The sequence below is a fragment of the Chamaea fasciata genome, unplaced genomic scaffold (genome assembly GCF_029207755.1).
Source record: "Chamaea fasciata isolate MVZ Bird 193981 ecotype frontalis unplaced genomic scaffold, bChaFas1.0.hap1 SCAF_10, whole genome shotgun sequence".
Taxonomy (NCBI): domain Eukaryota; kingdom Metazoa; phylum Chordata; class Aves; order Passeriformes; family Sylviidae; genus Chamaea; species Chamaea fasciata.
Genome location: NW_027094095.1, coordinates 1,830,812 through 1,901,970, shown reverse-complemented (window position 1 = coordinate 1,901,970; position 71,159 = coordinate 1,830,812). Strand labels below are relative to the sequence as shown.

Sequence of the window (71,159 nt, the reverse complement as noted above, 5' to 3'; positions counted from 1 at the left end):
GAGCTCCCATTTAAAATATAATTTATCTACCTCTGCCTTGGAGCTTGGTGAAGCTCTCGAGGGGCTTTCTGCATTCCTTCAGAGAGGGCTTTTTTTTTTGGGAGATGGTAAAAATGGAGTTTAAAGTTCATCTTTGGTCTCTACATTTGTGGCTGAATGTTGGGTGCATGGCATGTCCTGATCCTAATGATCCCACACAGCTGACTCAGGGAGAAACACCCAGCTCTTGCTGATTAGTAGAGACTCCCTGGCTCTGTACAATCCTCACCTTCCCACTCTTCCCAAGCTTTGTTACCTTTTAACCACTGCCATAAGCCAAGCTAGGCTGCATCACCAAAACAGTTCACTTGGTGGTTTTTTTTTTTTTTTTTTTTTTTTTTTTATTTTTTTTTTAGCTAAATGGATTTCCACCTACTCTGCAACCCTGGGGCAAAAGGAAGTTGAATTTCTGGCTGGAGACAGCAGCTCATAGTGACTAGTCCCAAGGGAAAAGATGATACCAGTGTTTCTGAGTTTCCAGTTAATTGTGTTTACTGAAGAATACATAACATTAGAGTGCCTTGAGCTTTGGCCAAGTCTGTAAAAGTAAATAAAGACAATTCCAGCCTAATGTTAGAAAACTGACCCTTGGATTATTTCTGAGCTCACTTCTTCCAAGAGCTAGAATAAACCCTGATGTGTATGATGTGAAATAAGGAGCACTGGACTCATACCTTATTATTTCAGCAAAGAAATGTGTTTGCTGCAGGGAGAAGGCACCGCCCCTCCAGGTGACCGGCCAAAGACATAGCAGCCCCTTCCTCCCAAGGCTAGTCTGGCGACCCCTCTGGAGCTCAGCAGACTTCCAGTGACCTTCTCAAGAAGACAAAATGTGCTGTGTAACAAGGCAGCAAGCAGAAGGGGAGATGGCCCCCAAAGGGGGACAAGGCAGGAGCTGAGGATGTCCCCAGCATTAGCCGTGTCCTCACCGAGGACACCATCCCACAGCACCTGGGCATGGCAGGTTGCACAGGGACCAACCAGTGGCCATCCACAGCCACAGATGGATCAGAGGATGGGACATTTAGGGAAGCCTAGCAGGAGATGGGGTTGTAGACAGACGAGCCTACAACAGAGCTCAAGACCTGAGTTTAAATGGAACTCCTCGTCCATGAGCAGAGGATGTGGCTGGGGTTCCAGGTGGGGCTGGCTGGGGCAGCTAAGTGTGTCCATGCCCTCAGGGGCTCTGATACACTGCCCTGCACCCTGAGCCTGCTCCCAGACAGCAGAGCCATCTCTGCTCTCCCATGAGGAGTTGTGCTCTGCCCAGAGGCTACAGCAACCATAAGTGCTGACCGGTTCCTCTCTGGTCCTTTCCAGCCTCTCTTCCCCCTGGCCAGCTGTGCCAGCTAGGGTCCTGCTGACTCCTTCTGTGCTCTATGAGCACACCTTGCAAATTGCTCACAGCAACCCTAACACAGCCATTTCTGCCCAGTACAGCTCCATTAGCCAGCAGCTCTCTCCTTGATCTTTAATGATTCAAACCACAAAGCCATTTGTCATGCTACATCTTCTTTCCCAGTGAGTAAAAGTCAATCAGTGTTTTCAACTTTGCTCTGAAACAGCCTGGCTCCCTCCTGCTTCTTTATGCTACCAGGAAACCATCTACAATAATGACTTCCTTGGATGTCTAGTGCTGTGTTGCAGTGAATTACAAGCTCTCTAAACTTCCCTCCCTGTGTACTGAATACCTAACACAGAAGCCATGAGTTGCCACCAGAAATTCCACGATGAATTGGGTTTTGAACCTGTCATATCGCTGCTTTTTAAATTTTAATCTTTACCCTCAAGAAAAGAAATATGATTTTGGCTTCCAGATCTTATTTCCTATTTTGAACATGTAAATCTTAATCCTGCCTTAGTAGAGGAATAAACTCTTGAAAAACAAATGCTCCAAAAGATCTGCAGAGTCAAAGCACGTGGGAGTCCTGTGGCTGTCAGTGAGCTCTGGTGGCCTGCTGTCACCCCAGGGCCCTGGGCAGCACCTGGTCACACAGCCCAGGCTCCCTGTGAGTGATGGGCTGCAGCCCACACGGGCTTCAAACAAGGGGCTTTGGAGAAGCAAATCAGCTCCAAACACAAGCTCAGAGCATCTTGTATTTTTCTGTATTAGGATGTAATAAGGCATCAAAACTTGACTGGCACATGATAATTGTATTAGAGCTGCAAGGGTTTTAAAATTAAAAGACAGTTATATTCCTAAAATGAAAAATTCAAAACTAGTGTTTTCTATCATATTGATATTTCGACTTGAAGGAATAGCTATTAATCAGAGTTAATTGAAATTAAATAAGATTTTAAAAAACACTTTTTTAATTGCCTGGCCATTTTTAATTAAAGAAAGCAATTCAATTATTAAATAAAATCAGATGTGCTTAGGTTCATTGCTGGTCAGCAATGAGTTTATACATCTACATAATAGAATCCTGGAATGGTTTGGGTTGGAAGGTTTGTCATACCACCTTCTCGTGAGCAGCAGATTCACAGCAGGCGAGTGGCATCCCTGAGCTCCTTGACTGAAATTTCCTACCCAACACATGTGTCAGCATCCTCCCTTCCATGTTGTGGAAGAGCTGTGAATGTCATATTTGTAAATATCCCCTCTTGAGCAGTCTGTAGTGCATCACTTGCCTCCGAAAGCCTTCACAATGATTTGTGCTCTGTGGCTCATCGACAGGCAGAGATGTGGGCTGGCCTTTGAGTCCATGGCACCCTTTCTGGCACTTCGTGGGGCAAGCTCCACGCAGTGCCAGGCTCCTGGTGCCCTGCTGAGTGTGCTCCCTGGCATCCATGTCTCCTGGCTGGATGGGGCTGGCCCTGGGAAACAGCACCTGGGGCACAAAGCAAAGCCTGAGTCACTTTTGGGGAGAGCAGCCGCTGTTTGGATGGGGCCGAGGACGTGTGCAGGGAAGTGCTTGGGAGGGTTTTGCTCATCTCTGATTCAGCCTTGAAAGCAGCTGGCAAAAGTCACCAGGCCTGGCTGCAGGCCCAGTTCACACAATTAGAAAAGTATTAGCTGAACTTAATAGGAAAATCAACATTAAGCAGATAGGAGCTGGTACAGTTGTTAAAGACTGTGTAGTGTTTTTCCCTGGCAGAAGCCCAGGCTAATGGAGGGCTTCCAGCGCCCAGAGCAGCCTCCAAATGAAGGCTTAATTGGCCTCTGAAGCCACTCATATAATTACAAACACTTCTAATGAAGCATGAAAAATACAAGAGCCTGGGTCTGGGACATAGAGGGTAGGAATTACCTCATTCATCTCAGAAAACAAAGAAAAGCTGCTTTACCTTCTTCCTCACATTGAAATCTTCTTCCCAGCTCCTGCCTGGACAGCAGACTCCTGTCAGGTGCTAATTTCCAGGGCAGTGCTAAGACCGAGGGGAAATCTAACACAAGACAAAACTTCTGCTTTCCCTTGGCTGTGGGGGACACCTCTCCAGGCCCCTCACCCCCAGGTGTGGGGTGGGCACTGGGATGGACACTGGGATGGACTTTGACTGCCCACTGCTGGTGTGCACAGCACAGCCCTGCCTGCAGCAACAGAGCTGATTTGGCCAAGGATTTTTTGTTTGATTCTACCGTAACTTCAGCTAAATGCCCCCCTTGATTTCTGTTCAACAGCTGCTCCCTGGAACACAAGCCCTCTGCCCATCACTCAGGCACAGCAGCAGCATCTGTAGCACCTGGTTCAGCCAGAGCTGCACACATTACCTGCCAAACCAGGGAGCTGCAGCCGCTGGAACATGTGTCCCAGAGCAAACTGGCGGGGGGGAGTCCAAAGTACAGCTCCTCGGCTGCTATGCTGGGTTGAGGCAAAGATCAATCAGGTTTGTGCTGATTGTTGGTCTATAATTTTCTGGTTCACTGGGGACAACTTGTTGACTTGTTTTGTTTGTTTTCAGGAAGACTCTCAAATCTTACTGACAGAGTAACCCAGGTCTGGAAGGGAGTCAGAACTAGCCTGCTCCAACACTCACAAGGAGCAAGGAGAGATGGGGAAGGACATCCTGCATCCTTTCTATAGATCAAGTGGCACCTGATCCCACCAAAAGGAAACTTGAATCAGGAATGTTAGGAAGGAGCCAGAGGCAGTTCAACTTCAATCAAGAAGGCTTCCTCCGTATGCATACAAGCAAAACAGCTGTACAAAGACCACACCCAGCCTTGTCCAATTAGCCATGCCATCATGCCAGCTAATTAGTCTATTCAGAGCTTTGCAAAGCCACAGCAATGTTGTTCATTCTTTCAGTATCAGTTCAGACCACACTGCACCACTTCACCTTGTATTTTATCCCAGCGTTTATCGCTAAGGCCAGGGTCAGGAGCGGTGTGTGTCCCTCACCCACACCACTGTTGCCAAAGCTCACAGCTGCTACTGCAGGGAGAGGAAAAATTCGGGAGAAAAATTCTGATGGTCTTGTAAGGAAGGGGAAAGGGTGGCACAGGGACTACCAGGGTGGCCAGAAGGGCAGCAAGGAGGCAGCAGTCAGCTCTGTGCCTGCTGTAGGGTAGATAAACACCACTGAGCATCACTTTGGTGCAGGCTGGTTTTCACCACATCCCTTGTGGGATTTGAAGGCGCATGGCCCTACACACACCTTCACTCTTGAACCCCGCATCCCTCTCTTTGGAGAGCTCTGGTGCTCATTTCTCATGTGCCAACACACACCTCACACGGTGTCCATACAAAGCCTTTGCGTCACTTGGACTGGGCATGAAAGATAAGAAATTTCCATCCTCTCCATGAAACTGATTTTGGTTGGACTTACTCAGCCTCCCTGTCACTGCTGTGGCATTCATCTGCAGTTACACAGTGAAAGATGGACACTGATCACTAATTGCAAGGTGACCCTAAAATAATCGGGGAGTTTGGGCGAAAGCAAAACGCAGATCCAACCAATATGACCAATGCTACGTTCTCTGTTTATTTCATCTAAGATGGCAGATTTTATACAGTCTATGTAGTTTACAGTTACAGGTGTATTCTCATTGGCACACAGCACAGGAAAGAATGCAAACACTTATTTTTGAGTAAACTCTTAAGGCAGCTACTGTGTCCATACCAATTACTGTACTTGCTAACTACTAGAAAACCTTCCAACCCTTGCCAACACCTTAAGTTATAATTCTAACTGTGCCACACTCTTGGCACTGAATTTTCACCTGCGCCACTACCTCCTACAGGCCTCATGATGAGGCCCAGTCTGGGTGATTCAATTATAGTCCATATCTGCTACAGTCACTGGACCCCGATTTTTTTCATATGTTTAACACGGTTTGCCAGAAAATTCTGCCCAAGAATTCTTGCCCTGCACAGGCCAGACTCTGTCAAGAAATGCTGCAGGATAATTTCACACGTAGCATTTGTGATTGTAGGGGGCATCAGCCAACCTGCTGAAGCAGGCAGTATTCAAGCAAAGGGAGAGCATCCTCTCCCACCCAGGAAGATGGTGATTAACAGCTACAGTTTCCCCGGCACAACCTGGACACAGTCAGCCCCAAAGCAATTACTTTTTCCTTGGCTTTGCTGGGTTTTACTTTACCAGCTAAAATTCTAACATTTGATCAGATCATGCTCGGCAAGAGCAAGACCTGTCATGGGCTTAACTGCCCTCAAGTGATGATAAGCAGAAAGTGCAGATAAATAAGGTACCTGAAGAGGAGCACGTTTTGCAGCAGCCTGAGTGAGGCTTCAGAGAGGCTCACTTGTGCACAGGAGGCTTTCCTATGCACACGTCCTATGCACAAGCCTGGGATTTTGCTTTGAAGTATCTGCTCTGGCTCTGCCCCAAGGGCTTGATGGGGTTCCCTGCTTTCAGCTCTGCTCAGATAACCATCACACCAGCTAAATGGGTGCAGCAAGGCAAGCACTGAGGCAAAGCAGTGCCAAATGATCCTTCAGAAGTCAGAAAAGGACCCCAGCTCCCAGCCCCCCTTGTTTTTTACAAGTGACATGAGGCAGGTTCCTGTACACACTCAGCTGTCAGATAATGACTCCAGGTGCAAACATCAAGAGAACATTTGTGTCTTTGGCCACGTCTGCACGGCCCGGACACAAAAGTAACAGAAACAGAAATAAACAGGGCCTGTGCCGTCAACACAAATGGAGATTTGTCATTGAGGGGTCTGTCACTGGAAGAGGGTGACCAGAAAAGCAGTAGTGCACGATCACTCAGCTCTAGACACTGGAGATCCATCAGAAGTGAGCAGGTGACAAGAGCATCCAGATCATTCTCAGCAGGAACAGAAGGGTTCTCTGATCCAGATGGTCTTTAAACTGGGAGTTGATCTGAGTTTGCAGAGTCATGGGGGCCAATCCTTTTGCCCCCCAAGCTGCGACAAGGATCTTCACATCGCGACACGTGTCTGGGATGAGTTGGTGTGAATCAGGCAGCAAAACTGCAGGTACGAAGGGAAGTCTGAAAGGAGGTTACAGCCAGGTGGGGTTCAGCCTCTCCTCCCAGGCTACTTGTGATAGGACCAGAGAACAAAGTTTTAAGCTGTGCCAGTGGAGGTTTAGATTGGATATTAGGAAGAATTCGTTCACAGAAAGGGTGATTGGACACTGGAATGGGCTGCCCTGGGAGGTGGTGGAGTCACTGCCCCTGGAGGTGTTTGAGGGCTGGAGATGGCACACAGTGCCATTTTTGGGGTGACAAGGTCGTGTTGGGTCATGGAATCACTGATCTCAGAGGTGTTTTCCAACCAAATTGATTCTGTCATTCTGTGACTCAGCAGGGATCTGCTGGAGGTGTGGGATGGACACACGGGGGTACCAAAGCTGCTCCTTCTGCTGGCTGCAGGTCTGAACCTGCTCACAGAGAGCTCTAAACCCCGGAGGAAACCTTGTCAGGGCAGGCTGTAGCTAAACCACCTCCAGGGAAGAAATAGAGTGTGCTAATGAAAGGGAGGGGGGCGGGCGGGGCCAGGAGGAGCTGTTCCCAGCGCGACACCAGGAGCTGCAGTCCCTTGCCCCCATGGCTGCACCTCAGCCGGTGCCCTGTGCTGGAAATCAGGCTCTGTGTTTCCTGGGAAACCCCAAACGACTGACTCCTTTCACCAGGGAAAAACCTGGGAAAAATATTTCCAAAAGATCAGATTTTTGCACTGATTTCTTTGTCCTTAAGAAAGGCTGAACCCAGCCCCCCTCACCAGCGTGAGCTGGGGAGGATGGAAGGTACCAGCAGCAGAGGGACGCACACAGCGCTTTTGGCTTTGTCTGGAAAACACGCGGGATGTTGATTCCCAGGCAGAGGTGTCCATGCCCCCTTTTTGCGAGGGAGAAAGGACATGTCAGAACTTTTCCAACAGAGGGAGCACCGGGACAGCCGTGGACACCGTCAGCCATCACCTGAGGCGCCTTATTTTAGCGCTGGAAGAGCTGGATGCCCATCTATCCATCCTCTGGGCAACATGTATCTACACTGCTAGGATGAGGGTGGAATTTGATAATCAGGAAGCGAATGTTTTAATCTTGGAGACCATTCTGGGTTAAAAAACCCAAACTTACTTAGCAGCAGTGAAAATCTCTAAATTAGGATTTGAAAGGTGTTTGTGGATCAAGTAAAGGGTCTCCAGATCTGCATACCTTCCCTAGGAATTACAAAAACTGACTCGTGGTCACTGCAAACTGGAATGGAAATTGTTTCATACATGTCACAAGGACACATTTCAGATCAACAGTCTGTCCTCAGGCAATCTGTCCTTATTGGCGACAGATGAAGTGCGACATTTGTATTAGATTGCTGACCACAGCAATATCAAACTTTTTAAAGTTTCATGTTTATCAAATTGACAGCATAAGCTGATAAATGATCACCTGTTTTCACTCAACAGAGGGACTAGAATAGCTCCCTTGCTTGTGTGCATACCGAAACTGCAAATATCATGTTTCCTCTGTTTTGAGGAAGCATTTTTTGGCAAGCTTTGCAAAACTTATTTTTGTGATTCCAGTTATTCTAGCTGTGGCAGAAAAACACGGATGAGAAAGACAGGAGCAGCAGATTGGGCCTGATGAGAATCTGGTGTGAAAACCAGAGGTCACCAAGGACAACTCGTGCCAAAGCTAAGAAGTGTATCATCAAACACACAATAATTATGAAGCATGCCATGACTCAGGCTAAAAGCCTGAAAAATTCGAGGAATGGATAGGGCCCAAATGGCAAGGTCTTTTGTCATGGTCTTAACAGCATGGGGTGACAGTGAGGAATTCATCAAATCCATTCTGCTGCCTAGAGTGCAGAATGAAGGATGGGTTCAATTGTTTCTGCTGTTGCTGCTCACTTCTGCTGGGTCCCCAAACCATCTGAGATCTTTGTCAGATCACACAGTCTCCAACACAACACCATGAATGAATCAGATAAGATTTCTTGCATGACTGGAATTAAACAGTCACACAAGGACTTTACTGGAGCAAAGCCTTATCTCTGCTATGCCTGAAGCTTCCCTGAGGGCTCTCTAGGATCCACAACCCTCAGCCTCTCACTGTGTTAGGTAACCAGCAAGTTTTCTTTGAGGGTTCCTGCAAGTCTGAAGAAATTGGAAGGCAGTTTCAGAATAGTTGCTGGTACCCTGATACCTGGTGACAGAAGGCTTTTGCTGGAAATTCTGGTATTAGCAAAGAGGAAGAGAGACTATGACTGACTGCTAAAGACTGACCAGGAGTGTCCCTGCCTTGAAGCCAAGCTCCTCATTGAATTTCTAAGTTTGGGAGCAGGAAAAGAAAACCACTACTGCAAAACTTTCATAATCTAGGAAATAAAACTGTCCCAGCTTACATTCTAGAATACAAATTTTTCAACCCTCAAGAATCAGCTGAACCTTCCTGGAAAATTTCTCAGTCATTCTGAAGATTGCACTGAAATGTGATGTAACATTATTATTTTTGCCTAATTTTCGTGATGAATGTCTTTGGGTAATTACTGAAGAGAAAAATCAGAGTGACATGTAGCTTTTATATCTTCAGATGCTGTCTTCTTTTGACAGACTTTGAAGATACTATATTTACATATTCATATGGAAGTTTAGCTATAAATTTTCAAGTTTTTTGGGTACCAATTTTTTACTGCTCTGATGGGAAATCCACCATACCACTTTGTAAGCTGTAGGACAATTTGGCTCAGCTAAATCAGGATGGGACAACAAAGTGTCATCAGAAAGAAGTAGCAATAAAATATAATAACATATAAGCTGAAAAAATATATTGCAGAATCACTGTGGAGGTTTGACAATGCCTGCCGTGGTAGTTCAGCTTGGGCTGCAGCATCCCGAGATATTCCTGCTATTCTGACTGGAAAAGCAGCGTAAGGACATGCCAGGCATTGAGCATGCTGGCTCTGCTTAAGCCATCCGGTGGTGCAGCGATAGTGGGCTCAGTTCTAATGCAACACAGATTTTATTCCCTTGTGTGCTGTAGGGAGCTTGATTTTATGGTTAATAGTCAGGATTAGGATAAGGAGTCACAGCCCTCTTGTACATGACCAAGCAACGGTCCCACACCTTTCCCAGAAGGATCAGAAAACTCTCAGCCCAATACATGCTGCTGTTTGCTCCATTGCCATGGGCTAATAAAATCTCTCTCTTAAAAAAAACCCCAAAACACAAACCCCGAGACCAGGTTGTCATGTGAGGAGTCCTTCCGAGTTTCTGTAAAACAGAAATAAATCCAGTAGTGCAGAACTCCAGTAGGAAGGATATTTTGGGCAGGATTTAGAGAACATTCCCGCCTTCAGCATTTCCTGTGAATACCACACTGAAAAAACCCACACTTGGAAAGAGGCCTGTGAGTGTGGAAGGTGAGTCTTTCCGGAAGCTGGTCATTAACACGCCACCGTCTAATGAGCACTGATGTCAGAGCTAGCTGCAAATACCGCGGGGTTCAGCCGAGGAAGCGGCTGCCTGAAGATTAATGGTGACAGTGATGTATGCCACATGTAAATAGCACTAATCAGAGATGCCGGCCGGGAACCACGGGCCAGGCAGGAAATGAATACGCCTGAGAACTTTGTAGACTCACTTTCTTATTCTGACCTTTCAAAAAGAAAAAAAAAAATTATGTAAACACTTTCCCCAGCAGAAGTTCTGATGAAGCTACAAAGATTCCCAAGCCTGTGTCACACTTGAGTTTTCATCGGGGATGGCTTTAAATAAATCCTTTTTTTGCGATGCCTGGCTGGCAGACCCCAAAAGCCAAGTGTAATGTTCCTGTTCTCAGTGCTTCGTATCTGAAACAAAGAAATTTTGCATCCTTCCTTTTAAACAGCAGCAACAAAGGAGGACTTTTCAACGCGCCTTGTGTGCAGGTGTCCCAAGGATTCTCCTTGTCTGACTGAAGAATCTCACATGCCAGCCCCCTCCCTTGGGATACATCTTTTAAGGGCACCACTAGACTAAGTCCCTGAATTGGCAGACAGCAAGCTCCTCTACTTGACATTTCCAATAAATCTCTTTTCCTTCTGGATTTGCTTCGTGGGGAAGAGATAAAAAAACCAACCATAGCTTGGATCATATTATTATTAAATTCTAGGTCCAATTATGGTTTCCAATGAGGAATAAAACCCATAAATATTGAGGTGTGATAAATTGGTCAGAAGTGAGCAGAATTATTAATTAAAACCAGAAGAGCAGAATTATTAATTAAAACCAAATTAATTCAAAACACATAATTTTAATTTTCAAGTCCTCAAATGTCTTTACATGAAAAAGAAATATGGCAATTCATGTTTTCAGCCCGTGCTCTTCAGTGAAGTTTCTTGCCATGCTTATTTCTTCCTGTAAGAAAAACCAGTAAAATACTGTTGGTTCTGGTTTTTTGTTTTTCTTCTCATAAAGATGAAAATTGATCCCCTTCAGCAGCAACCTAACCCAACAAAAGTCATACTGGTAAGACTGGATTTGAATAAGAACAGTGCTGGAGCTCGGCTGTGGAGGAGCCTGGGCAGTGCCAGAACGTGAGAATGGAAACAGAGGAGGCAAAGTTTGCATTTACCTGGGAAGTAAAAAAAAAAGAGCTTGGAGAGAGATGCAGTGGGATTACTAACAAAGGAGGATTTCCCATTGTGCTCCAGATATTTGTGCTGGGCTGAACTGCTCAGTCGGGTCTGCGCTTCTATTCAGCTGGACTGAAAGCCTTAGTCTCTGAGAGACTCCCTGTGAAAAAGAAACATGACATTGTCAGTGTACAATACAACGTCCTTGCTGCTAACACTGCCAGTCAATATTTCTTTCATGGAGGGCAGCTATTGTCCCTATACAAATCAAGCATGACCTGATCATCAGCTGTGACAGGACCTTATCCAGCACCAACAGAAGCCAGTGCAGACATTTTTCAGTCAAAGAACAGGAAGGTCCAAAGGATCATCAGCCTGCACTTTATGCTCTATTCAATCTGACTTTGTGTCACATGAAGATTGTTATGAAAATACATTTAGTATTAATCTAACCATTGAAAAATGTATTTCTACAAGTAATAGAATATTAACTCAATACTGTTCTCACATTTCAGAGAGTACCTTGATTTGAGGACTTAAAAATCCATAGCCTCCTTCCCAACAGATTTGTGAATATATTTCAGTGGTTAGAGAAACGGTTGGGAATCAGGACATTTAGTTCTCATCACAATTTTTTTTTTTTAAATTTATTTTAGAGCTTTCTAGATCTCTAGTCATGTCATCAACATAATATTCTGGGTCTGCTTTTTCTGGTTTTAAAATAACTTATTTGTTTTCCTATATCATCATCTTGCAACACACAAAATGGCCCAGAAGCATTTACAGGATCATTCATACTGTTACTATAACTACTGTAGCCTACAGTGCAAAACAGGGAGGCTCATTAGCACCAGCAGCAGTGCTGGCATAACACAGACTGACTTGGGGGTAATTTGGCTGCTTTGTGGCCTAGATTTAATATTAGCTTTCTATTAATGAGGGAAAAAAAAAAAGTGTGTGTTGGCAGGGGAGGGGGGGAAAGACTGTGATTATTCCCTCCCTCTCCATACTCCTCCAGATTTCCAAGTGAATTCTGTGGAGGTGCACAGCACAGTGCTGCAGTCAGGACTGACATGACTGATGCAGTGTAGTACAGGAATATTTCAAGCATCTAAGGCATAAAACCCCTTTAGGGTCATTGAAGAGTGAGTTGGACAGGCCCTTCAGACCATGGCTGGTGGGTGCTGAAAGAGGGATGCAGCTGGTCATCCCCATCTAGAAGCTGCCTGGCAGAGTGGCCACTCATAATTCACTTCTGAATTATATTCCACACTCCAAATCTTTCTGAAATCATCTTAGATGGACTGTGGAGGCTACAATTAAAAGTATTTACTGGGAACTGAAATCAGCAGGTAATAAAATTATGGCAGACGAGCACAGACAGTATTTTATACATATAACAGGTAAAAAAAGCTCACGTGACCACCACCATTGCAGAAAAGTGAAATAAAATCATGCAGTCTATATTTATTTACTTATCTGGAAAGGGCAGAATAAATCATTAAACACAGCTGTGGTTAAAGCCAGTTTAAAATATGCATGATATGATGCATAAGTCTTCTCTGAAATTGAAAATGAAGTTTAAGCTGTAACCCTGCTTCTTGAAGTCCCTTGGGTTACAAAAGGCAGTTGTGCACTGTTTCCCATTCAGTCTGATTTTAAAATTTGTATCACACAGGTAGCACATGAGAGTTTTTCAGTTTTTCACTCTCAAAAAATAAAAGATCATGATAGATAGCACCTTTTTCTTTTAGTGTTTCACAAATTTGGATTCCTAGCAGAGTTAAGTGGTTTTTTATTTCTCTTGAATATTAGTGTTTCCCATTTCCATCCTCCTCAGCTCCATAAGAAAAAGGCCACAGTGGGACTCTCACCAGAACTACCCATGTAAGTAAAACACAACAAAATTATGGGAGATAATGAGGTCATATCTTCTCCTTGAAGCTTAGTGTCCTAACTAAGAAATCGAAATGACACACTGCCATTAAAAACATGAGAACTATTTAATTCTTAATCAATTAACTACTGCATTACTTTCAACTCTTTCCAGTGCCTCATTCAGCTAGCACTGGAGATGTTTCTTTAGTAGATGTATTGTTCCTATGACACCTCCAACAGAAAGTGAACTTAAAGCCAAGAAACTTAACTGACATCAGACTTGTATGTGAAGAGATAATTTGTACTGATCAGCCCCAAAGATTAATACATTTTTGCCTTATGCAAACTGAAATGAGAAGTTTTGGGTTATTTAGTAACAAGATAAAGTTTAAAAATCTACTTCTTCTTCTTCTTTTTTTTTTTTTTTTTTTTTTTTTTAAACTTAAAAATTTTCCATCTTGGCTGGGTGGTTGCAGGTAAAAATAAATCCACAGACAGAGAAGTTAATGAGGAATCATTTAGTGGACAAAATGGAAATTAGAAGTGGTTGTAATTTCTGAAGAATGGTGCAAAAATTAAAATATCTGCTTGCAAACATTGCAAATTATTGATCGGCCAAAGCTTGGAGGAAATGCTGAGAAACTCTGAGTTTGATGTCAGTGTGCTGTGGATGGAACTGTGCCCAGCACATGGCACCGAGGCTGCAGAGGGCCGCTGAAGGGTGGATGGGTTGCCTCAGGGAGCTGAAGGTAAGGTTGTATGTTATTTCATGTGACATCACTGTCATTAAGGTTCATTTTAGGAGCCTAGGGCATGTGCAGGTTTGTCACACAGGCTGGTGTGACCCTACGCCAAGCAGGAGCTGAGCTGTGTAGAGCAGCCGCCACTCTGGGCTGTGGTTTGCAGCGTGAGCCCTGCAAAGCTGCAGTGTCACTTCCCCAAGTGGGGAGGGCACAGCCAGAGCTGCCCGTAGACACTGCTGTGGGCACAGCTGCAGGGGCCAGTGCAGAACCACTTCCTGGCACCACCTCCTCTGGACACAGGCCTCGGGCTGGCCAGGGCAGCCCAGGTTGTTGCAGCATGTGAGAACCCGAACCAGCACGGGCCGGGGGCAAGGGAGCAAAGGGAACCTTGCCAGAAGCTTCTCTAGAGGAAGATGGAGAACCCCCTTCTTTTATTTCCCCAACTCAACACTTCTGCTTCAAAAGATAAACCCTATTACAAAGTCATGAAATCAGCGATTAAGGAAGAGCCACACAAGGCAAGCAAGTCTGGGTAAGTGTTCAGGTCATGCCGACCTTTGGAGTGTTCTGTTTACATGGAAGATTCTTCCAGCATAGCTTGTGGGGGTGAATTTAGGGCAGAGCTAATTTCATTTTTGACATATTTATGAGAACTCATTAACTGCAATCCTAGAAATTGTATGTGTAAAATATTAACTCTTTAAGAAAAGTTATCTCAAAGAACTTTTTTTTTTTGAGAACAAGAAACAAATCAAATTAATGATCTAAAAATACTAAGAAAGAGAGGTTGCAAGAAGTTCTGAGAAATGCTTCTCTAAAGCCTGAATATGATCCAGGAAAGCTTTTTTCAAAAATTTCAAGTGACAGGAAGCAATACTTCCTTTTTTCTTTGTGAAACATTAAAAGTAGAAGACGCTGAGCCAACCATTTATCTCTACTGGGAAGTTTGGCCACTTCATCTTTAAAATACATCAAAATGGATGCTGAAAATGAAAGTATTTCCATTTTTCTTTGCCAGTGCTTCATATGTAAATTTGTGCTAAGCTATGAAGAGAAAAACATTAATGTGAATAATATATGTAAAAGTAACACCAACATTACTGTAAGTGAAAATAAGGAGATCTATAATGCAGAAGCAGAGAATGCTTCAGAGGGAAAGACCAACTTCTACAATGTTTCTTGAAAAGCTGCTCCAATTCTGTCATAGAGTTAAGCAGAAGAGAAATAGGCTGAGCCTGCTCCTGCAGAAACCTGAATTCCATGAAGGTGATGACCTTGGCAAACCTGGAAACCTGACAAAAGCAGCAAGGTAAACATTGTAAAAGACTGAGATGGTTGGGGATTCCTTCCAACAAGCACCTGTGTGACTCAGGATGTTTCCTCTACCCATGTGTGTGTGTTTGGGCTGGACAGAGTAAGACTTTGAAAAGTTATCAGTGTAACCCAGAATTTCCTGGTATACATCAAGAGAACCAGCAGTTATTTTCACACCACTGGTACGAAACACTTGCAGAGACATTTAAACCTTATGCCAGCAGCCTTGGTAGGAGTCCACTGACTGCACAGAGCAATAATCAATTCAGAAATGCAGCTTGCAGGAAAATCATACAGTTCCTTGCAAAGCAGGTTTTCCAAATATTTCTGTGATGTGCAAATGCTGTAGGTGTGTTAAATATTGACTGCAGAGTTCCACAGTAATGGCAGTAATTGGTTGAACACTCTTATCTCTAAAATTCATGCACCCTGAAAGTATTGTCCCTAGTATTTACTATAAAGATGCAGGGTACAATCTTGGGTTTGCTGACTTCCGTAAGAGCTTAATTCCTCACTTCAATGGAGTACCAAGATCTCACTGATATATTAAGAATTGCATTTGTAGCTCCTGCATGAGAAGAAGGAAAATGTAGAATTCTGCAGCACCATGGCCTAAAAAATGTGCTGACCCTTTCTTTCCACCACAAATCATTCCAGAACACTTCACTGCTCACCACAGCCTTTTTTCTTGGTCCAGCAGATCCCACTTTCAGGACCAAGCTGCCTGCTTTGACCAGAGCTGCTTCTACAAGCCCTTCTAATCAATGAGCACATGGTAGTGGTCCTCTAAGGGCCCAAATTCTGCTTCTAGAACCCAGGGAAAACCCATGGCTGGGGAGGGGACATCTAAACATTCCCACCGGTGCATCTGGATAACCAGGCCGTGCTTATTGCTCAAGTTTTGAGGTATCCTGGTTGCAGACATGTAAAACCATTCTAAGATTGCATTTGTAAAGAGAAAGCAGAGCTGCCTGCATGCAGTCAGTGCTGGGTAGCTCATATACCCCAGGTATTTAATACAAAGTACAGCCATTCACTGCATTCTTTCAACCTGTGAGATGGCACTTTCAGAGCAGTAACAATTCTCTGAAGATTTTCCCGCTTTTAACAGACCATCACTTCTTCACTCAGCCAGCTGCCTTTTATCATGTTACTGTCAGCTGGTGCCTGACTAACAGATATTCGACTGTTCTTGTATGGAAGAGAAACTTGTAAATTTCTGCTGGTCTTTATATTTGAATTAAAGTGACAATTATATTTGTCAAAAATGGAAAAACGGACAAAAAATTTACTCTTTTTCAAATAATAAAGTGAGATAATAGTTTGAAATTTAGTAAGTGATTTACTTAGCCTTTATGATTTCCATTTTTCACACAGAGTTACTAAAATAAATAGAAAATGAAACACTGGAGATGGAAATTTGGATGATAGTAGAAAAGTTAATCCGTTAGTTTAAAAGTTCATTTTTCGTTTGAATGTTTATCTGTTCACTTAAATTAGTTTCTTCTTGTATTCAGAAAGCGGCAAAGCTGAGCGAATCTTGATTTCTGTCTACTATTGCACAAGCTCACGTCTGCACTCAGACGTTGGGGGTCTGTGAGGCTCCCGGGTTGTTCCACATTCTGAAGGAAAAACAGAAACTCACAGTGGGAGTTTCCAAACCCAGCAAAGATCCTCTCCAGCATTCCATGCCTTTGTGGACTGAGTATGTGGTGTGAAGTCATAAGGCTTTATCTTTCACTATGACCCAAATAAGAAATAAGGTGGAGAACCTGCTGTTGACAGAGTTCACTGTACTTTTGGTAATTCTCATAACTGTAATTCTCATAATGAACTCTGTAAGGGAGTGAGGTCTTGTTTTCCCTGACTCCAGAATCCCCCTGCTTTCCTGAATTTCATTTCTCCAGCATTTGTACCTCTCCTGACAAACTGTTTCTCTCTCCCTGGTTAAAATTTTCATTCCTTCAAGCAATGACTTCAGCGAATAAACATATATCATCTATTAAAATAAAAATAGATTTTAGGAAAAAAATTCCTCCTTTTCAGTTTTGTGCAACCCAGGGTCATTACTGGCTTAAATTCCTTCCCAAAGAGATTGGAATTTCCTGTCATCTAAACTCCACATGCCTACAGGTTTTGACAAGGGAGCCCCAACTTTGTAAAGCAGGCAACAGAAAACAAGCCTTTGGGAGGAAGTGGGATCATATTCCAGAAATGTTCGGTCCATAAAGATGTTGATCTGACCAACTAATCCTGGGCCAGTCACTTTCTGATACTTTCAGTGTCCTGTGATTTGCCCTGGAATGAAAATGGTTCTAAACATTCATATCCACAAAGCAACTGATAAAAAGTGCTTTTTTCCTCCTTTCTTTGCTGTTTCCTAGGGCAGATTTTTTGAAATCAAAGTGAAACACGTGCAACTTGACATACTTGATGAAGAATATGAGGAGTTTTATAAATGAGGCACATTGTCTCAGAATAATACGGTATTTGAAATGTTTGTGGTAAACAAACCTGAATACATGTGCTATTGCCCTGTAAGACTGATGTCTAAATCATATTGCTACCATTTTGTCTTCAGGCTGTAGAATTCTGCATATTTCATTAAAAGCAGACTGTGCTAATGGCCTCAGAGCGGGCGTATTCAAAATCACATCTCTACATGAGTATCTCAAGTTTAAATAGCTAACAAGACCTTCTTCCCTCATCAGTTTTACCATGCTCTACATGGTCTTACCATGCTTCATGGCCTTAAAGATCACTAGGACAACACAAATACCACAGCGAAAAACCTCTGCTCTGATGTTTTTTTATAAAAAGAGAAAAGAAGTACAACTCTGCAGGAAAAAATGTCAGGAAAGAGTTAAGACAAATGTTTCTGAATTCCCTAAGAGAATTATCTCCCTTAGTGACGTGATCTAATCAAAGCCTTTGTGAAACAGTCCTGAGCCCCAGTGGTAACAGATGATGTGTGTTACACAGCTTCCTAAATGCACAGTACGAACAATTCTTCATAACTCCTTTCTGTTTCTCAAGCAGTGTGTCTCCTGAGGAAGCAGTGAAATGGGGAGAGTCTTTTGGCAAACTGCTTTCTGAGAAAGGTCAGTAGTTTTTTCACTCTCCACGCAGACTGTTAGGATGGAAAATTGATGGTGAAGGATGGAAAATCATAAAATCCAGTTATGCCCTTAAATAGATGTGGCAGTTACCTAAACTAGGTACAATGGATCATTTATAACAGCATGTGTTTCCTGCTCTCGTTGTGTTCTTAGACTATAGCTTGCTGCCAACTCGGGAAAATAGTTTAAAATAATTTTTCAGTTTGGTGTTTTATTGAACAAAGTAATATAACAGACATAAAAGAGTCCCTTCAGTAAACAGAAGTATTTAATCTGAACATTGCTCAAATATTCCTGACTGCATATGTTCCATGTACTTAAGAAAAGACTTTGTCACTCCTGATGGGGTTTGTTTCTAAGTCAGTGACTGGATCCAAGCTGGCCATCATTTGAGAGGCCCTGCTGCTCCCATAATTATCAAATGCACATATGTTCCTGCCTTCATTTTTGGAGGGGCACACGTATATTTCAGCTACAGTTCTGGACACTGTGTACTTTTCAAATCTGTTCCTTGAACAGTTCACATCCACACAATTGCATTACTTCCACAGATGAAGTATACTTGGGAAAGAAAATATCCTCAGCATAACAACAGCAGGACAAAGCAAATGATAGAGATGCTGAAAGCCATCCATTTTAAACTGCTGCTGAAGAATAGTTAACTTGTGAGCAAAGATTCAAATAGTCTTTTGATCAACCTAAACTGATATTCAGCTAGAATAAAGTCCACCACTTCCACATACTCCCACATGTTTTGCTTAATGGTTTTTCTAAATTTATGAGATCATGGTAGCATTTTTTTTACTGATGCTGAGAATTCTGTAATGAGAGTTGCAGGATCATAATGGAGAAACTGCACCTTTTTAAAAACATTTATGTATTTTTAGATAATTATCTGCAATGTGGTATTATTCCAAGGGAGCAAAACATATTTTACCATTTTACTATCTTGCAGAGACTCTTTGAAAAAGTAGTGGTCTGATAAGGTTATGTATTTTTATTGCAATTCAACTTTCCCTTTTGTAGCTGGGCTGGATGCCTTCACAAAGTTTCTGAAAACTGAGTTCAGTGAGGAGAACATCGAGTTCTGGATAGCCTGTGAGGATTACAAGAACAGCAAAAGTGCACATGAACTTCTGCCAAAAGCCAAGATCATTTTTAAAACATTCATACAGAAAGATGCTCCAAAAGAGGTAAAGACCTTCCTTGTTATACGCAGTGTTTGATTGACACAACTGCATCGGGTAAAATCTGCTTTTAAGAAGTGCATGTCCAGAAGCAGCTTCAAGAGCTAATCCTGCAGTCCCTTGACAAAGAAGACTTTCACAAAAGTCAAAACTCTGGAAGGAGTATGGACTTGTCTTGCTTAACTCCCTATCCGTTTTCCACCCCTCCATCTCCAACTGTATATCCTTGGAATGTTACTGTGAGCACAAAACAATGTTGATATGACAATCCTCACTGACACTAAGGCATTTTTTAGTATCCTAAGAATGAAAAAAAGTTTTCATATTTTCAACTTCTTCATTTTACTGAAGTGTGTTAGAAAGGGTTCCTAAGTGAACAAAAGAAATATTTTTTTGCCTGCCCTAAGAAGATGAACAGGTTGGGAAATTATCAACTTTTCAGTGAAATCACAAGCAGCCTCTTGAATAGGTCTTTTGGACTTATAGTTTCCTGTAATTCTATCTCATTTGAGCAGATCAAATATGTCACTTACCAAAATCTTATTTTCTTTATTTGCCAGAATAGCAGAAGTTAAACACTAACTTCTGCTGCCTTGTAATGAGGGTGAAAAGAGTGCAATTCTCGTTTTAGTGTAAGGATTGCAAAGTGCTGCAGTTTCCACCTGCAATTCCCATAGATTACATTAGGATTCTGATCTGCTTTTCCTAGGAAGTGCCCACTTTTAAGGACTTATGTTCCTTTTCATTCCTTTCCCTGCTGTGTGCCTTTGGGGGGGATGCAGCCTGGGACAGGGAACAGGTACTGACACTGTCAGTGCTTGAGACTGATGGAAGAAAAGCGATGAGCAGGAGGAAAGCTGAGGAGAGGACAGGGCAGGGAAGTCATAGTAACATAACAATTTCTTTCTCTGCCGTACTTGAGTTTGGTGCTGGCAGTGTGGGTGCTGTGGTTCACCTTGGACACTTGGCTTTGGTGTGACTTTCTCCCTTGTGTCCTGAGACCACACAGCTCTGGAACTTGCACCTCTTCTCCGATGCTTTGTCCAGCAGAACTCTTCTACACACAAGTTTCTGAGCCTGCAGTTCAATAGGATCATAAAATTTTGGATAAGTGGATCCTTCCCTGATCACTTATTGCCCTTCAGCTCTTAGATCTAAACTGTTTGTTCCAACTAGTTGTATGGAAATGATAGGTGCCTCCCGGGGTGGAAAAGAAAAACCTTAGAGAAGTCACTTTTTGACTGGGTCAACAATTATTTTTAATATATATTCTATCAATTTTTCAAAATAACGTGCTTAAATCAGTGCTCGTCACTTACTTAAAATTCTCATACTATTAAATATTTCCCAGGGTGAATGCAGCAGCACATGGAATAGTCATTTTGATATGGTTTTCCAATCTAAAACCTCCAGAGACTCATTTAAATTTTTAAAAAAATTTATTAGAATTTTCTCACCTTCCTACTACCCAAACTACACAGAAACCAGAAATTTTAACTATTCATTGATGTCATCTCATTAGAACAGGTTCTACTTTAATCCTAACTGAGAGCAGGAAGATCTGTGAAGTTTGGGGTTGCAAAGCTGGGAAGCTGCAACTGTAGAGTGATCACTGTTAGAAAGTAACTTTTAGTCAAATATCAGAGTCTATCTTCTGTCTCACCAAGTTTACCAATGATACATTTGTGAAGACTTTCTGAGTGCCATCACTGAAGGTGAACGCACCAATTCTGCGGTGTTAGTATCCTGTTGTATGGGGGATTTGAGGTCCTCTTGATGCCTTGAGAGGCTGCCTAGAACAGAGACTGGACAGTATTAAAGGAATAAAGTAGATGTTTATTAAAAAGGCCTTCAAAGGATACACCTTGGGCAGTGCAAGAGCCTGGTTGTGGCTACACCCAAGACGGACACCCAGTCACGAGTTTTCCCACTTTTGTAAGTTTTGGTCCATTTCCATATCGGGGTTAATTGTCCAATTACAGCTTCAGGTTGTGCAGTCCCATCCTCCCAGACTGCTCTCCTCAATTCACTGCTGTTTGCACTTTTTGGGCCTGAAGCTGCAACGGTGTCCTTGGTTCTGGGGCTGGAAAAGGATTGTTTTGTGTGACTGAGCTGTGAGGAGAACTTGCTAACGCTTTATATGAAGTTCAGAGTTATATACTAATGCAGTACAGAATCTGGAAAATATGAAAGCTATAACTTAGGTCATCTTATCAGAAAAGGCTTTCACCAGCGCTGTGGAAAATAACACGGGATATGCATGAACACATATTAAACAAATACCCTTTCCCTCCTCCTTCAGGTGAACCTGGACTTTCACACCAAGGAAGCCACAAGCCAGAGCATTGGGCAGCCGCTGCGCAGCACCTTCGATGCGGCCCAGAGCACGGTGTACCGGCTGATGGAGCAGGACAGCTACCCTCGCTTCCTGAGCTCTGCTCTCTACCGGAGCCTGCTGCAGGGGCGGGCTCCGGCCCGCGCCCCGCTCCGCCGCCGCTCCCGCTCCTTCACCGTCAGCGACTTCCAGGGAGCGCGGCCGGACTTCACCCTGCGCTGACAGCGGAGCTCAGCCCTCCTCAGTCCCAGCTGCCGCAGCAAACCTGGGTGTGTTTCAAAGCCTAAACCCTCAGCAGGTATAAATAAGTGGTAAAGCAAAATAAAATGCGCTTACACCGGGTCAGAGCTCTGGGGCAGAATCTCACTTGCGTAGAAAAGTAGGTAGTGTGTTGGCAAGTCGTAGCATGCAGAGTTTTCATGCAGGATTTTTTTTTTTTTTTTTTTAAATTCAGACAAAAGCTGCAATCAGATTTGGGGGAAAAAATTTGAATTTCCTGCTTAAAAATGTCTTATAAAGTGGCATTTGATATTATCCAACACGTATCCTGGGCCTGTACCATTTAGGCCAGAGTTTCATCACAGTTAGAATCTCTGTATCCAGTCTTTGCACATGTTTATGTTTTTGCAATATTTCCTACACTAAGCCAGAGAATTTGTCTTATTTTCTTATATTGTAAAACACGCAGGAACATTATCAGGTATGATGCAAAGTTACATGAATTTTAACTCAAGACACTGTGTAATTAAATCTATAATTAAAATGTAGCCATTGCCTATTTTAATAGGAACATAAAAATACCAATTTAATTTTTTGGGGGTACATTTTTCTTATTCCACGTCTGTTCTCTATTTTTAAGTTATGCTGTATATATTAGCTTTGGCATCAAATACACGTATTTTAATTTTTTGCAACTAAATGAGTAGCAACAAAGGGCTGAGAATGCTATTTTAACACAAAGTGTACCAGGTCATGTCAATGTATATATATCTATAAAATATTTCTACTTTTATTTATAAATAGTCATGGTATACCAACTTTAATCCTAAACTTTTTTCTAAGTTTTTTTCTGCCTTTTATCTTGAAAATGTATCTGAAAATTAGCAGCTCTTGTACTCAGGCAGAGAAACTTTCAGTTCCACTGGTCATTAATATTCTCTCTATAGGTTGTAGAAGAGGAAGGAGAAATCTTCTTTTTTATTTCTTTACTATCAAAGACAGACATGTAGTCAGCACACACAGTCATTCTGTCCTTTTGTTTCACAGTTGATGAAGACATCAACTTGAAGCTTAGGGCAGTTCTTAAAATCTTAAACTTTGGTTTAGTTTAGGAAGGGGCTGCAGGATTTATCTGTAACTATGACCTGTATATTAAGCTGCTTCTTGTGGAATTAAATCTTTCTCCCTCTCCTTTCTGTGAGTGATGAAGGAGAAGAGGTGCAGTTCCTGAGGATGGGACTTTGTGTTCATTGTTAATTTGGGGTGTATATGAACTGCTGGATCTACATGTTTCCCTGTCTGCTTTATTAACTTCCAATAAATCTGATCTGCTTAAAGAACTGTCAGGATTTGATTTATCATCAGCACATTGATGAGGAAGATGTGAAGACTTCACCTAGGGTTCAATTCTAGCTGTAATCACTGCCATGTTAATCAAACTGTTACAGTGCACAGAGATCCAAACTCACCTGGAGATGCTGCTGAGACACAGAGACCCAGGAGCCATCTCCAAGCTCTTACCTTTACCCGGGGAACAGAGAGGAAACAAGTTTATAATGATGATCCACGCTGGTTTATTCATCACCCTCCCCTGATCTCAAAACACCAGGCATGGGCTCTTTCTGACAGTGAAAGCAGTCAGGACCTGGGCATTGGGTGTTTTTTTCACTGAAAGAATGGCCAGGCATTGGGATGAGCTGCCCAGGGAGGTGGTCAGCTGCCCAGGGCCACAGTCTCTAGAAGAGTTCAAGAGGCCTCTGGCTGCAGTGCTTGAGGCTGCGGCTTAGGGGTGACTGAGGCTGGGGAAGGCTAATGGTTGGACTAGATCTTGAAGGTCTCTGCCATCCTTGAGGATTCTGTGATGAGGGACTCTAGTACCACCAACAATGTCTGAATGCCAGTTCTCAGATATTTAAAATACACATGTTCCTGTGTTGTGTGCTGGATCCTTGTTGGAGGAAGGGAACAGATTTGAGAACAGACACCCCTGAGTGTTGGCACTGGGTTTGTTGCCACAGAGACATTAGACTTACACACTTGCAGCTAAATTCTGCCCTGGTGTGATTATTTCCCTTCATATCAGTGGAGAATCCGTATCTTGGATGGATTGCCATGAAGGAAAGAAATGAAAAAAATACATATATTTAATACTGTTCCAAAATCCAACCAAATGACATATATAGTACCCTGAGTAAGACTTTTTCTTGTTAGCAAAATCCCAGCTGTTAGTCAGAAGGGTCTGCAATGATAAACAGAGGTCATCAGGTGCCCTTTATTTCATTTCACAGACACATGGAAAATTTTGCTTATCACCAGGGAGGCCTTCCTCAAACCCATCAGTCTGCAGTACTAACAGTCCTAGTCCTTCTTATGAGTTTTATAATGAAAACAAACAAATAAGATATTCCTGGTAGCTATTTATGCATGTGTGTTTTCCAAAGATAATCATGAACCCCAGCTTAATTTACAGCAGACTAATGCCATGGGAACTACTGTAAAAAGAAAGTCAAGATAAACTCAGAGAAAGGAAGGCGAAGGACACAAAGATAAACCAAAATTACACAATTATCTGGCAAAGGGTTGTTTTTTTTTTTTTTTTAGAAGAGGCTCCTTTTAGTGAGTGAAAGTGAGCACTCCACTATTTAGTGCAGTGCTGTAGTCCTGAAGATGAACTAGGCATGGATTTAGTACAAGTTTGTGATGCTGTTCCAGGACCGATCAGACTCAGGACTGGCCCAGCAGAGATGTATGTACAGCACAAGTCTTAGGGTAGCACCAGAGAACAGTCAGTCTTCTCTGGTTTTGGCAGAATCCATGCCACAGTTACGTAAATCTCCTCTGTTGTGCTGCCCTAATGCAAATAATACACATAGGAAGCCTGTTGGGCAAGTACTTTTATTAGATTGTTTTATGTATCAGCTTTTTATACTTATGTGTACCATTCAGGGTTCAGTAAGAGCTGCCAAAATATTCCTCCTGTCAACACAATAATTTACCCTACTCAAACACTGCACTTTATTCCTTACATAGGTGAAGTCTCAAGACACAAAGCATGAGGGAAACAATCTGTTTGTGTGGCACAAACGTTTGCCTCTTGTTTCAGCACTTCAGTATAATCAGATGCTTTAAATTGAATTATGATTTGCTGTCCTTGTTTAACCTGGGGGAGGTGGAAATACATAGGACCAAATATCTTTGGGTTGTGGATTTGTTATTGAACAAAAGACAACTTGACTGATTTTTCAACTGACAAGAAGCAAGAATGAAATCTAAAATAAAGAATCTCAAAGATGAAGACCAATTTCCATCTTCCGGTGAAGCAGACAATCAATAAGAGGGCTCTTATATGCTTTTACATGCTACAACTTCTAAGTGACTCACAAAGAGATCATTTTCCTCTCCTTTTGTCCCCAGCTGCTCAGCCTGCCTTAATTAGCTACTGCTTTGAATGCAGTTCCCTCTCCTTTTCACACATGCTGCCAGAAACCTCAACTGAGAAAAAAATTGCAGAAAATCATCTTCCTCTCATCAGTGATTCATATGCTCATGAACTTACACCTTGTTCAGCTGCCTATCCCAGATCCCACTCTGTTCTTTGCATTTTAGTCAAATGCCTCAAACAAATGCCCTTTAAGCTCCTGTGTGGCTCTGTGCCAAAAATAAAAATGTATTTCCTCTATCCACCACCCAAGCTTGCTTCCATTTTTACTTTTTTCCTTGTTAATATGTTGCTATCTTCCATTTGTTGTACCCTGATCACTTAGGGCTGGTCTCATAAAAGCTCCCTCTGGTTTCATACTAAAGATTTTCTCTCTCCTTCCCGAAACAGAATCTGTTCGTGTAACCTCCTCCTAATTCTCCCTTATGCTTTACAGGGAATTATCTGGACTCCCAGATTTACAATCTAGCCTCTACCATTGCCTTCTCCATGAAAGGTAATGAAAATTAACTAGCAAGAAACACAATCCTACAGCAGCCATTTGAGAGGTTTCAAGTGGGACAGAAGATAAGGTTGAAACATAATAAAAAGGACAGCTGTGGACTTTTATTTCTTCACCATGAAATTTGATCATAATTAAGACACTTTTGTTTCTTCAGAGCTTTGTGGTCTCGTTTTAAATTTCTGCAGTTAATGCTATTCCAGCTTTTCCTGGTTGCATATTTTCTTGAGAATTGTTTCCCATTCTTTTCCAATGGAGGTCTGTGATTATACATCACTTGGAAATCCTGAATATGGAGAGCCCAGAGCACTGTAGAATATTTTGACCGATTGCTCTTGAAATCAAAACATTTCACCTGAAGGGCATGGTTTGCTTGGGTGGAAAATAACAGCTCATTTTCTTATGCAAAAAAACTCTGCGGCATACTGAAGGCACACAGAGTTCTTCACATGGAAAAAAAAATCATTTATTTTCTGAGTTGCCCATGCTGTGCAGTGCCATGCGAAGATGGGCATTTACATACTGCTGTGATTAAGGTGTATTTGCATCCCCGTGGGACAGGCTTTTCTATGTTCTTAGGATGCCAGCAGTGCTTGGATCATGTTGGCTTCTCCCAGCGTAAGGGATGTGCCCAACTCCCCATGGGCTTTGACTGCTTGGGGCAGCAGAACATTAACTTTTTATTCTGATGAGGTTACCTTGTACAAGCCAGCACTACCCAAGCAAAGCTCTGCTTGGAATGGAATTAACAGAGGCCAAGTGCTGAGGAGCATTAACCACTGAACCTGATCCAGGGAAACAGCAGCACATGCATTGGAGAGTGTGAGCTTTTCTCACTTTGTGCTCAGGTGAGTACAAGGCAGCTCTTTTAGGAACACATGTAAGTGGAAATGATTTCTTAGGTTAATACACCAATGGTTTGAATACATAGCATTGTTTTACATTGTCTATTGTGGTTAGTATCCAGGTCAGAGGAACAAAAACTGACAGGTCTTATGCCCTGCAACAGCCAATAGCTTTTCATAAAGGAAGATAATTCAGCAAAACTAATGCCTAAAGATAGTTAAAGAATAAAAGGTGAGCATCAGTAAAAGTCAAGTTCTAAAAGTTCTGGAGATTTAAATATTTAATAAATCAGGGGTTCTTAGCAAGTAATATTGACAAAGTTGGGAACATTCAGTCAGATCCACATTCCCTTTCCTAGAGTTTCAGCTCTCCCATGTCATCGAAGGCAGAGGACTTGGAAATGCGTAGCCCAGTCCTCAGAGTTACTGAAACATTAAGCCACAGGCCTGACAGATAAAGAGAAAAATACCCTGCAATTAGCTGAGCAGGTAAGGGCTTGAGTGACTCTGCAGGTCCAGTCCCAGCTAAGAGTGAACTGAAGTTATAACTGTGAGTCAGCTAGCTCCAGGTTCACAAAAAGTTTAGCACTAGTTCTATGTGCAATTTCCAGCTCACCTCTACTACATATTCATATTTCCAACACACTTGCACAAGCAGCTGATGCATTTGTTTGAATACCAAGATCACTTTTTCTCCTTACGACATTTCAGTGAAATATCAGAGTTTCCTTCCAGACACTATTAAGTTCCAAGCAGAGGAAGTACAGAGAAATACAACCAGCTGATTTCTATGGGAAGAAGCGGCTGTGCCTAACTTTGGTTAGTGAACTTATTTTCATTGCCCCAGGTCAAATATCACAGCTTTATTAACCTGCTGTGCACCTGAAATATTTTCAGCTTGCATAGACTGAGCAGTCACTGACAGAATGTTGTAGAGTGGTGAGAGTCCCTCACAGCTTCTTTGTGTCTTTGTGGATTGTGAGCAATAACCCATAAAATGCCAAAGCAATCTGATTGCACCCATCCAGTTATTGTATGTGCTAGAATATTCCTTGGTTTTAGCATAGTTCTGTGGCTGCTAAGACTGACTTGAAAAATATCCATCAGTCCTGAAAAATCTTGATGAGATGTTCATGTCTGCTTCATTCAGGTAACAGGCTATTAGGCAGAAATTTTAAAAATGAATGTGTGACACTATCTGGAATTTTGTTTCCAAATAAATGTATATCTTGAATTTTATTTTGAAAGAAATGTATATCGTCTGATGATATTAAGTAAAAATAGGCGCAGATCCTCAGCCTTCCCTCTCATAGTTTCACAGGAGTTAATGAAACTATGATATAACAATGATAATACCTCTTAAAAAAAGCAAAATCAATCAATTTATGGCCACAGTTCTGAGGTGGATAAATAGTAGAACCACTGGGATTAGACAGAGGGTAAACACTGAGAAATTAATAGAGTCAGTCAAGAATTATGAGTTGCCTAATTTAGTGGCACCTCTGTCCTTACAACTGGACTGACTTTTCTGGCATGACACTGTTAAAAAATTCAAAATGTAGCTGTTTACACTCTGCCCAGCCAGAAGCTTCACAGATTGGTTGTATTTTGTATTATGTTTATTTCCTTTTACCAGAGCTCAAACCTGGGACTGAATCAGGCACAAAGGATTTGAGGTCAATGCAGATGCTGAAGGTTTTCTCCCCAGCTGTTAAATGCTGAAGTTAATCTTGCTAGCACAATGCATGAAAGGCTTTTGGTTGTCTCTGGCATGCAAGATGTACTCTGGAAATAAGAGAAAATAACCTATTAAGATAAGAATCATGGCAGAAAATCAGGATGATAATTAACATTTCTGTCCTTCTGCTATAATGTTCAGAAGCAAGCAGATGCTAAGCTAAGGAGTTACAGAAAGGATTCGTGTTTTGCTGCCAGGAATTTTTTTAGTAATATGGAGGACTAAAAGGGCATCTTAGGTAATCATTTCTAGTGTTCTATCAATGAAGACAACAACTTAAAATAATCTCATAAATATATGAAGCTCTATCTTCAAAGTACAGAGAAACAGAGAGGACAAAAAATTCTACTGGGAGATTGTAAAAAACAACAGTTTGTGAAGCCTTAATCTGGTTTTCAGTCTGAATTTTTTCACTGGCTGCTTATATAGATTTTTTCTTTTGTCAATATAAGCACTATGCTATTTTTTTTTTTAAACCAGGTTACCTCTCTGTATTCAGAGGGCAATCATAGCTTCTCTCTGTCTTCATCTTAGAGACAAACTGGTCTTTCATTCTTCTCCTGCAAGACAGTTCAGTTCTCCTTCTTGTCCCAGTAATGCACCTCTCCACATCTGTTTCCGTCTGATTTCATCTTCCTGGAGCACAATTGACCAGATTCACTGTTTTTTTTGTCCCATGTGAAGTTCACCAAATAGATTGGCCTGTAACTTCTTTTACAGATCTACAAAAGGTAAGGATAAGGAATTAACTCTTAGCATTGCTAAGGGTGAAACATGGCATGTGGTTGCTTGGGTTTGTTTTTCTGACCTTAGAAGATGGACATGGCTAAAATAAAAAAGATGTTCTCAGACAGGCAGGAGGCAATCCTTTGCTCATGACTGTACCATAGAGGAAAATCAAATGGGACCTAAACTCCTAAGACTGCACTACTAGGTGTAAAGTATTTCAACTGAGGAGACAAAAATCCCTAACTCTGCAAGTTGAGACAGCTGGAATCCAAATTCCTGAACCCCTGGAAGTTTACACCGAGTGGAGACATTGAGAATCAGGAATCTGGGTAATCTGAGTTAAAGATTTGGCCTCGGGACAAGATTTGGAGGGAGGCAAGAACTCAATCAGCAAGCCTGCTTGTTCAGGGGAGTGAGGGACAGCCAGGGTTCTACAGAGGAAGCAAAGAGCTAGGGATGAAAGAATAATTATCAAGAGCAAGAGACAAATTACACTGACCAGCAGCTGGCTACAATCCCTTCTCAGGCAGTTGGAGGGAGCAATAAGGTCCCCTCTGGGGCTTTTCTCCAGGCTAAACAACCCCAGCTCCCTCAGCTGCTCCTCATCAGACCTGTGCTTCAGCCCCTTCACCACCTGCTGCCCTTCTCTGGACTTGCTCCACTACATGTGACCCTGGGCAGGAATGTGTTGCCATTGCCCCTAGTCTCCTTTTGTATTATGGCCACTGTTAGGTGAGAATGGCACCGCTTAAAAATAGGCCGTGTTTCTGAAAGAAATAATTTTAAAGAAAATATTGAAAACGGTTTGTCAATGTGCGTTGTCCTGTTTGGTTATTCACGTGCTAACTGTATTGTTCCTGCTGTCACATTACCTTCAGCTTGAAGATCAGTCAGAAAAAGAAACTCTGCCTTCCCTGAGACAGTCAGACAGACAAACAGTGGAACAAAAAATGCCAGTGAAGTGAGTTGCTGTTTATGGATATTTTACTTGTAGGAGATTTATGTGACGGGATGACCAAGTTTGTATAGTCTGTGCACCTTTATTTTCCTTCCCCCTTTGAAGGGGATATGACTATTTTGATTCCTTGTTGTCAACTCTGCTTGCCATTCCCATTCAAGTAAATCCCACATGGTCAGTGAGATCACTCTCTGAGTGGTGAGTAAATATCAAAACAATTAATATTACTCATAAGAGCAAGAAGCAAAACTGTCTGGTTTATCCTGATCTTTCATTTTGCTCTTTTGCTTGACAAGAAAGCTAATAAACATGTAATAAAAATCCTGAAAAATTGTTATTTATTTGATAAAAGTTTCTTATTGTTGCTAAAAAAATTCTCTGCCAATTAATTCCATCATCACATGTCTCACAAGGTACAAGATCGTGCTATGTTTAGTTTTCATTTGTGTTTTCACAGACTACTATATTTGCACTCCAGCTTCCCTCATGTATGTGTTTACATCTACTTATATATGCACAATTTTTTTTCTTGCTAAAATGTAATTTTTGCACTCTGGATACAAGTAAATGGAGAGTTACAAAAAAACTTGCTTGTTTGAGGCGTCGCAGCCACCATGCCTTGTAATAATTATAACTACAGCCATGTAATATCCTGATACTGTTATATGATCTCTTCATAAATTTGCAATCAGAAAATGCCATTACTGGTGATGCTGAGAAGTGGCTGCAAAACACAGATCTCAAACCAACCTCTGTAATTCAGAGAGCAGGGTTTTGATAGCTGAGCTCTCAGAGCCCCCTTCGGAACATCACATGTTTTTTTACAGAACTTGAGAGTACTTGGGATTTTTTTGTGCTGAGTTTTTGGTGGTTTTTTTGTTTGTTTTGTTTTGTTTTTTAAGAAAACTGGCAATATTTTATACAGAACAAAGTGTTTGCCTTCATGTCTAGCAGAAGCCTACAGCAAGTTGCAGGGGAACAGCCAAAACTATGAATTTATTCAATTATTTATACTACTGAGAAGCTCATATGAGGCCCATGTTTCCTACTAGTGTTAGCTTGGTAACATTTTAGATAATTCCAATCATTACAAGCAAAAAGTGACATATAAATAAATGCCTAATCCTCTTGAATTTGAGTAGAAATTCAGTACACCCTCTAGAAAATTCCTACCTCTCCTATGCTTTATTAGAGCTACACCAACTGCAAGCATAATGAGTATTTCCAGGATGAATGATTGAATCAGCAGTATCCCTGTTTTTCCATGTGTAGAGTAGGATGAATGGCTGAGCCCCTCTCCCAAGCAGGCAGCCACACTGCAGGCTCTCAGCTACCCAAGGCTGCACAGGGCAAAGACCACAATGCTATTTTCAAGGGTAGATGTTGTTTCCACAGGTCAAATACTGGGGAAAGCATGGCCTGGTCTGAGTCTGTGGATACAGTACTTGCCAATAAAGGTAAGAAGTGATGGAAAAATATATGTGTTTTTAAAAACATTTGTCATCCCAGTTGCCATACATTTCTGCCAGGTTTTGTCACTGCTCTCCAGTTCAGACCCCACAAGCACTGAACCGACCAGAGCTGCTGCTGGAGGTGGGTGAGCTGCTGTCCTGAGAGGTTTGTCCAAGCTGCAAACACAATATACCTTCTGTCCAGTGCTCAAGGGCAGGCAGAAATGCTATGAAATAGTTTTTATTAAGGGAAGTGCTAAATTCTCCCTTGCAGTGGTTTCATTTTTCATAATTTTGTACACAAAAAACCCACAAACGTTTTCTTAGGTATTCCTGAGAAATATGAGTGTTGTGCAGTGACTTGCAGTCAAACAAAAAATTACATATCTGAAGTCATTTCTCCTAGAAATGTCATTTTTACAACCCTGACACCACAAACCGCATGCAGCTTGTAAATTTCCTTACCCCTGCTCCATTTCCCTGCAGTAATGTTGTGGCCTGGACCCTGGGGTGCCTCCACACTGTTCCTGGATAGCATTAACTTGACCAACACAATTAAATTTGGGTACTGTCAACTTTCTTTACTCAGAGCTTGTGATTTGGATTAATTTTAAAACAGTTTCTTCCAAACAAAGCTTTATTTGTTCCATTTTTTCCCCTTCAAAGTGAAAAAAATATAAAAAGAGGAACGAAGAAGTAACAAGGAGTTCATCTTTTTTCCAAGTCTTAATCTTTCCTTGCAAGGAGCTGGAAGCCCCGTTTGGGTTCCCATTAGGGAACCTCAGTTGTAGGGGGCACACACTAGCACAGTGTGACCTACATTTTTATTTGCTCCTCAATCCAGGGGTCAGCCTCAAATCTCTGACTTCCCAGCCACTACAAATCCTTTTGAAGACCAAAACCTCCAGGCTCCCCTTTTAACAAATGCACCAGTGCTAAAGAGACCAAACCACAGCAGGCAGCTGTTGGGAGCAATCTTTGGTTGGGAATCCACTGTAAAACTCTCTTAGTATCCCCCTTATGAGCACTACAATTTAATCTCCTATTTATTTCCTCTGCAGCAGCTTCTCAAACCTGACTACTGGCTGACATGTAAAAGAGTGCCAGATACATAGGTTACACTATACACATTATTTATTTTTCTATATCTACATATATATCTATATATATGTAGATATAGATATAGACATACATGAGTATACACACACATAAATTGCACTGGCCTTTCAATTTTCCTCCATTCACTATCTGATGCATTTCCCCCAGAGGGCCTGGCAGCTTTTCGGACATTTTTGAAGTCCGAGTTCAGTGAGGAGAATGTGGAGTTCTGGCTGGCCTGCGAGGACTTCAAGAAAACCAAATCCTCCACCAAGATTGCCTCGAAAGCCCAAAAGATTTATTCTGACTTTATACAAGCTGATGCTCCAAAGGAGGTAAAGAGTTTTTTCTGTGTGTGCTTTGGGTACTGAGGATGGGGATGAAGTGGAAAGTTTGGATCCAGACCTCCCAGAATGACAGAAAATACAATTCAACCTGGCTGTAACTCCCATTTTCATGCCCATTATTTACCAGGTAAACACACCTTGTGCAACTCTGTGAAGCAAAGGTGTTATGGTTTACACTTTACATTCTTCACAGGGGGAATAAGTTTACCTCACCTGCTGAAATTTCTGCCTGAAGTTTTAAGGAAGTTTATGCTTAGTATAATTTGTTTTCTCTAACCATTTTTCATAATGCAGTAAGCACCATTTCTTCCATATTTAAGGTACCAGAGTATTAGTAGGTTTATGACTGCATATGTTCTTTGTATAGGTATTTTTGACATGATGAGAATGCAAAAATTTCCATCACAGAATTCAATTTTATCATTATTTCAAAAAGGCTTACCGTGAAAGAACGAATTGCTTATTAATCATTATTTACTTTCTACACCTTAAACTTACACTGATGTTTTTGCTTTTGCTAGCAAGAGTGTTTTAAATGTCCCCATGTCTTACATATTATTGGAATCCATCTTATTATTGTTAACCAAAAAGTCTTTAAAAAATACATAGGGCCAAAATCTAAAATGATGCTGTGTATGTTCACTTTTAATTTACTCTTTGATAATCAGTACTTCATAGGATTTGGTTTGGGAGATGGTTGAGAAGGAAAAGTAAGTTTTTCCTTTCTTTTTTTCAGCGATGCCATCTTTTTAAGATCCAAATAAAATGAAGGATTTAGTCTTCTAGAAAAGGAAGGGACAATCTTCCTGTTTATTTGCACCAGTCGGGTTATTTGGGAGGAAATTCAGATGCAGCCTGTGTCCTGGACACAAAAAGACCTCAGTTTTCCAAGCAAACTGACACCACTTTCATGGTCCTTTCTTCCTACAGATTAATATTGACTTCCACACCAAAAATGATATCTCCCAGAATATCTCGGAGCCCACCCTCAGCTGCTTTGATGCTGCTCAGAACTCAATCTACTGTCTCATGGCAAAGGACTCTTTTCCCAGGTTTCTGAGATCAGAAGTGTACAAGGAACTGGTGAAGAAACACCAGGACAGAAATCAGAAGAGATGGCTCCCGTTTCTGTGAGGAGAAACACTGAGGCTTTAGGAATTGATAACGTCTCCCATTGCAATTCAGTGCAGATAATTACCGATTATTTAAGTGATTGCAGAAGCCACTTTCAAGAATCACCTGTGCCAGCTTGTCTTTAAGTACAAATTGCACATGGTGCTTTCTAATAACAGTAGATAAATATTCAGGCAGCAGGATGTAATACACTAGACACTTGAGCTTCCTTCCTAATAAAAAAGTTTGCCATTGTTATTTTTTTCCAGTGTTTGGTTCATTTTTCAAGGAGATTTGAGGTTTTTAAGCAGAATGTTTTGGTTTCCTTGTTTGCTGTTGATTCCTCTTTAGAAGTATGGCCTCCAAAATAAATCCCTTTCAGGTAACTTGAATACATTTACTCCTTTCTTTGTCATCTTATTTGTAGCTTGCAAAAAATTTCAAATTCTCTTTTAAACATGTTTTATACTTATTTGAAACAGGGGACTTAGAAATATGGTCAATAACACACTATGACAATATTTAATAAATAGGCAGCTGCTTTATAACAAATGTTCTTGGCATTCAGAGCAAATTAATGTTTCATAATATAGCTGTCTTCAATAAGAAGTTCTTCAAGTTTCTTTGTGTTAATTTAATTTTTTAATTGAAAATTCTCATTTATTAATTACATAGGCATTTGGGAAGAAAAACACAACTGAGTAAATCTTCCTTTGTACATTTTCACTTAATTAATTTCCTTTGCTTTTCCAAATGTATCGGTGGTACTGTCCCCCCATGTACTCATGAAGAAATAATTTCATTGATTGCTACCAATGAAATTCATTTACTAATTTCATTTCAATAAAATATAGATAAGCAGAAAAGTAGGCATAAGAAACAGTTTTAGGTGGTAAAGTAAATGTGTAAATCAGGATTTAATCATGGTGTTATCTTTCGAACCAGCAAGTTATGATTGGAACCTGCAGTCTTCAGGTGTCTATAGAGGCACACACTGATCAAATTCACTGCTCTTGGAGGATTTATTGCACATATTTAGATGAAGGGTGGAGCTGTGTCATGGTATTGAAGAAAGAATACTTTAAACCATACCGGGAAGAAGTAATCTTTGCTATGGAAAAAAAAGTTCTAAATACAAGAGACAGTAACAAGATTTCTCAAGAAGAAAAAAAAAATCATTAATTTTAATTTGATGCTTTTGAGGACCAGGAATCTCCAGGAATCTTGCCCTGTTTGGAGCTCTGCACGTGCCTTCTACACACTACCACATCCCCTGTGCAAAATATCCTTTCTATTTTATCAAACTACATTAAGGAACTGATTCATTTAGACCATAAAGGAAATAAGTAGCCCGAAGGCCTGAATGGACTGCCTCAAGTTATGCACTGAGGTTAAAATCCTGCCACATCTTAAGCAGGCAGGGTGAAAAATATCTTTGATACTGAACTTCTAGTCTATCACCTAGTTTTAATTTTTTGCTGCCTGCATAGTTTTGTCTTGTCTTTTCTTTCTTCCCCAATACTGGTGGTTAGCAGAGAAATGAACACGAAGCCTGAGGTTAAGTGACGAGGAGGATGTGGGCTCCTCTTGCTGCGCCACAGCTGCCGCTCACCTCACAGTGATATTTCGGGGGAAAATCGCCACTCCTGCCTGCGGCATGGCCTCGGCGCCTCTCTGCTGCCTGAAGGCACAGGCCAGGCAGCAGCCAGGAGTGAATGCCCAAAGCACGGCATTTACTCAAAGGTGTAGCAAGTCATCTTCCCTTTCTACAAACCAATCCTGGTTTTCTGAACAGAAAATTTCCACTGGAAGAAAGAGGTGGGATCACACCACTTTCCGTAGTAGGGCAAGATGAAGCATGGGGAAATTCTGTGCTATCAAAATTTCTTTGCTACCAATCTTCTGGGACCTGAGGATAGAAAAGTGCCTTGAAAACAAGTGGGTGGCAATGAAATCTCACAATTCTCTCTGTGCCCCTATAAACTTTCCTACTTTTGGCTCTGCCCCATCACAGAGACAGAAAGTGCCAGAATGAAGGCTGCCAGTGGGCTCCAGCTCCTGGCCATTTGAAAACACAGCTTAAGGAGAAGTTACAAGCATATATAAAATAGTAAAACATGATTTTAAAAAGTGTGCTATCATTCTCATAACTGCATCAAAACAAATACCAGGAAGCATCATGTCTGCGCAATGTCTGCCTGATCCTCTGTTATCAACAGGACCATTATTGTCAAAAGAGGTGATAATTTTTGGCATTTTCACAAATGACATTAATTTTAATAATTACACAGTGAAGAACCATGAATGATTTTAACATATTTTCAATTAATTTAGAACATTTTAAAGAGAAATGTACAGGAACGGCACTTCTAGGGGGTATCCTTTACTCAAGGATGAATTAAGAGTACTGATTCTATCATAACCTCTTAGTGGAAACTTTGGTACTTCTAATTGACAAAGTTAATTAAACTTTTGCTGTTGATCAAGCCTCATAACATTTTTATTAACCTGTTTCAGATGCTAAACATGAGGTGAAACTTGGCAGAATTTGAATAAATGATCACTATAAATTCATATATATCCAAAGGCAATTTGATTGCCATTCACAAGTAATTTTTCAAACTCTCAGAGCACTATCTGCCTCTATCGTATCCAATTACACAAAAGCATCTACAGCATATTGAAATGGTTTGGATTTTAGCAATCAGATTTCTGAAAACTTCTGTAATGTAACTTATCATTTAAACATTATAAAAGATCTGTTTCAGAAAGTGTTTGAAAACAACCAGGTGTGAAAGACGGGAGACAGTAGTCTTTTTTTCTCTTTATTTCCAAGGTCTAAAACTGCTGTTTCGTATTCCTACATCACCAAAAAAAAGGTCACAGCTTATCATCCAAGCTCTCATAGTCTGACTTAGGAAAGGCCAAGAACTGAATCGTGATTTAGAGGATTTAGATTGAACTTTGCCAAAAAGTCTCAATCTTGTTCAGCACAAAAAGGCAGATGTACCAAAAATCCTACCAAATAGAAATGAGAGTAAAAAATGGAAAGTGAATACCACATATTAAAAACAAACAAACAAACAAACAAACAAACAAACCCCAAAACCAACAAACAATTTCTTCATGCAGTGCCAGTCCTAAAGCTCCAACAGCATCTAGACTCAGAGATCCCACCACGCCCATCATGCTGACATCATGACAGGACCATCCCAGGTTTACAATTAAAGCATATAGTCTATGTTTTCATTCTATTAATATATTTTTTATTTATAAAATAAGCATAGAAAAATAATAAGCATGTACATAAAGATAATAAATGCAAATCAGTCCTCAACAAGGGACTGATATTGGGATTGCTCTGAAGCTCAGGACCACAAATTAAATGCAGGCAGGTGTATTTTCAGCTGCAGACAGTATTATGTGACACTATTCTGTATGTCCTGTCAAAGGTTCGTTAAGTTCAACACATTTCTGTAAATGTTGGAGATGATAACTCACTAATTTCTCTTTTGCCAGAAAATTCTCCGTCAACACTGTAATGCAAAAGCATACCTGAAAAGACACACATAATTAGAGGCTTTGCATGAGAACCTCGTAGGCTTTTGCTTGGATCTTGATCCAAACAAAAAAGGTCAGTAGGTGGAATTCCTGGAACAACATCTGCTGCTAAGTAAGACAACCATCACTCTAAGAACCCACCTAACACCTGAGGAGGATTTTCAGTGAGCCATTTTCAGTGCAAGGCACTCCTGAGGTGTTGGGACTGATGTCAGAGCCCAGGGCCCTGTCCCCACAGCTCCCCCACACCCTGCTCATCCTCTTCCTCCCTGAGCTCTCCACTGGGGAAACAGGGCCCTTCTCACACTGCGTTTATTTTCTGTATATAAAGCTCACTCTTGGTGAGATGTCTGTGGGTGATTTTCGACCCAGTCCAGCTCTTTTAGAGGATACATCTTTTGAAATGAACCTCAATCATGGAAAGAGGCAGAAACACCTTCAGCAACTGCTGCACTTTATCCAAACATGAATGACACCAGCGTGGCCAAACCATTCCAGTGAGCAGCAGTTACAAAATGTCCAGTTTGACAACTTCCTACACCTGTGTGTCAAAGCTGGCTCGTGACTTCTTGTTTTTTATCTTCTCTCTGCAGCACACACCCTTAGGGATGCTCTAGCTTGTGAGAAATCATGTGAACTATGGTCCATGACCCAGAGGAAGGACCCCTGCCCACCTCTATGGGGCTTACATCAGACACAAGACAATAAAATCCAGCTTGAACTAGACATTTAAAACTTCCAGAAATTCTGAAGAATACATGACAAAATTAATCATTTTTGACTAAAACCTCTCTCTGGATTTTGGGAGAGAGAAGCTGCTACATCTAGACTTTGCTGCTTTGTCTTAGAAAGGAAAGTCTACCATTTATAATTTGATTTCTTCGAAGATAAGGCAGGGGAATTAAATTAATGAAATCACTGTAATATCTTTATTTCTGGATAATAATTACACTCTGCAACGCTGGTGGAATTTTAAACCATGTTATGGATTTGAAATTGAAGCATATTTTCTGCCTTTTGGTTTACTGTAAAACAAGGCAGGGAGAAAACCATGAAGAGAGGTGTTGTCACAGTTGTTGACACCACTTAAAGGTCTCACGTAACTCAAAGAAGCAGCCTGTACTCGTTAAGAAGAAATGGAACTGAGTAATGAAAAAGAGATCCTCATGCATATTCATCTTCATTCAGTAAACAGTGTGCTGCCTAAGAATGGTAATTGATATGGTAATATTGAATTAATTTGAAATACTTATTTAGTAACAGAAAATGTTATGGCAAACTGACAAGTGGCACTAAAATTATCGCTAAAAGCTCTACGTTAAGTATTCTGAAGCTGTTCAGTTTGAGAAAAAACACCTCCCAGCAAAGTTTCTTTTCCATTTATTCCCAGTTTTTCAACTTCTATAATATTAGGCCCTGGAAATTAGACTCAAGGTATTATTACATATTTCAAAAGAGTCCCTGGATGCCTTGATCTTTAGTAAGAAAAATGAGTCAATACTAGATCAAATGCTTCCCTACTTTTTTTTAATATATATATATTTGCTATGGTTTTTAGATGCAATGTCATAATTTCTCTGTCCTAAAAGAGACATTGCCTTTTAAGTTTTTTTCCCTGTATTGCACGGGTTAGGTTATTTGCATATAAAATGAGTAGAGCTGGATTTGTCTCTCGATCCATATCTGTTTCCATTTAGGTTTGCATGGAGGTTATTTTTACTTCTGTGAATAGTTTCCTTACTATGCATAACAGTCCCGGAAAGAAAAACAAAAGCAAGTACTCAGTAAAACTGTAGGGAAAACATTTTTTTTCCTGATACAGTGGTTACAACTTACAGGCTCATAAACCAGGGAAGAAGAGGAGGAGGGGAATCCATAAATAAATTGTTTCCCAAATAATTTCAAATATGCTATGCTTCTAAAAGTCATGTTTTCACGGAGAGAATAGAAGAAATAAAGAATTTAAATGATTTGGTATTTTGGACAAAAAAGTGTGTTGCAGAAACCCCTCCATGACTCCAGCTTCATGGGGAATACAGCAAGACAGGATGCAGGGAGATTTCCCAGCCCAGTTTCCCACACTGATCAACCACCTCAAGGCTGAGATGCAGTGGATTCACCTTTCAATTCATGACCAAATTCCAGCAGCAAAAAGAGTTTTATTAAAGTGCATTATTTTTTATCCCTCCAAGATAGAGAATAACTGCACTGCATTAACTACAGGCTACAGAGTCCTTGGTCTTTAGGCCACCACCACACATAAACGATGTTATTAATAGTTATTCTCATCTGCTTATAGATATTTCTGCCACTAACCTTGAGAAATACCCAGAGCTCAAAGGGCACTTACTTCTAGATTGATCATATAAAACAGAAAGAGCGCAAAGAAGTGTAAATTTCACAAATTCAAGAAAGCTCACTCTCCACACCACAGAATAGGGGTAGCTCCTTTGAAAGGCTGAACTAGTTTGTTATTTAAAACATTATATTCAAGAGAGAAGATGCATAGGCAAATGCAGGCTGAGTGGGCTGACAACAGAAAACCTCAGAAATGCTCTTGACGCTGTAAGGTGACATCACAGAAACAAGGAAATATCAGCCCATGGCATTTTGCCTGGTAGTAGGACACTGCTCCTTGTTAATACCAGCATTTTCCTAGGTTCTGTGCTTTGTTTTCCTGGTCTCTTGCCCAGGCTCCTCACCACAAAGGGACTGATCTTGCTTCAAGCCCATTTTGAATTTGCACAGTGCTGTCACTTTGTCTTGCAGTGCCATCAGCAACTGTACAATGGGAACAGCTTCAAATTGATTTGAATTTAATTTCCAGAACAAATGCTCTGGATTTTGATCTCCATGCAATCATTTTGCCTGCTGTAGTGAGATAAAACGGCAGTAGTGAAAAACTCTTGTACTTACTGAATTTCCTGCCAGAGCTGAGCTTTTTAGGGCAATAAAATGAGAAGTGCACCTTGACAAATGGCATAAAAGGGTGTTTTGTGACATGATACCTTTTCATGTCAAATGGCAAGTACAACACATTCCAAACTAGACAGACTCATTAATGCTGGCACCTTTTTCAGCCCCAAATGTTTTTCACAGTTGATAGTGACTCAGTATTGGAAATTATATCTTTTGAGACAGGAATTATCAGAACAAACAAACTGTACTTAGATCATAATTTATACTTCCTGATATTTATCCTTTCTTCCAGCTTTTCTCACCCTTTGTGTGGATCCCCCTGCAGTGACAATGCTGTTTGCCACAAAGACATTGGTTTTCATAGCAAGATTGCATTTTGGCATAAATTTTAAATACCAAATCATTTGATGTTTTAAAAATATGCTTGCTGGTTGCATTCACCTGTTAATCCTCCAAGCTTGTTCTCTCATTTTTATTGGGACTAACACTGTTTTTTTCTTGCCATGCATGGTGAGGCAATTAGTCTCTATACTGGACTGAAATTAGAATCAGAGGAATGGTAAAAGAGGGCACAAATGAAAGATTCTGGTTCTAAAAAAAGGCTCATAAAAATCTCCCCAGGTTTCTGTGAAGTGAATTAATAAAAACACATGTCTACCATCATTATTACTTTATAACCTAAAAATGCATTTTACAAGGCAACGGTATCTATGGATTTAATAATTACCAAAATAAACCCTTTTGCTTCTTTCTTAGAGGGAGTGGTTTGGTTTGTTTCCTTTTAAAATGGGTGGAAATATGAATTAATTCACACTTTGCTATCCTCTGTATAAACAGGGTTTTATGCATAGGAATTTTCTGATTAACTTCAATTTCCAAAGGGCTGTTTCTCACCAAAGTGTTTACTGAGCACAAAGTGTTCACAAAGCGTTACAAAACATTGCAGTCTGTGCTACAAAATTGTCTGGTTTTATTGTACAAGAAAGTTGTATCTCATGTATTATTTTTGTAATACATTTCAATATTATTTTGTATTACTACCCATTTTTTTAAAATTGTGTATTTAAAACAAACTGAGGGATTGATCTTTTGTTGGCAGTCCATATGAGCAAAGAGAAATGACAAAAGGAATTACAGCCCACTAGAGATCTCTTAAATTCTTCAATTATATAAAAGCAAGGGAAATTCATATGCAAATTGAATCCACTGGTATTAAAAAGGGAGGTGGGTACAATGTAATTGCAGAGAAGCTGCACAGAGGCAGCAGGATAATGACAGAGAAATAGAAATGCTTTATAATGCTTTATAAATGTTAAGCCAATATAAGTGAGGGAAGACAGCTTGGAATGCAGCCCCTTAGTCTGTAGCAATGTTCTTGAAAGACGTGTGCCTTGGTGCAGGAACCTGTTAATTCACATGTTTATATTAAGTCCCACCAAAGCCACCAATCTGAGTCCACAGCTAACATTTATACAATGCCCCTTTAGGTTTCAATGAGAGCGTAGAGTCCAGAAATCGAATTAGAGTGGCACGGCCTTGCAATTGAGAACAACCCACTGAGCTTTGCTTCAAGGATCGAAAGCAGTTCAGATGGATCTGAACATACTGATCCACAGAGAGTCCTAGAAGTCAACACATGTCTAGAATGCTGCAGTCTGGAACTATTTAGGGCTCATGTCTTTTTAAAAATCTTATCAGCATGCAACAGGCAGAGAACTGTTGCTATCTAAAATTTCCATACATTGGCATTTTGAAATTGGAGGCACCTCAGTTATCTGAGAGATGCAGGAACACGGTGACTGGGTAATTAGGGCTACAGAGCTTTGATTTATGAAGAAACATTAGAGAGAAGAGCATAAATGCAGTGTCTCAGACAAGGAGATGTGAAGTATGAATTTTAAAGTAGCTTAAAACCAAAGGACAGGAGGTGTCTTGTCACATGGAGAGTGATTCAAGGGACTGGAGGGATGGGCTCACAGCTACACGATACAGACTGAGGCTTTGTAAAGATTGTCAGTGTTGGTTCCAACAGAAAGGACAGTATTCCCGTGAGACTGAATACCCAGATATGAACCAAAGGAGTGATCCTCACTGGCACAGCAGCTGGATTTCCACCGCTAAAGAATTCCCTACTACTCCAGCTGGATGCTGACCCCACCTGACACAGACACCAAGCTGGTGCTTAATTCCCAGACAGTAGAATTGTTGCCAGGCTTCTTGTTCCCTTGGCACTTAAACATCCTGGCATTTTCAGGAGAGTGTCTTTGCACAATCCAGGCACAATCTGTCCTTAACTGAAGAACTGGAGAACTTTTGAATGGCTAACGTTGGGAGAAGGAAGGGGAAAAATCGGGACAGACATCAAAATTATTTACTTATTTAGGCAGATATCATTGTTAGGAAAACATTAATCTGCTTAAATTTCAAAACCTAAACAATCCATCTTGCATAATTATTGCAGGAGAGCAAATTGCAAACATTGGTGCCTGGTTACTTTGGTGCTGTCAGACAGACCCAGCTGCTGGTGCCTCTGCAGGAGCAGTGCCAAGTTCTGCAAGAAACCCTCTCCAGCAGTAAAGGGGCATTATCTTCAAAGAAAGGCATCTTTTTGCACCCTTATCTCTTCTACATTGCACCTCTACTAAGAAAATAGTTGTTTTAATACAAAAACGTCAAAATGTTATAAAATACTGTGGTACCACCTTGTGGCAGCTTTACAGATAGTTCTGTGGGCATTAAGACTGAATGACTTTCTAAAATTAAGTCAGAATATCTAGCATTTCTCCTCATTGGAGTTTTGAGCTGTGTTCTAAACCATCTGCATCCTCCTATTAATTAGAACATCTGATATTTGAAGTAAATTTTAAATATATTTGAGTGAATGCTGGATGTCAATGTCCCAAAACTACTTTAAAACATTTTTATAGACACATACAAGCCTCTTTCTGGGGCACCACGGTGGGAGAAGCCACCAGGCTTGTCTGTTAGGTGTGACTGACAGCTCAGGGAGCTGCTGGGAGCCTGCAGGTATCAGCAACACAAGAGGCAACCAACAGAGGAGCCCAGGTTGCCCGTTGTCTCACAGATTTTCGAGGAGAAGGAAGCCAGTACGAGGTCCAGTGGGAGGACAAAAGCAAGACAGCAGCTTCTGCTCTCATGATGAAGATTAGAGGATGGTATGGAAAGCTCTGGAAGGTGAGATGTGTAACTGAGCTTCCGTGGTAAATACAATCTTTTGGAAAGAAAAACACAGAAATGCAGATACTGCTAAGTGAACTGGAGGCACCAGACTGAAAAAGCATTTATTTTAGCTGGCCTGCCTGGGCCAGCAGCTAATTAGCTCCTCTGTACTCTCCCTCTTTTGAATCCTTTTAGAGACTCCAAAGTATAACAAACAATACTGTTTCCAGGACCTTTTGGGTTGCCCCTCCCACAGCAATCTTCAGCCTTCTTTTACACATCACTGCAGGAAATGAGATTTCTTCCCTTAAACAAGACGAACCATCTGTTTACACGTTGTGCTTTGGTTGAAGACTGTGTCAGGGTATTGAAGGTTAGGGACAAATTCATCTCTTACAGCTTTGACTGATTTGAAAACACAGAGCAGGAAGGAGAACTTCTTGTGTTTGAAAACAGGAGTTCACAGGTTGTTTATTATGCGTACAAGGAAGATCTGTGTCTTTTCAAATTAATGCTTCAAATATGAAGCAGCTTGCCACATTGCAGTTTAAACTCAGATGTGCTTCTGTTTCATTCACAACAATAAGCACCAGTTTAGTGTAAAAAAGACTAAATCAGGCATGAATGACTGAATTTGAAGCAAAGGTTTTTGTCTCTGCTAGGGCTGGTTCTCCAGCATCCTGTTTTTCAGTTACCAGCTGAACCCCCAAGGGAGAAGCATTGGGATTGTGCATTGCAGCCACTGATTAAGGTTAGCATATGAAATATGAAAATGCAAAATGATTATGGGTTTGGGTACAGCATGAGGCTAAAATACAAAGCAAGAGAAGAGGTGAACAAAAGCTTTTACAAACTCTCAGGAACATTCTGTGTCACATTCTCTCCCTGTCACAGTTTCTAATCTCTCCAACCCCTTGCCTGTGTTACCTCTCTACCCCACATTTAAAGAGATCACAAAAGAGGGCCAAGGTTGTCATTAGAGAAGTAAACCCCCTTTCACCTCAAGCACCCAGGCGGATACTGCCTCCTGCCAGAATGTACTTTAGAGTATTTCTCTCACTTTTAGAAGCTGCCCTTTAAAGGCTCACAGCACCATGTTAACACAGTGTCCCAGCCTGTTACAACAGTAAAACATTTTTCCACTAAGTAGGCACTTATGTACCTGGGACACGTGTTTTCCAAACTCTCCTGAGTACTCTATAAGGCAATGTTGATTGTGACCTGTCAAATAATCTCCCCAAACATCCATCATTTATGGGAACTATAAGTCCGTGCCTTGATGCTACATTAAATAACTCATAACTCATGGCAAGAGAGGCAGCAGAAAGGGAAGATATATTGAGCTAATTAAAGGAAGGTTTCTTAAACAGTTTCTTTAACCTCTGCACACTAAGCACCCATTTATCACTCTGTGCTTGCAACAGACCATGTCACTTGTCCTCTCCTCAGGAAAGAAGGCCAATTCAGAAGGTGTGTAAACATGTGCTCACCTCCCAGCTGCTGAGCAGAAAATCAAGTCCTCACTGTAAAAGACGGAGAAAGAAAGAGAACATTTTGAGAAAACACAGCATTTTTGGTTGTGGGTGTTTTGTTTTTTTTTTTCCCCCAGGCTACAGTCTGGGCTCAATACTGTCTCGGTGGGTTGGATAAGGAAGCTGTAAAACACCATGCACAAACCATCTGCTAAGGGCAGCATAGAAAGGTGGCAGGGACGCAAAGCTGGAGGAGGCTTTTTTCAGATATTGCTGTGATAGAGAACATTTTTTGCTGTCAATTTCTTTGGACCTCATTTGTCAGCAAGTTCAGACCCTGTAATATGAATGAACAGTCTGAAAAAAATTGTGTTTCTGTATGTCAAGGCCAGGATTTTCCACTAAAAGCTTTTTGATGGCAAGATGATGAGTGAACCCCCAGACTGCCTAAAAAGAAAAAAAAAAGTATCTTTCAAAAAGGTTGTCATGAGATTATCTCAGGATAAGGTTGGAGAGGAAAGAACAGGAATAAAAACTATTTTCTTCATGACTGCAATATTTCCTCCCTCATTTGGAAATAACCAGTGATTTACAAGCTAAGTTGGGATGCAGGGAGGTGCAAAAGAGCCCAGGACAGCTATCTCAAATCTCCCTCACTCCAGCCACTGCTTATCTTGTGACTGAGGGGTGTCTGTCTGACTGGTGTGGGTTCTTCTGTGAACACACTTTCAGTTCTGTTTTGGGTTTTTCTTTACACCAAACCCTTTGTTCCCCAACTTCCCATTGCTCTCTCTTGCATTTTATCTTGACTTGGAGCACTTTGGTTTTTGAGGTCCTGGTGATGCGAGCCCACGCCTGTCTCTGCCCACAGATGCTGAATGTTACTCAGCCTGGGGGTGGACTTGTGGCCTCATATGCTTTTTTTGGTTTGTCTGCCTTGGGGGAGGGTGATGGAGATAGCACTCTGGCCCACACTTGAGCCTCTTCATCTATATATAGATGTATACTCGTGATATTTCCACTACTGTCAGGTTTAAGGGCCATCTCAAAAAAAGCCAGAAAGAAGGTGGTGACTTGGATGGAAAGTTTCTGCCAATGTGCCCAACTGTTCTGCATGCCTGACTCATCCTGGAGTGCTCCCCTCCTCCCCACTCCTGACCTGCCCATCCTGGCGCAGGCTGGGGCACAGTCGCCTCTGCTGCTCAAAGACATCTCTCTCCCACTCTAGGAGTAAATCGCTAACTCCAGCATTTGCAACACCCTTTTAAAGAAGCTGTTGTGAGAGGCCAGGGCAGCCTCTTTTCTCTATGGAAACTCATGTCTTCTATTCTCAGCATGACAAAATCTCACCCTGCTTCCACCCACCACCTGACCCTTACATAAGGTTCCATTCCTTGCACCCACAACCCTTCTGTTTCACACCTTCTCTCCCCACTGCCCTCAGACCTCTGGCAGCAGGGACAGAGTCAGAAACGTACTAGGGCCTCCTTGACCCAAGTCACTCAAGCACAGGCACAAAAATAAAACAAACACCAAGTTTACCAAGGTTTAAAGGGATACAAAGAAGAGTAGTTTGCAGAAAAGTGGGCTCAGACAAGCCCAATGGTTTTTTCAAAAAATTAAAAGTTTGTATTAGTTACCAGCAGAGGACAGCAAGGCTTTATACATGCAGAAAGACTGATTTGCTTCTCTGCTCTGGGAGAAGAGACTGGTCAGTGTTTAGATATCCTTGGGCAGAAGCTTCCAAAGAGAACAAGTTAAGACTGCACACAAATGTGCTCCAGGAGCAAAAACCTCTTGAGAAATGACTGAGCCATCCACTTGGCACAGCTATTACATCATCTGCATATTTAAAGACTCGGTTCTTAATTCTGTTTGCCTTCAGCACCAGGCTCAACCTCAGCCAGAAATGTGGGATAACAATAGTAAACACCTGGAGTATACAAGGCTTAGTCTCGGATTAGAACCACAACACCCTCTTTCACTTCACCGAAAGTATCCAGGAGGAGATTTAATTTTTATTTAATAAAGCTATTTAGTGCTACTTTACATTCTGAACGGGTTCCTACTTGCCCCTTAGTTGTTACTTTAGAAGGCCAGAAACTGTAAGTTCAAAGTCACAGATGTACCTTCAAAATTTTAGGGCACCTGCAGTGACAGTATGCACCTATATTTAGGCAGCTGCCTCACACTTTCTGGCTCTTGGGATGAGGAAGAAATTTTGAAATGCATGCAGTACTTTCTGATCATAACTGTTCTTTTCCATGACTTCATAGTCCACAAGACTTAGTGACACTTTATCACCAAGGAATGACAGCATTTACATAGTGCCTCATCACAAATTATCAAAAACCTCCACTATTGTGTCTTTAAAAATCAGGACAAGAGACTTATTCTTTAAAGAACACGGGAAAATCAAGGATTCTTCTTTTCAACCTTGGCAAATAAGGAGTGTCCTTTTTTAAACACTCTCAGTAAAACATTTTTACTTTGTTAAAAATGTTTTCAAAAACATGAACTACTCTGTAAAAATCTCAAAGTATGCCAAAATGAATGAGACCATCCCCAAACACAATACAACATATGCATGTGCATTCCCAATATGATTAGGGAGTTCATTTTTGTACTTTGATTATTCATACAGAGAGGCATTAACATCCTTACATATCAAGTGGGACATAAATACCATCCCATACCTAGTTTTGATCTCCACGTGTTAAAACCATCACTTCCAAATTTAAAAGGATTACAGAAAGAACAATTGGGTCCCAGTAATCTCCTTAACAATAAAGAAACAAAGAAATTAAATCCATTTAATTTGTCATGGAACAGATCAACAAAAAATGTCATCATAGCCTATAACAGAACTAGAAATACAAAAGCAAGACCAGTTCAAACTAGAATGAGACACTGTTTAATGACAAGAACATGTTAAGACACAATAGACTGATACTAAGGTCTAAATCCAAACTGGATAGCATTCTAAAGAATGTTTTACTTGCACACAGTTGTAAAGCTTTTATTTTGCAGGACATCCAGCTAGGTCATCTAGGTCTTTTAGGGGCTTAAAAACCTTTGAATTTACTGTATGAATTTATTTTACAGGTATTATTTAGCCCTTTAATCTTCTGTGATCTGACATCTAGACTCACTGTAGAGTCTACTATAAACCCCATGATCCTCGGAACTCCTCACATGAACTTCAGAATCAGCAGAACCAGTTGCTGGTTTATTGCTATTCACAAGGTACATTGAATTGCAGCATTGTGCCTATCATCCGGTTTCCTCTCAGTAAATGTTTCTTCATCAAGCTGAGTGTACCAACATTAATCAAATAATGTTGAAGAAGAGAGAACACAGAACACCCTGGCTGTTGGACATTTATTCTATGATACAAACTGGTTGCTAATAACAACCAGAAAGAGTCTTAAGCTTCTGGCAGTTGTACTGTTTCATTGTCAACAGGATTTGTAAGAACAAGGAAATCATGCCAGTGATTAATGGACTTGGTTAGGGAGCATTCCTCGAGTTACATTTTTGCAGATCCTAGTGAAGTCAGTTGAAGGTGCGAGGGCTGAAAAAATACAGACACAGGACAAGGGGATCTTATTTCTTAGAGACTTTGTCTTATCTTGCCCTTATTATCAGAAGTGCGAAATTTAACTATGGCGTTAATATAAAAGCACAGAAAGATGACCAGGTTATGGTGCCTTTAAAATGGAAGGGAATGCATATGAATGCATCCTAAATTTTACAGGTTCACTTACATTTGGAGTCACAGCTCTCTGAACCAGGAAAGTCTAGTCCCTATTGTGTCTAATTAAAAAAAACTCCAAGCCACAAATACCAATAATGACTAGCATTTCCTTTGAACCTTTAAGTAGTCTTGTCCAAGGCAAAATTTAATAAACCTGATTGTGCCTCCACATATTCATAAGACTAAAACCTATATCAGTTTCTGAGCACCTTTTTTCTCATCCACTGGTATTACCAGAGGTAGATGTTTCACAGGACTTCAAGGGTACTTCTGCAAGTCTGCCCATAGGAAATGCTTTATTTCCTTCCCTGGGGTTTGGTTCATGGCAAACATTACAGAAAGGGAAAGCAGAGAAATTCCAAGGCCTCTGTGACTTGGTGAATATGTATTTTTTAACCCTTTCCAAACTTCTGTGCAGAGGGAGAGGTGAGAAACTTAGGAGGGAGGCATTGGCTTTCAAAGTCCAAGAACTGATTCTGCAGTGTTTTGGTCTAATTATCTTTTTCTTGAAATTATTGGAGTGTGTGGACACTCAAAATGTATTGATCAGTCTAAAATATAGCCTTGTATATCCTCCAAAGGATGTCACTTTGTCCAGAAAAAAGTGTAGGTAGAAGTACATGGGGCTCTGTAGACAGAAGCCTTGGTGGGGCTGTGGCAAATATTTGCTTCATTTTATGATAGGAGTAAAATCCCTTTTGTCTACAGATTTTCTTTGATTTTCTTTGATTTTTCTTTAACTATTTTTATTAAAATGCTTTACTTTCCAAAACATTTTTTCCTACTCTGAGTGGTATTACAGGAACTTCATGATTCTTTTTTATTTTTTTTTTTCCCCCGCAATTAGTCAGGTAAAAAAAACCAAACCAAAAAATCCAACCCTCCTCACCCTCTCCACAGTCCAAACAGACACAAGTTACATCTCACTACACAACTAAATGTCACATACGCTGGAATCACAGAAGTTTAAATCAAAAATTGATCAGTCCTACTTTCTTTGATAAATTGTCTTTTGTGTTCATGAATCACAATTACATGACTGAGCTTGGGATCATAGTCATAATATCATAATTGATACATTTTAAAGAAATGTCATTTAAAGATCTTTCTTTCAGTGGCAGGCTTAACATCTATTTCATCCTCAGATTCAAATACTAGAATAAATGAGGTAAAAATTCATTTGACCAGGCCTTTAAGGTATGTTAGAACCCTTCTTCTCATGATTAACCACTGTAATATTTCTTAAAGTCAGTCGTTAAAAATTGAATTATGCATACTGAAAATACACACTCTTATTGGTTTAGTATCCAGCATGAACTACAGTCCACAACACTTTTAATAAACTTATGAATATTTTTTTTCCTTTGGAAAATGACTTATAGCGTAATTGAAGAAAAGACTACATCTTTTGGTCTTATGAAGGTCTATGAAGTGGTGTGGACATGTGCTGTCACTTCATTCATGTAAAGGGGAGGGGTTTATGAATATTGATTTAATAAATAAATGGATTTATTTGATGCATTCAGAGATAAATAAATAGTTTGGATAAGTGAACCCTTGGTCATATGAGGGGACGGTACGTAAGAGCAGGCTGGGTCTGTGGTTCTGCGGGACGTGTGCCTCCAATGCACGGCCTCAGACTTCTGATCCCCAATTTCCTTTTTCCTGTCCCCTGAAATGGGGCTGGGTGGGAGCTGTCTGCTTTCGTTTTAAAATGCTGACTAATCAGCCAGGGGCTGCTCTTACTCATTCCGCTCAATGTTTGTAACCTTGTGGTGAGATTTGTAAAAAAGCTCTGCAGGCAGAAGGGCTCCAGGAGATCTCTAATGTTCTGCTTAACAGATGGGACATGGCAACAGCATGGGGGAAGCACAGGCCCCCCACATTCACTTCTTAAATAAGGCAGGAGAGACTGTAAATTAAGGAAAGCATCAGCTGTAGTCATGTTGTATGTATCTAAAAGTTAGAAAAGGAAACAAGGAAGGGAAAAAAAAAGCATTACTTTTGTGTTTTTAATAATCTAAGGAGCAATAAAGCAAAGAGACAAAACACACTTTAGAAGGTATTCCCCAAAATCGAGGTATAGGAGTGTATTGTGAGCTGTTTTGCAGGGTCTGCCGGTGGCTGCCTGAAGTCTGTGTGCTTTGACTCTTCATACTCTGAGCAAATCATTTAGAAAAATCCAGTCAAACCCAGGCCAAGTACCTTTGACAACCTCATAAAACATTAATTCACTTCAGATCCACATTAACCTGAATTAATAGCCTTTTGAGCTCAGCATTCCTGTCTCAGGCTAGACATCTACTCCTGAACAAAAGCAGCTCAGAGCCTGGGGGTTGTGTGAAATGCGGACATCCAAATATTCTGATAGTAAAACTCAAAATTGGTCTTTGCTTACATGAAACTACACCAAGGTTCATTTTACATTTTCTCCTTAACAAGTTTTTGTTGGATCTGTATTGTTCTACTACCTGCAGCACATCTGATAAATCCACACAAATCCTTTTCCTCCAATTTCCGTCCTTGCCCCTTTGCTTGTGGATAACCAGTACAGGTGTAAGTACTTTCTAGCTTTTCATTCCTGTATAAAAATGGCCATAAAAATTCATAGTCGTTGAAGAGCTTAAAATCTCCTCCACTGTAAGTGAATAAAGTGGCAATCCATGCTTACACCTTGCTACTCTAAATTTAATTTTTCCTCAATATAACATCACTATTCTGGTTTTCAAACCTCTACTAACAATGACAGTGTTGGCTGGTTGGTTGTTGCTGTTTGTTTGGGTTTTTTTTTTTCCCTCTCTCTGCTATTACTTAAGGGACTGATTTATTTTTGAGAATGCTCAGAAAAAGACTGCTGGAATATTCAGGTCACACAGTCCCTTTGTATCTTGTGTAGCCTCTGGAAAGCTTGTTTTATAAACTCAGTAGGGAACACAGTAATTCAAGGGAACAAGAAGCAACCAGTCTTTCCCCGCTTTGACAGGCGTCGAGAAAAGATAGAAGGCTCCATTCTGTGGCCCACGGTGATACATCGACACCTGACACGCCCTCAGGTAGCGCAGGATCTTCATGGCACTTCAGGAGACCGCGGGGCTGCCACAGGTGCTGGGTCACACCCGCCAGTGCTGCCCAGACTTTCCAGACACGCTGCTCTGCCTCGTGGGAGCAGACACCTGCCCCAGTGACTGATGTGAACCCAGCAAGAGCAAGTTTTGCTATAACTCACACAGGAAATCCATGGCAGGCACAGGAATTAGACCCAATTTACTCAAGTTTCAGCCCAGAACTATGTGACGTCTGGTACTGCTGCAATGAAACTTGTTTAAGAAACTTCGTGGTGAATGCAATGAAACTTTGTTTTACACATGCTTTAACACCAAAAAAACCCACACTCCATTTTCCAAACACTTCAACACCACTTCTCAGCTATTTTTGTACCCAACAGTCAATCTATTTCCTTCTCCTTCTCTGTCATGTTCTGTTCTCTGTCATGTCCTGTTCTCACTGTTTTATCAGTAAATGATGCTGATGCGTGACCAGCACGCTGATTAAGCCCCTCTGAAGCTCAAGGTTTCATATTTGCCAATCTAATTCTGCAGCATCACACATGCAATGTGTTTTCTGGCAGGGAAACTGGGGCCAGCAGAGAGCAGGAAACCTTAGCTTACAAATAAAAGCAGACAAAATGGATTTGAATTCAAAATATACAAATTTCCCATCCTTTAATTTTTTTGAGGAAGCAAGCTTGTCTGCTTTCTTCCCTCATGTCTGCACAAGGCCGCTTTGTCACCAATGTGCTTTCGTATTCAGGCAGGTTCACGTGGCAGTTAGTGTAAGAGTCTCCACTTTTGGATACTTGTTTCTTCACAAAACTTCAAAGGGATTACAATTTAAAGAGAAACTCTATGAAAAAGCACATGGGTTCAACTTTTGCAGACCCAAAGCATATAGCATCATCTACCATTTTTTGTTTGTTTGCTTTGTTGGGTTTTTTTACACCTGTATCAGTGGCACCAGGTGTGTCCTGTGTTACACTCAACAGTTGTCCCAGGAATACACAAAGCACATTTTGCATTACAAATGTAGATTGGCATACATGTGGGGATTTAAGATCAATACACTCCGGAACATAGAATCCAAACTTCGTTGCTGTAATTTTGCTAGTGTTGGGGTTTGGGGTTTTTTGTTTGTTTCTGTGTTTGTGTGGTGGGTTTCTTTGGTTGTTTTTTATTGTTGTTGTTTTGCCTTGTTTTGGTTTGGCTTTTTGTTGTTGTTGGTTTTTTTTTTTTTGCTGTTGTTTTTCTTGAGTAAAACTTCAGTAAAAAAAAAAAATCTCTATTATGTAGAATATATCTCTATATAAATAGCCAACAATCAACCAGAACTCTGTGTTAGACAAGTTACACCCGGGGAAAACAGGCTGGATAGCATGTTAAAATAAGAATGCTTGCATGGTATTTACACCAAATTCCTCATGCTTAAGAGAAAAAACACCATTAGGCAGTTAAGCAGTGATTAAGGAATTACTGAGCTGGATTTTTGATAATGAACCAGAAAATTTATCTGAAATTATGTTGAGAGAGTTTTCTCATTAATATAAGTGCAACTCAACTATTGTTTTTAAATTAGAGCTTTTAAATAAAATACTGCAGGAGCAGCATTAGGAAGTTTATTCATCATTCTTAGTAGAAAGACTTGGAGTTTTCCAGCATATCACAGATTTCTTAGGGATCCTTTTATCTGCCTTTGAAATAAGAACAGTTATTTTCATTGTCAGGGTAAGTTCACAACAGTCAGTTATTTGTGCTTACAGAGCATCCTACATTTCTGTGCATGCTGCATAAAACTTCCTCATCTGCCTCTGCAATATATTCTGCAATAAACTAATACGCAGCAGAGACCCTACAAAAGGCAGGCAGACTCATGGGGAAGGAAGTAAAGATGGGGAATGTAACACTGCTAGACAGGTGCTGTGTGTATGTGACAGATTCCCAAGTTTATTCCTAAGAATCCTGGCACTGGGTCTGTCCTAAATCTCAGGTACGCCCTCCCTACCACATCTTGTCAGCCATTGGAGCAGTGAAGTCAACTACCTTTGAAAAAGGCCGATAAACATTGCTCAGACAAAGGAAAACCACTTATTCTGAAGTGGTTTCCTTTTGGCAACCCCTGGGGAGAGCAACTCGAATGCTCTGGTGGCCACAGCTGCTCCAGGTGTTTCTGAGAATCAGCATCATGCATGAGAGGAATGCCTTAAAGCTCTGGCATGAATTGTGGAACAAACAGCTTTCTGCAGGCTGAGGTTTCTGTGCCACTCCTGGAGCCAGGGCACAGGAATGAGACCTCACTGCCCTGCCCAGGAGACTGAGGAGTTTAAAACTGAGATTTTTTTATATATTCCAAAGCCTCACTTCACACATGCTTGGTAAGTTTTACACTTGGGACAGTACTGAGCTTTCATTGCTATTTTCACAGAACACAAAGCTTCAAGCTGAACTCTACTATCAAATTTAGGGAGAAAATCAATGTGAGAGCTTTTTTTTTTTATTGCCTTGAGAAAGTACAAGGTTGAGACTCATTCCACAGCACAGTAGCAGATTGTATGGGAACAATGCCCTCTCACTCTTTAAATCCTTTGCTTTTTTCTTTCTTATCAGATCAAATGTTTCAGTCCCTCTCAGCCTTGCCTTCCCCACAGCTCTTCTGAACACTGCCATCGTCTTGACATTTTCATATAGCACTGGCAGAGGCAGAGGCTGAGCTGAATGGTCTCAAGCACTGAAGAGATGCTTCACAGAAAGAAGGAAGAGCAAAAGTTGATGGTCAAAGGGGACAAGAATCCAGATAAGCTACAGGTCCAAGGTGATGCATAAAAACATGTCGTTTTCAGGCAATTATGTTTCTTTGTCTTCATATCAGCCCTCATTTTTTTCCTTGAAAATGCAAGCAGCATATACAGTACTGGGAAATCAGACAAAAAAGTCCCTACTTCTTTGTGAGTCCAAGGCATAACACAAGTTAGGCAAAAAGGAAACAGGCGTCAGTACGAGCCACTGAAAGCAAGAAAACAAAATTCACAGAAATTACATTTGCAGAAGTAGCAGAATAGTCTGAAAATATGTTTGGTCTTGACCTGAACCTGCCAATGGGCAGGTCAGGTAAACAGCATCCTCATTCCATCGTAAACCATAAGCTTCATAAAATATGTATTCCATGTGTTGTAGTGTTCTGAGGCCTGTTTTAGGCTCTTGGGTTCAGGGATCACATTTTTCCAGTTGTTTTGCTCTGTGACTGGAAACCACATGGAGCCTTGGGCTATGCAGTTCCGCAGTTCCCTAATATTTGAAATGTTCCATAGCAACCCACAGAGAGACTAAAACAGATGACAAGTGAAAGTGGTGCTGGTTATTCAATGAACGTAAAAGGAGTCGAAAAGAGGTTGGCTTATAAAATACAAATCTTGCTACAATAGCAGATGAAGCAAGTTATAAAAAGGGAACAATATGCAAACAGTATTCTGAGCTTCAAATGACGCAAGTTAGTGTTGTCAGGTCTCTCTTTTATTATGACCTGACTTTATGGGGTTATTTGCATGAGCCATGAGAACATAGAAATGATGTTTTAAATGCTCATCAACGTTTATTGTAGCTTTCTGTTTAGTGTATTCTGCTTACTCTATTTTGGAGGGCCAAAATCAGAGTGACCCTGTCATGCAGAATGTCATTTTTTACGTTTTACCCCTGCCCAGTAGTCAGACAACATCCTTATTTTGTCATTTTCCAAGCAGCAGTACTTGTTTATGTGAGGGGGAAGCTGCAACACATGAGATTCTAAGCAAATGTAACCAAACAAAAACATTACCATAGGAAAATTTTTCCCATTGGAAATAAGCTAATAATTCATAACTGTTTATTACATGAGAAATAAGTGGCAGGGCATGCCAATTCACTAGAAGAAGACAAACAAAGCAGGTAAAGCCAATTTTGTACTGATAGGAGAAATTTTATAATTAATTTTCCACTATTTATCTGTGTCCTGGGGCGAGTGAAGTCTAATTTCTTACTCAGTTCAAAAGGGAGCTTTCTTATTTGCTGAACCATTGTCTTTACTTATTTTGGTCATAGATTGCAACCTGTATGATAAAAAAGTATAGGACACATCTTTCCCACACAAATTTTAACAGAGAAAAAAAAAATGCACTGTAAATTTGAGTTTCCTCTGTTTGAATAACAGTAGTGAGAGGAAGGAAGAGACAACTAAAAAGAAAGAACTTCCAAGCTGAGGGAAGTGTCTCTTACCATCACAATTAAGGGGGAAATTTGGCAGTGATCAGTCCAGCTCCCCTGACTTTAATTCAAACTGTATCATTACCCAACTTGATTTTTCATTAGGAGTAAATAGCTGGGGGTGTTATTCTTCAGTTAAAAAAAAATCCCAACAAAATACAGTGAGCATTAGGACTTCAAATGCATTAACACACATGTGGAAATAAGAATATGATGCTGGAAGGCACCTTCCCTGTTCTTCACGTGCTGTGGCTATTCCTACATTATGTGAGTTCATGGTGAAACTGAAGGGTGCAATCAAATTCTAAACAATTCTAAGAAAATCACACCCATGTTTCTGTACAGAACAATAATAATTTTATTATATTTTATTTTCTAACATGAACAGTTTTTGTCCTTCTGTCTGTCACTTAACACAGGGAGTTTCAATTCACTGCTCAAGTGTAAAACATGACATGATTTAAAAGAAAACCAAGAATAAGCTGTGTTTGAGAGGGAACTTTGTGACTTGGATGTTACAAAGTGGCTTTTAAATAACATTATTGATAAAATACATGCAAGTATCTACAGATATTTCCTAACAGGTATTTATTTATCACATGTGCCGCAAGCATTCTGGTGTTAACGTATCACATGTGGAAAGTGAAAACCCGTTCTAATGTTACGTTTAAAGGGATGTTGGAGATAATATCAAGTTCTATATACACATATCAATACCCACATGTCTTTACAAATATCTACACTTTAAAAAAAAGAAAAATATTTTTACAAGTCTTTTTTTTGCTTCCTTTCAGCACTTGCCTGGGCAGTGCCAGCCAGCAGAACAGGTATGTCTCTAAAGTTTGTTAGCCTGTGGTTTCCAGGCCCCATGACTGAGGTTAGCAGAACTTGTACCTCCATGTTTTATGACTCTTTCAGAGTAATTCAGAGCAGCGCAAGGAAGCTCAGCAGTTAAGAGCAGAACTATTATTGTCATGAAACTCAGCGGGTTACATTTCCTGCTGCTCATATGAAACCTTCCCTCCAGATTTGGTTATCTTGCTTTGCACACTGAAATTTTTTTGTGTTCATCTTCAAATTCATTTCAAAATTAAAGGGAAGTGGTCGCGTCTATCAAAGCTCACCTGGTTTACTGACATGTACAGCACACAGTCAGTGGGGAATTCCAAACCAGGCAGCCCACACTGCAGGAATGACAGTTTTAATTGTCTGTAGAGGTCAGAGAAACAAGGCTGAAATAAGGAGTTTTCACCACAGGTGAGAAACTAGTGGGATATGGGAGTTTGGTTTTTCATAATGACGCATATTCGAAAAATCCATTCTGAGGATATGGTAACTATTCTTTTGCACAAAGGTTATGTTCAGTACTCGTCAGCCAAGGTCTATGGGCTTCTAGATAGATAATTAATGAGGAGCTGAGCAGTGGTTCTGAATTACAAGGGCCCATGTCCTGTAATTTAGATGTAAATTAGACCAGAGTAATTTCCCACATATTTTAGAGAATAGACAGATATGCAGGGACACAAAGATGCATATATTCATTTTAGCAAACAAATTCATTTTTAGCAAAAGTGTGGGTACGTACATAAATTCTGTTCCTAACCCTGCCAGAAGAAGTGTGAAGGATCAGGCTGTTCTCAATCAAACTCAGACACCAAACGTTTTGTTAAGCACTCATTCTTAAACACAGGTGCCAAGCACAGGCACCAGTGACACGGGTGAATACATTTAGGAACATTTGTCTTGTCAGATATGAAGCCACTTGTTTCTTACTAACACCTGTCTTTAACTAGATGGTGTATGACCCAGGAGGAGTTCAGTTTTCAAAGAACTACAGTAGATTTGCATTTTAATAACAAGCCTTTGCCCCAGTTCTTCCCAGGAATTATAAGCTAGCTGCTGGAATGTCCCCAAATGCAGAGGTGCCAGCAGTTAAGCAGCAGCAGCAGCAGCTAGCCCAGTGCAGGCATTGCATAAAATCCTAAAGTACTTTTGGGTTGGAAGTGGCCTTGAAAGGCCACATGGTCCAGCTCTCTGCCATAAGCAGGGACACCCTCAACCAGACCAGGTACCTCAGAGCCCTGCCCAACCTGAGCTCAAGCGTTTCCAGATGTCCCAGTGTTTCAGGGGTGTCAGGTGCAAGCCATATGGAAGGGAGGGAGGTTCACCAACAGGATGGATGGGATCTGTCCCTGTGACATAACAGAAAACTGCAAATACCATAAATGTAATGAAGAAGGAAACAGAAGGAAATACAAGTCCTTCTGTTGTATTCTGTCCTTCAGTTCCTGAGAACGGAAATTAGACAGCAGGTAAGATTCAAAGTAAATGACAGGAAATGCAACTAAACTCTATTCCTTTCCTGGCTCATCACAAGAAGAGCAGGTTCTCAAAGATCATCATAGAAAACATGTAGCTTTTAAATCTTCATAGATTTAAATTAAGACCTCATAGCTATCTTCAATTTTCCCATTTCTTGAAGTGACTTTCTGCTACTACACCTATATACCAGACAAGTATTTTCACAGGGAAATGGAAGAAATAGTGATTTGAATGTTGCACTTCCAGTGTGTAGTTCTCATTCAAAAGAAGTCGAGCTGGAAACCTGTATTAATTTCTACAATTACCATTCTTTCCCAGGTAACTGAATTAGGCTTCTATATTCCAACTATTATTCATTAGTTATATGTAGAATCTATATGTAGTTATATGTAGAATTAGTTATATGTAGAATCTCACAAAAAATCATGTTGGGATCAAACTGAGGAGGTTTCTAGTCCAACTCCCCACTTTAAGCAGGATCAGCTATGAGCTCAGACCATATTGCTCACAGCTTTATTCAGTCTAGTCTGGAAAATCGTCAAGGGTGGAGATGATCCAGAACTGCAGGCTGCCTGCTCCACTGCCCTGAAGGGGGAAGATGATTTTCTGTATATCCATAATCTGCACAATGCTTCTAATTCCCTTCTATTTAGCACATCCATTCTTCCATTCCCTGTATGCTGTTGGGTTTTCTTGGTTGTTTTTTTTTTTTTTTTTTTTTTAGGAGGGGGTTTTTGCAGGTGTTGTCTTTGGCTGGTTTTCTTTGTTGTTTTGGTTTGGTTTTGATTTGTTCATTTTTGGGTGGGTTTTTTTGTTGTTTGTTTGGGGTTTTTTGGTGGTTGGGGTTTTTTTGTTGTTGTTTGGGGTTTTTTTAATCTGAGCACCATAATGAGTTCCTTGCTTAGCTAAGATAGTCTCCTGATATATCTGCTTGTTCTCCTGAGAGTCAGGTCAGATCCTCCTTGTGTCTGGAACGGTTTCCAGTAACAAGGCAGTCTTTGATGAACCCATCCTTGTGAGGGTTTTTTTGTTAAAGAGAGCTGTATCTGGGCTGGCACTGAAGTAAAAATTCAGTCAGGAAATTCACAACACCAAGTACAAAACAGGCACTTAAAAGTGCAGTTCTTCAGAGAAGTCTTTATCAGCATAACTCCACTAAAAGCTTCAGTAATATTTCTACTGTTTAAAAGTTATTAAAAATATTTTTAAAGGAATGCCACGAGTTTTAGCTTGCTGTGTTCAAACAAACCACTTGTTATTATAATACTGAAGGATACAGAATTTTACCATCTCTGAGAGAGAAAGAGCATCTGATTTTCCCTGTTAAGATTCAGATGAAACGGAAGCCTTCAAGCTTTGAAAGTTAAGCTTGTATTATGCTCACATATCACATTTCCATGCTGACAGTGGAAACTCAACATGCTCTGCTTCACACCCCAGTGCCACAGGCCCTGCTCTTGCTCTGTTTTGCTTAATGACACATGAGAAACAAGGTGCTGGTTCAGTGCAGTGTGGGACTCATGAAAATGTGAGGAGGTAATAAGAAATGTGTGCGTTTCCCAGATGGTGAGCGATCAACGTTTCCTGCCCTACCCAACAGCAGATACAGGAAGCATCACCCTCAGCACCCAGAAATTGCTGTACTGCAGATTTTTCTCCTTTTTTTTTCTTCTTCTTCATCCAGGTGTCAGACAGTCTGGCTGAAAACTAAAGGACCCGTGATTTCACAGAAATTCAACTGTTAATTTATTTCAGGTAGAAAACCCCAGAAATAAAAGGATCAGGTTTCTGATAAACTGTTTTTTACAGTCTAATTTAAAAACGGTCATAAGAAAGAAGGAATTACTGGATATGCATGTCAGTGAAATGTGCTTTCGTATGATGAGGAAATATATATCTAACTCCTTACACTGACTGTCATATAAACACAACATTTAATGCCAACAATATTTGCCATAAAATATTGATAATATATTTCTGTAAAGTTAAGTCATGAAAGTTTGAAAATATGCCATAGAGAAAATAATAACCACAAGAACAATTTTATTCTGCAAAGTTTCAAATCAAAGGCTTCCAGTAGGTAATGGTAACTTACAAAAGCCACGTGAAGCAGCCAGAGAGGTTAGGGACACAACTAAAGTCAAAAAAGCTGAGAGCACAGCACCCATGGAGACATTTAGAGGTTGAGACAGACAAAGGAAAGGCCTGTTGTCATCTCTTTACAGAGCCAGTGGGTCTCTGAGAATGGATGCAGGGTTGGGACTGTATTTTAATACCCATTTGATTCATAAATACACGGAAAACATAATTGTGTGCTCTCCACAGTGGCTTCAAGAGCTCCTGCCAGGTTTCTCCTCCACTGTCACGGTACAGAAAAACCCCCAAAACCCCACAAGGTTCCCTCAGAAGCTAGGGGAAACCCTACAAAAACAAAAAAAACCACCACCAAAAACAAAAAAAAAAAAAAACACAAAAAAAAAAAACCCCCAAAACAACAACCAAAAAAAAAAAAAAAAAAAACACAAACCCAAAAAACCCCAAAAACAAACAACAACAACAAAAAAGTCCTCTAAAAGAATTCTGCAGATACTTCAGAGACAGGCAGGGCAATTTTGGGCTGAACTGGAATTTTGCAGGAATGTTTCTGAGTTGCCATTTTATAGTGAGGAAGTGAAAGAGCTAAAATCAGATTTCAGGAAAGCTCTGGTCCCTTGTCTTTCAGAGTCAGGTCTCTCATAGACCCAATGCCACAAGGCTCTCTCAGGTGGTGGATCATTGCTCAAAGTTCAGCTTGTGGCGTTCCTTGATGCAGGCTGGCATTAGGCTCCACTCATTTCTCAAATCTAGAACTCCTCCTGTATTTTAAGGAGTCTGATGCCATTCAGCCCTACTCATGCCTTATTGGTTGCAAAATTAGAACTCATTGAATTAATCAGGAACAAAAGCTAACATGGGGAACATTTTAACTTTGAAAAAAACCAAATAGCCCTCTAAAAGATCCAGTTCTCAATCAAATCAGTCCAACACAAAAATGAGTCCACTAAAACCAGTGGCAGGATTTTCATCTTGGTGGCTTCACAATTTCTTTCCAGAAAACTTTTGCCTGTAACAGAAATTAATTAAAAATATTTTATGATGGCTAGCATTACTCTGTTATGGACTGACTATGTAAGATGAGAGAAAATGTCAACATTTCAAAATAATATCAGTGCAACTCAAAAGCACCTACCAACCCTCCCCCCCCCTTTTTTTTTAATGCACACTGTTTCCTCTCCCACAGAAACTAGTTTCTATTTCCCTTAAGTGCTATAGAGATGGATTATCAGTAATTGATTTCTTTAGGTCACATAAGAGACAGATGCATTTCAAAGAAATCACTTGTTTTCACAACTAAGCTAACGCTCAGCTACGTGACGGGCAAGAGGAGCGCTGCAGTGGGGCAGCACTGCCTGACTGGGCACTTGAGCTCAGCACAGATGTGGCCAGATTAACACCAGGGAAGTTTATGCTCAACAGCAAGAGTGCAGCAAAGCTGAAAATTTGCCACACGTGGAAGACAACATCTTGCCTAAGCCAAAACAGAGCGTTCAGAAACAAAGTGTAGCTGAAATGGAGAATGAGTGAGGGTAAGGCCAGACAAGAGTGACCAAAAAGAAACAAAAAAGAAGAAGTCAGAAGGAGAAGCTTGAATTAATTTTGACCAGCAAATGGGACTTGAAGTTCACGGAACTTTTTGTCCTCTTTGCTTTTACCAAACTTGTCCAGTGTTGTAACCTTGGAAATTTTCTCACATTTTTTTCTCTTATACTCTGCCAAGTGGTGTCCAGAAAGACGAGAAAATGATGCACAGAAACAGGTTGAATATTAGCAAATATTTGTAAGCATCTTCTGTGTGCATAAAATTGGACTAATTAGTCACCACAAATGGACAAGAGATCTGGAAAAGAGTAGAAACCAGCTGGCGACAGCCAGCTATGCTGCAGTTCCTGCAAAAAGTTTTCCTCTGTCCTTGTGCTGGACAGCACCAACTGAGACAATGCCATCCTTAGGACAAAGAGGGTTTTGTATCGAATAATGGGATTATTCCAATAAGACCTAAAACTGTAATGCTTAAAATATATTTTTTTGCAATTTCCTGTAATAATAGGAAAAAATAATAGTTATTAAGTGAGAAAGTATTTCAAGCAGCAATTTACCATCATGCATAAAATAGAGAGAAGAATTATATAGGTAGATTAAGGTTGTGGGAGATGAAAAAGCCAAGTCTGTTACAAATAATCCCATGAGGAAACTGAAAGAAATCCAGAAAATCAGGAGGGAAGAAGTTATGTGAAAAGCATTCTACTGGGTCAGGACATGGCTACTCCTCATGGTAGAATGTAAAAATCCTACCAGACATTTCTGTCTACAGGAAACAAGGATAGTGATCCTGAATATGGAAGAGTGTATATGGGTTTGAAGTATTGTATTTTTAAGGCTGAAAGTTGAAAATAAGTAGCACTTTCGTCACTAGCAATGTCAAGTCAGAGTATTTCGGACAATAGAATCATGAAAACTGCAGGGAACCAACACCTAATCCACCTGTGGGACCTAGTCCAACCCTTTCATAAAGCAGAATCCCTTACAATAATCAATGTCAGAGTGACCAAAGAAATTTTAACTTAGGAAGTTCCATGCAGTTGTCTCCCTGTTTTTTCTGTGGTCTGTAGAAGTAGAATGTTGCTCCAGCAATAAGAAAAACTTCTTGCCAGCCCTATGAATCTTACAGTTCCTCTTTTCCCTCTCACTTCACTTGTACATGTACCTAAGTCTCATACACAATTTCTCCCATGCTTGAGATTGGGAAACTTGCACTGGGCTCAACAAGTAAAACCTTAAAGATGAGTAGGCTTCCATAGAAGAGTGAATCACCACTGGTCTCCTCCACCAAATAAAGTACCTGGAAAGCAATCCAAGTATTGTGTGACCTGGAAAACAATTCAGATGCTGTGGGACAGCAGCATTACCCTGATGTAAATGACAAGAATGTTTCTTTTTTCTTTACTTAAGAGAATATTTATTGCAAGAAGGTGAGGTACAATGAGATTCAGTAGCATGAGAATTCCTTTCTACAGGAAGGTCTGACTCAACACCTGCTGCATGCATTGATATGTTTAATAAATCCCAAAGGTAAAGAGAGTAATTTCATTTTAAATGGGGAAAAGGCACTCCTCATCTTGTAAATGAACTGTCAACAGCCCATCATTGATAACAGGTACCAAAAAAGCAACCATCCTATTCTTCAACACTGTCCCTCATACTCACAGAGCTTCACTGGTGGGTTATCTACAATTACCAGCTGTTATAAGTTCAAGATATTGCCCCACTTTTAGCCTGAGGCTACAGAGTTCTGGGAGATGAGATGAGAAATGATTTTCCCTGTTCTTTTTTAACCCTTTTGTTGCCCTCCTCTGAGAAGGGTTTGGATATAGCATCCCTCTGACCTTCTGAGCATTGGAACCTCCCAGCAAGGACAGCTCCTGACTGAGGGAACGCAATGAGACTGGTGGGTGGCAGAATGTCAAAACCCAGGACGTTAGATACAAAAACAAATCCGGCACCGATAACATCTCTTCCTTCCTTTTGCGCTCTGTTTAGGGGTGTAAGAGCAGTCAGTAAATACCTCTGCCTCTGCACAAAGGGCAGTGTTCACCTGATAGCGTGGAGATAAATATTTCCTGCAGACACATTTGTGTCACTGCCAGCACTCAGGGGTCTGGCAGCCTGCTGTGGTTAAAACCACCCTGATGCTGACGGTCTGTCCTTGCACATCTGTCTGCAGCCAGCTCTGAGGCTCCCAGCCCTTCGCACCACAGTTCCCAAGGAGGCTGGGGGCGTGTCAGCAACTATCAACCCATCTTATACAGCCCTGCACACACCATTCACAAGCTATTTATAAGTAATCAAAGTCGCACACGCTGTTTAGTAAAAAACCCCAAACACACCAACTTTGAAACATCACAGAAACAAATAACCCAAGTAAACAATCAGAAATTGGGATGCTCAGGGGCCAGAGGAAGTATTTCAACATCTAAATCACCATCCTGGACAGATAAATAGAGAGTTACACCTAATTCTTTGTCTTGCTTTGTATCCATGACTGCTTTTTTGCAGTGGAACCTAAGTATGTACAAACAACTCACACCTCCCTCAAACAGCTTGTAATAGTCAGTGTTTACAACAGCTCTAACCTAACTAATATTTATACCTGCCAACTCATTCAAAATTAGGGAGGCGTTCCGTAAATATGGCATTGTGCTTCCAAAGAACCCGACTTGCAAAAATTAAACCAAATTAAATAAGTTCCTGCTGCTTCAAAACCCCTTCCTGAGAAAACCACTTCTAAATATTTTCACACAACGTGTCTGAACAAGCCTGTCTAAGGTAATGTTCTAGTTTGAAAACTTACAGGGGACTTTCAAATAGGTTGTCACATAAGGAACTTTATTATTGGAGTATCTTAAAGTGTCTTTTCCTTGTCTTCTGTTGAGTCCACCTAACCAACTGAAAAGTATGAAATTGCAGGGCACAGGCATGTAACAAGTGAATTTTGAACAAGTCAAGAAAAAACTGCAGTATTTGCAGCTCTATTGATCAAACCAAAAAATTCTTCTGACTTGCAAGCACCTATCAGATAGGGACAAGAATTCAAAGTTCTAGAGTGTTTTGGTTTGTCTTTTTTGGTAACAGACATACACAGTGACACAACAACCCCAAAGCAATTCAGCCTCATCTGGTTTAACCTCAACCACGAGACACCGAGACACCGCTGTCTGTTTTCTTTCTCAAAAAAGACTCGCGTCACTGAGCACTGAAAGGGGAACTTCCAGAGTTTGTGATGAAGACACATGATAAACAGCTCTGCTCACACCAGCTCCCAGGGCTGCCTGCGTCAATAAAAGGCATCAGCAGAGGCTGGGAGCTGTCAGTTGGGGCTGGAGGATCATCGTGGCCAAGGGCACTTCACATTAAAGCCGAGGAAAATGCCAGGATTATTTTTCTCCCACAACAACATGACTGAATTAAATGGAAAAGAAGATTGCAAGTTTGCAGAAGGCAAAGTCCATAAAAAGAAACAGAAGGCTTTGTAAGTATATACAGCTTAGTATAAAATTCAATGCATTAGAAGTGAAAATAACACTCTACTAATCTTGGAGATTAAGAATTAGCACTGTAGTTCAGGCTAAATGAATAAAACCTGCTCAAAGCCCAGGACTGCAACATCATTAAAAAAAAAAAAAAAAGCTTGAACTTAAACATATTAATTTATTGATTACTTTAAGTAATCAGAAATAGAATTTGGATAAAGTGGGGGTCTCAGTCTTTTTTTTAAAAAATTACTTGAACATGTAAGTTTCCAGACTTTGGTCATAGGATGGAACTCTCTGTTTGAAAGTTTGAAGAAAATTTAAATAGAAATTAAACACAACTCCAATTCTAATGGATTGAAAAATGTCTGTTCATTTTTTCAGTGGTGCAGATCTCAAAAGTTATTTGAAGTGCATGGTGCCACATATTGAATCTGGGATCAAGACTTCCAGTTCTAGAAATATAATGTAAGTACAGGAACACACCAAGTTATAAAATACAACCATAGATTACTGTATAGTAAATTACTTCATTTCTAAACTACTTCTAGAACAGATACGGTAAAAAGATCTAGAATGTCCAAAATGCAAGAGAGGTGAACATTAGTAATTAGAAACTACTCATGAAGTTAGGGATTTTTAATTAATGATTTGATATGTTTGCATCAAACAGTGAGGGAGAAGACATTCCTTCAGTTAAATCCATTTTTATCAGAGGGACACTGTAGCTGTTCTCTAAAGTTTACAAGAAAAAATACTTCTCACTTAAATGAGGAGTAGGGGTATTACCATTCTTATTGCAAAAATATGGAAACAGAAGTACCAAGAGGTACAAAATAATTTTATCATACTTACAGTAAAGGGCTATTTTCCTGGGAACAGAATTCAAGATAACATCATAGTTCTATATTTTTTTTTTTTATCTCTGATTATTTTTCTCAACGTGGACTGTCTCCAGGATCTCAGATTATGACAAAACCATAAATTAGTAAAATACCTGGCACATATTCCTGGAATATAATAATAAATTATAAATTTTGTCTCCTTCAGACATACAAAAAACCCCCATGGTTTCTTGCCTAAAGCCTTTTCTTCTTCTTTTCACCTTAGGCTTTCTGCAGAGGAAGTTATTCAGTGGTCACAATCTTTGGAAAAGCTCTTGGCCAGCCAAAGTAAGTCTTTTGCTTCAGTACGACTTTTTTCTTACTCTGAGAACAAAGTTTTATCTAATCTCAGCACACAGGCAAAGCTGTAGCATTGTATAAATGCTGTCAGAAAATGAGCAGCTACACTTCAGGTTTTTACAGCTCTAGCGTAACATGGACACTGCTGCAGCTTGGCTTCCAAGTTGGGTTTTGAGGTCTTTTTCCATTTTCAGTAGAGCAATTAACCACCAAATAGTTCATTTTAATCAATCTTTGACCCTTGGACAGTGCATTGGTTTAATATGGAGTTTCTTCTCCACTTATATTCTAAGACAATCCATTTAGGAAGGACTGGGGTGCATTGTTATAGGATCAAGACCCAGAGTCTAGATCTAAAAACACTGAACTTAATTAAAAAGACTTCCATCAGTCTTAATATTTTAGAATATCTGTAGTATGTTGAAGAAGAGAAGAACAGTGTATTTTGGCAAGATTTTATATCAGATTTCAATACAACTCCTGCTATTTTCTTTCTCCTCCCTGGTCACAAGTATCATATAATAAAAGATGATTTATTTGTGTTGGCTTTAGGTGGTCAAGGTGTATTTCGTGAGTTTCTGAAGTCAGAGTTCAGCGAGGAAAACATTGAGTTCTGGTTGGCTTGTGAGGATTACAAGAAAACCAAGTCTGATCATTTACATGGCAAAGCAGAGAGGATTTACGAGGAATTTGTTCAGTCAGATGCCATTAAGCAGGTATGTATAAAGCCAACTTGTGCAGAGTTAGAAGGGAGGAGTGTGGCTCCACTGAGATTTTCAGACCCTCACTCAGTGGCATAAAAGAAGACACAGACACACTTTCAGGTGCCTTCTTGCATCACAGCTGCCTGCAGTGTGACATTGTCAGATCTCACAAACAGTCACAGGGAGCAGGCCAGTACTGGGGGAGGTCCCAGCAGAGTTCAGCAGAAGCCTCAGCAGCTCAGTGCATGATGCTCTTCACTGAGCCAGCTCAGCTGGAATTGCTGATGGCGTTTGGAGGGTCTTCGTGTTTGCGAGTGGGAGCACCACAGAACATTTCCTGTCTTTTTAAATATGTTGTCCTTCTGGAAAAGTTAAAGTTCTGTATGTCGATCATATTTAAACTGGAGACACTCAACACGATTTCTCTTAGTAACTGGAGGATGTTCCTCAAAGCTGAGCTTGTATTAATTCTGACTCCAGAACAAACTACATTTCTATAGTGAACAACAATTTTTGTGCCTAACTGGGACGCAGGTATTTGATTTTCCCTGATTTACAGTTCCGATATTGTATTGAACTGTCACAGAGCTCAAAGGCTGCAAATGCATGTATTGACAAAGACATATAGAAAGAGACTACATTTAAAGGCAAGTTTTTAATTTTTTTTTCTTCTATTCCAGATCAATATTGACTATCAGATGAGGGAAGCAACTGCCAAAAAGGCTCAAGACCCAACTCACACAAGTTTTGATGAAGCCCAGAAAACAGTGTACATCCTCATGGAAAGGGATTCGTATCCCAGATTTTTAAAATCCAAATCCTACCTGAACCTTTTGAACCAGCTGCAAACCAACACTTCAAAATAAAGTGTCTGAGGTGTAAAGAGCTAAGTAGACTCTGTCAAATATCCTGTAAAGAGATCCTCCACGGTGGTTGGATCTTGATAAGGAAAAGCCCTGTCTTGGGAGGAGGAGTCTGAGGAAGATGCAAACAGCTCCACAGCCAACAGGATGCAGGATAAAAGCTGGTGAGGCTATCATAAGGGTGAGAGCAGCACAGGGAGAAAATCCCCTCCTCCCACATGCCATGGAGTCAAGGCAGGATACGGAAACCAATGTTTGACCTGCACTATAAATGCCGAATCGTGTCTCACATCCCAAAGAACTACTGAATGTTAGGAAGTGCAAGACTCACGAGCTGAGCATTGGGAAAAGACTATCAAGTTCAGAAGGAAAACTAGGATGACTGACAATTTTGGGCATAACAAGAAAATGCCAAGACAACACTGACAACTTTTTTAAAAATACATGGAGTGTTAATAAGTGTGAGTGTGAGCTCTACAATGCTGTTGCGCTATGTAAATTTATTCTAAATTGACATGTCTTAAAATCTGTATTGTTTAAATTATATAAGAATTATAGAAGAATTATATAAGCTGTATTTTTATTACATTTGTATTCAGCAGGCAGGTATGTAGCATCTTTGCTGTTTAATTTATTGAAAAACAATAAGTAACTCTTCATTAAAATACAGTTAAAAAAAGATTTATAATGGTTTTACATCTTATTTGAAGTGATTTTTCCATTGTAGTTACTGAAAGATTGAAACACACAATTCCTTTCAGTCTCACTGTGCTACTACTTCTCATCTCAAATTCAAATACTAATTATACCTCCACCACTTCTCTCTCTTTTTGCCCACTTTGCACAACCATATCTCAGTTATCTGGAGCAGGCGATACTGACTTACACAGACGCCAAAAAAGATACGTTCTTGTCTTGGTTTGAAGGACAGGTGTCTGCCAGGGAAAGCTGGAGCTTCCCTTGCAATGGAGGATATAAACCCCCTCCCTCCAAATTATTATAGTTTTGCAATTAGGGGCTTTCAGGCAAAGATATGGGAATAGGAGTAACAGTTCTTTACTGGTATGTATAACAAAGCAAAATAAAGAACAACTACAGGATTAACAACAAAACAGAACCAGGAACCTCGAGGGCTTTGCTTCACAAAACCCAGGGCAGTTTGATCTCGGTGCCCCTACAGGACTCTGAGAGCGTCAGGCTGGATGGTGGAAAGCCCTGGGCTGGTGGCTGGAAGGGCAGGATGTCCCTGGCAGGCAGGGGCAGGGTGTCCCGGCAGGGCAGGGGGGTGCAGGGTCACACTGTAGCAAGACGAGCAGCGAGGGCGGGGCAGGGCTGGCTTAGCTCCAGCAGGGCAGGCGGAGGAGATCAGAATTCCTGGGCACGCCAGCAGATGATGGTAGATTTCCCAGGACTGGACTTTCTGGTGATAGTGACCTCCTCCTGCAGCAAGCAACAGCCTAGCCGTTCTCTCCCATGCCAAGAGCAAGAGAGCAGTAGCTGCCTCTCACCCCGTCCTTTACCTGCCCCCAAACTCTGCCTGATCTTCTCCGGCCCGACTTTTGGCCACCTCTTTGTTTCGGTCAAGCACCCATAAGTACCCAGTATTCAGTCTCCTAGCAACTTATGGGGGAAAATTCTGTAAGTAAAAATAAGTAAAAATCTAACCCCCAATGGTTGTGATTATGCTTGAAATATGTAACTAAGAACAAGAGCACTCCCAAAACTCACTTTTGAGACCTTGCGACTTTAGAGCTTATAACAAAAAAAAAGTCAAAGAATGCCTTGGTTTTATGAGTTCCCATCATGAGACACTGGCATCACATGGGTCGCAATATAAGATTTTATCTCACCCTTGCAAATTTTCCATCTTTTCAGAATAACATGAGCTTTGTCAGCTCCTCTCTGTCCTGTACCAAAGGGAGAAGCTATACATTCAGAGACGTCAGCTCCTGGCAAGGACAGACCACGTTCTGGTTGCCACCCTTTGGGGAATTTGGAACCTCCAGGGGAGAACCAAGATCTGTATCAGAAGCAAAACAGCTGGAAGGAACATAGAAGAGTGCCAGCCTCTACTATCACCTACTGCAGTAGCTGGAACCATTGCAAATTACACCTTGCTTTCAAGGCTAATGAATGCAGAGGAAAAGACCACAGTTTAGCAGTATTATTTTAAAGTTATGTGCTCCTGAGAGAGTCTGACTTCAAAACCTGAATGCTCCTGGAATAACGTAAACCAGTCTCTAGTTGGCATTCTTACATGAATTAGTTTTCCAGGATCACTAGGAATAAATCTAATTGCTGTGAAGTAGAAAAAACAACAGTGCCTCCTACAAAAGGTGCATCACCGTGTTTTTGCTCCAATACGGTTTACATGGACTTAATGTCCCTGTTTGCAGAACTGCAAGCTCATAGAAGATAAGAGTGAACTTTGAAATACCAGCTACCCTCTAAACAGACACTGCATTCAAGTAACACTATTCTTTTGACTGCAAATTCCTTAAATTATTGTGGCCCCAATCTTTCTTTGCTCACCCTGTGGTTTCACAATTTTGCTATGAGTTAGCCAAACACCCATATGAAATTTCTGACTAAAATCATATTTTGTAGCACGGACAGTTAGGATTTTTATTTCTTTTTGAACTGCTTGTTGCTAGAAGAGGAGACTGTCTTGGCCATTTCACCAACCTGTATTACACAGTTACAATAGACCAGAGTTTCTGAGGAGGGAAGAATGGACTTTT

The 71,159-nt window shown here is 40.7% G+C and overlaps 3 protein-coding genes and 1 long non-coding RNA gene across 8 annotated transcripts; 3 read left to right on the top strand and 1 right to left on the bottom strand.

Moving 5' to 3' along the window:
• Window positions 1–13,858: 13,858 nt before the first annotated feature.
• RGS18 (regulator of G protein signaling 18) lies at window positions 13,859–23,163 on the top strand. Of its 4 annotated transcripts, none has more exons than XM_066191970.1 (5): window positions 13,859–14,181; window positions 14,857–14,958; window positions 18,003–18,064; window positions 19,109–19,275; window positions 21,572–23,163. In XM_066191970.1, exons 1-5 carry the CDS (start codon window positions 14,063–14,065, stop codon window positions 21,824–21,826), a joined length of 705 nt encoding a protein of 234 aa, XP_066048067.1. In that variant the 5' UTR covers window positions 13,859–14,062; the 3' UTR covers window positions 21,827–23,163. The 4 variants fall into 4 exon arrangements, with proteins under 4 accessions (XP_066048067.1, XP_066048065.1, XP_066048069.1 ...); XM_066191968.1 differs by having other exon boundaries at window positions 18,000–18,064; XM_066191972.1 differs by lacking the exon at window positions 14,857–14,958.
• Window positions 23,164–26,523: 3,360 nt separating this feature from the next.
• LOC136294347 (uncharacterized) lies at window positions 26,524–29,622 on the bottom strand. Its single transcript, XR_010722386.1, has 3 exons — window positions 29,576–29,622; window positions 28,833–29,069; window positions 26,524–28,394 (listed from the first exon to the last, which is right to left on the bottom strand). It is a non-coding gene; the product is annotated as an uncharacterized lncRNA (long non-coding RNA).
• RGS21 (regulator of G protein signaling 21) lies at window positions 28,757–34,288 on the top strand. Of its 2 annotated transcripts, none has more exons than XM_066191974.1 (4): window positions 28,757–29,078; window positions 31,430–31,491; window positions 32,752–32,918; window positions 33,861–34,288. In XM_066191974.1, exons 2-4 carry the CDS (start codon window positions 31,449–31,451, stop codon window positions 34,062–34,064), a joined length of 414 nt encoding a protein of 137 aa, XP_066048071.1. In that variant the 5' UTR covers window positions 28,757–29,078; window positions 31,430–31,448; the 3' UTR covers window positions 34,065–34,288. The 2 variants fall into 2 exon arrangements, with proteins under 2 accessions (XP_066048071.1, XP_066048070.1); XM_066191973.1 differs by lacking the exon at window positions 28,757–29,078 and adding an exon at window positions 29,959–30,037.
• Window positions 34,289–65,492: 31,204 nt separating this feature from the next.
• On the top strand, window positions 65,493–69,062 carry RGS1 (regulator of G protein signaling 1). Its single transcript, XM_066191967.1, has 5 exons — window positions 65,493–65,666; window positions 66,052–66,135; window positions 66,778–66,839; window positions 67,404–67,567; window positions 68,236–69,062. Exons 1-5 carry the CDS (start codon window positions 65,563–65,565, stop codon window positions 68,419–68,421), a joined length of 600 nt encoding a protein of 199 aa, XP_066048064.1. The 5' UTR covers window positions 65,493–65,562; the 3' UTR covers window positions 68,422–69,062.
• The last annotated feature ends 2,097 nt before the right edge of the window (window positions 69,063–71,159 follow it).

Bases quoted from the DNA above. Each gene is read 5' to 3' on its own strand.
- RGS18 (XM_066191968.1), top strand. From the start codon at position 14,063: ATGGAGAACCCCCTTCTTTTATTTCCCCAACTCAACACTTCTGCTTCA. The intron at 14,959-17,999 runs GTAAACATTGTA...CTGTTTCTCAAG, and splicing joins AACCTGACAAAAGCAGCAAG to CAGTGTGTCTCCTGAGGAAG. The intron at 18,065-19,108 runs GTCAGTAGTTTT...TCCCTTTTGTAG, and splicing joins CAAACTGCTTTCTGAGAAAG to CTGGGCTGGATGCCTTCACA.
- RGS21 (XM_066191973.1), top strand. The intron at 31,492-32,751 runs GTAAGAAGTGAT...CATTTCCCCCAG, and splicing joins TACAGTACTTGCCAATAAAG to AGGGCCTGGCAGCTTTTCGG. The intron at 32,919-33,860 runs GTAAAGAGTTTT...TTCTTCCTACAG, and splicing joins AAGCTGATGCTCCAAAGGAG to ATTAATATTGACTTCCACAC.
- RGS1 (XM_066191967.1), top strand. From the start codon at position 65,563: ATGCCAGGATTATTTTTCTCCCACAACAACATGACTGAATTAAATGGA. The intron at 65,667-66,051 runs GTAAGTATATAC...TCATTTTTTCAG, and splicing joins AAAAAGAAACAGAAGGCTTT to TGGTGCAGATCTCAAAAGTT. The intron at 66,840-67,403 runs GTAAGTCTTTTG...TGTTGGCTTTAG, and splicing joins AAAGCTCTTGGCCAGCCAAA to GTGGTCAAGGTGTATTTCGT.